Genomic DNA, 72,089 nt, shown 5'->3' with positions numbered 1-72,089 from the left:
AATTTACCACAATTCCAAATAAATGATTTGAAATTCACAAATGCTTGGTAGGATCACAATTTCTTTCATATAAATACTTTAAATGTCCTGCTGGGTATTGCACTGATAATCCCAGGATAGTTTTTTTCTGCAAATGCTTCCTCATGAGAAGTATTAAAAATGTCTTCATAGGTTTAACATGTCTTGGGTAATCAAAAATATAGGAGCCACTGGGAAAGACACAGAGCAATATTTTTAGCTTTAGAGAAATACAGAAATACATTTGTTTTTCTATATTGAGAATGATTTTTCTTTAAATGGGAAAATATTTAAAGTAAATGAGCAATTGTTGGATAATGAAAGTATAATGTAATTAATATTCCCACCCAAAGTTTTCTTTCTTTTTTATTTATAAGTTTTTAAATTCGAAAATGACAATTTCTGATAAATTTTTTACTGATGCAGCCGAAGTAACACACAAATAAATTATTTTCTGCGAGTAAAAAAAATATTTTATTGCTCCAGCAAGTTTTCCAACATATTTCCCTTCTTTACCAATACAAGCACTGATAAAGGGCAGTAGGGAACCCCTAAAATACTTTGTCTTTAATACACAACCATATACTTGATTTTAGTCTAGATTACATTTGCAACTGGTCTATGGCTTGGGACAATATAAAGTTTCACTACTTTACAGATTTTCATATTCAACATTCAAAACAGACTTGGACGGAAATAAAACGTATGTGTGTAGCAGAGTAGAAAAAGGTGTGAATTTCCAATACTTTCTTTTTGTATTTGTCACCAGTGGGGTAATATATATTACTTATTAATAACCTCCCTAGCGGTTCATTTCTTTACGGTTTTCTATGTCTAAAAGCGGTACATTGTCTTTCATGAAAATTTATTTTACAGTATAATATAAATAGTATGAGTATAATAAAGTTTGAAACACAAAATCATTTAAAAACAAATAAATTGGATAAATTAAAAAATCTATATATTAAAAAAAAAATTTAATTAAAAAAAAATACATATTATACTCATAGTATTATACATACTGTAAAATAAATGTTCTTGAAAACAATGTACTGCTTTTACACATAAAAATCCAATATATTGCATTCAATACAGTTATTTTGTATTGAATGCATACAATGGATTTTGAATTTCCCGCCCCGCCCGGCTGGGACATGCACACGCACCGACGTCATCGGGATATCCCCCGGTGACTCATCGGAGCAGAAGCAGGAATAAGAAAGAAGACGGAGATCGCGGCGCTGGACGGCGCGGGACCCCGGCGGATCAGGTAAGCGCTCTATTTACTAACCTTCCCTAGGTGTTCCAACCCCGAGAAAGGCTCGGGGTTACCACTTGTACCAACTTTTTTCTACCCCGAGTCACTCTTGGGGTTACCGCTAGGGAGGTTAACAATGTTTTCACCAGGAAGATAAATTAAGAGAAATGCAATAGGTTCTCACACAGCAATAAATACTCAAGAGACCATCTCTAGATGAAAATCAGTTTTCAAAGTATAATTTTTTAAGAAAGTAACTAAAATATTATGAGCAAAAAGACATCATACACTTGTTTCTGTCATCTTTTATCTATTTTTATTAGCTTTAAAAACTCTAAACACTGTACATCTACTTGACCAGAGTGGGGTTCTTCTTAGTGATGTGCCGTCATCTGATTTTACCTTTGTTTTTTTTATTCTTCTTTTTTTGTCTTTCTACAAAACGAACACAAATAACACATTAATTTTCTGTCACCATATGTATGAAAGCAAACCATATAAATTACCCTCCTGTGATCTCTGGAGGACAACAATTATTTCTGTATTTATCTACATGGCTCCAGCAGTGACATAAGTATGGGAAATAAATAACTTCTATATTTTCCATATTTGTGTGGGTACTTTTCCTCCACTGCTTATAAATCTTTAAATGTACAACGTTTTGTAAGTTCAATTATTTTAATGCAATAAACATCAGTCTGTACTCTGTACTCTGTCCGAGCAACATAAATTTGTTGTCACCTACTTATGGCCATATATATGTTATTATGGGAAAAACATTCTGAAAAGGTCATCATGAGAACAAATTACTATTGTACAATCTAAACTTGGTGATACAATTAACTAAACTCTAATTTTTATCAGCATATTTTATTTGTTGATGTATGATTGGCCAAACACTTCGTAATGCTAGAGGTGAGAGAGATTTAAGGATTGGATGTACCAATAACAAGATTTAAGATTTAACAACAATGGGAAACAATCATTATTCCGTAAAGTGGATTTCCAACAGGGTGGAAAATTAGAAGATTGTCAAATGTTCCCTTTACTAAATATTTAAATATATGCAAAATTGGAAGAGGGGAGATTAAATATTATGGAAAACCTTTCCACCTGCCATGGTAGATCTTTCCATTCATCATAGCAAGAGATGCCCCTCTATGAACACTGTAATTGAGGCTTTAAATGTTATACTATGAATCTGTGATTTACATAGCAGTGTTTCCTCCCAGTTCCAGCGCCATGGCCCTTCTCTTCATTACGGTTTTCAGCTGTACCAAGGAAAGGTTGGGTTGGTCTTGGAGGACGGCTTCTTGTAATGTCATGAGTATGATCTTCCACGTGTGGTGCCCCAGTAGGATGCCCCTCTACTCCTTTAAGATGTCTTCTGGGTCTGATGTTTATGGCGGGTGGCTCAAATATCACAGGATAATACTTACAGAATATAACAATGCACATTGTATTTCATTGTGGATTTGGTAAACTGATCATCATTATAACTGTGACTGCAAGGTATCAGGAAAATTACTTCTACATTAACATAAGACATGAAATTGAAGAAGTCTCTGGTTAAGCAAAGACCAAAGCTCAATTTACTTACACAGTATTGAATAATTAAATGCGGTAACAAATGTTTTTAGGGGTGGTAAAGAGATGAAAAGGTTCGTACACATCTACCTGTAAAAAGTGCAGCACTTGTTACTCTAATGACCGGCTGTGATTTTAAAGAATTACAAACCTTTGATAAGTTTAATGATAAAACTTCTGATTTTTGTGCCAATTCAGTGGCCCCCGTACATCAGTTATTGGTCAAAAGCAAAAATGCAGCTTAGGCGGAATGCCTTTAGTCTCCCTTTTATACCCTGCATGCTCTTTGCAGGTCAGTATTTCAGAACTATGGAAGTCTGAGACAGCCAAGCTAATAACATCTGAAGGTCAAAAATAGTACCATCTGCATTTTACTTAATAAGATGCTCCTTAATATTACTTTTTCATTTATTGTAGTAATCCATTGTTGTCATTTTTAATAACTCACCTGTTCAGGTCTGTTCTGGGGTGATCCATTTACTGGTGGCTTACCAGTTGCAGATGGGTTATTTCCAGCTGGTTTTGGAAAGGGTGGGTTGCCATCCTTGGGTGGGGTGGCTGAAAAAGAAACATCACTGATGGCTCTGTGGGGTCTTTGGTTAGAAATACCAGGTGGAGGTGGTCTGCTGCCAAAAGAATCATCTTGTGGAGGAGGGCCAGTTACATTGGGATGACCAAATAATTGAACTGCACTAAAGTCGGTCTTGCGGATCAAATGGATTCCCATTTCCAGGGCCATTGTTTCCTATTATAGACAATATTTTAAATCAATATGGTAGCAACAGATGTGCAAAAAATATTGCTGTTTAGACTTAATATGAACAGAAGGTTTCAATAATTCTTAGTGTAAGTATCAGCTAATGCTCAAAACATTCCCCTTCATTTCAGATTATAGAACAGAACAGTAACATTAAATAAATTGTGGTCTAATCATGTGTAGAGGAAATAAAAAAAACAAGAATATGTTTTTACGGTAATCATTAATTGATGTGCATTATGCTTAGAAATGATCTGCTCATTTAATACAGCAACCCTGTTCATTGCATTTAAAGCTGAGGTTCCAGGTTTGCTGGATCACCCAGCTTCACTGATGAAAGTGTATTCTCTCCAGCCTTGGATAGCTTTAATAAATCAGGCCCATTGTGAGAAGTTGACATTGTGCAGTGAATTCAGAGTAGATAATTTTAGTACAGTAGAGGATTCTGTAGAATTTATAGGCATAAAAAAATAAATTCAAATGTTACACTTTTATCCTGTGATATACATACATGGGTCTTCTTTTCATCCCAGGTCCAGACATCTAAAAAGGCTCCCTATCATGGCACTGTTACAGCAACTATTATCATGTAAAAGATGGGTCAATGGAATATATGTGCTCCAATTTCAGTAGGGACAATTGTCATCAAATATTAATAATCAATATTATTCATTTTCATAGCTTCTGTTTTTATCAAGCTACCCTTCAAACACATGACATCACTTAATATTAAGCAAAAAACACTTACCAGGTTTGGATGGTGGGGCAGCAAGTGCTTGAACTATTATGGCATTATGGAACTATTATGGCATTATGGCAAGAAGGACCAGGTACTTCATGTCTTCTGACAGCTTGGGGATTCTAATGTAGAAGAAAGTGCTAGATGTCCAGAAAACTCTAGATGTCTCTTAAACTCCTATCTGACACATGCCCCTTCTAATATTTTTTTCTTATTTGTATATAGGTCTGAGTAGGAGAAACAGAAAAGAATGACTATGCATGTTGTTAAGAAAACAATTACAATGGGAATGGACCACCTGAGACACATGACAATTTCCTAGAATGTCGGAATAAATGACACAAATACCATTTATGTTCTACACAGCATTTATATCTCATGGAGTAGAATTACATGTTCCTGTTGGTAGGGTGTCCCTGTTATCTTGTCTGTCCTTTTTTGCTCTAGCTAAATTAAAGGTTTTTATCAGATACCATATAACATAAATCATCCAATGGACAGTGGATGGAAAAACTGAAAAATGTTAAGATAAAAGAAAAGAGAATGAATGGGACTAAGTAAACCCTAACCAAAGAAAGAACCATGTATCATAAACCATTCTTATAATATATTATAATACAATAATATTAATAATAATAATAATAATAATAATGGTTATTTCAAATACTGATTTCATATTGTTTCATTCTTTGTTGCATATCAGTATGCCAATGTCCTTGCAAAAATCATGTAGTTACCATTTGGATAGAGAGTGCCAGTATGACAATGTAGGTCAATAACTGGAAGTCAGGGTATTGCTTGAATCTAAAGTATGACTTTTATGAAAGGAGCCCCAGGTATTATTTTATCACAGCTACCGATTTAAAATGAATACCTATTTTATTGTTTAAATGCTTAAATGAGCTTTTATTTTATATAAACAGGTATAAGATAAATAATAAAATATATATATTGGTTGCCCTTACATAAAATTTATCATGAACCCAAAAAACAAGTTACAAGCTTTCCAACAATTTAACAATTTCTCTACACTTCCTTTAAATGCACGTGTACAGAAACCAGAATCCCTAACAATATAGAATTCACATTATTATTTGGTAAATGTATGAGTGTGCTATAAATGTGATACACTTCCAGCTAGAACTGCATAGATTTGCCATTTTTGTTTTCCTTTTTCCAATAATGAAAAGTAACTGCACCAAAACTAAAACTTGCTGCTAAATGTTGGTGAAGCCGTATATTTACCCCAGTGGTGTCCTGCAGTAAATATATACCACCTGCTACATGGTGATGTGATTGGCTTTTTCCCAGTGCCGAAGGAAGTAAAAATACGCCATAATAAGCAATCTTTATCTTTCCTGGACAGCCTACAGACTTCAGAGAACAGAGAGTGCCAGAATTTAATTCCAAAAAAGCTTTTTACATACATTATATGCAAGTTTGGATGGGATTCTTGGGGAAATTGCTCAGGAAATTCTTCTCACCCCCTGTAAATGTCTGAAATGCCTAAATACATAAATGTCTTATAATGTCTGCAGGAGCCCATACACACATACTGTTGTTAGCTGAATTAGTAAAACATTATTATATAGGAAAATTGTCTTTTTTAAATTGTCACCTGTAATTTTTTGTGGTCAGCTCCTAACTGCCATATTTATTATTAATAATATGAACAATTACATTTGCAGTATAAAAAACCTAGGCTAAGCTGGTGCCATAGGGCTTATTGTAACTTTAGTAAATGGAACATATCCATGGCCCAGAATCCATTTTTTCCATTAGAGGGCTGTCCACACTTGATAAACATTATTTCTACTAAGATTTCTTTTGGGAACCTCCATGTCTAGCACATTGACAAACTGGCAGGAGCCAAGATGTTGTTTAATAAACCTCACCTTGTTCAAGCTTCTGGATATTACTCTGAAGGTCAAAAACCTCTTATGCACTGGAGAGCTGTGCTAAAATAACCCGGTTGCCTTGCTTAAAGTGAATGAAACCAAAGGACATTTTTTGAAGGTGTAGCAGTAGGCGAATAAGGTGGCAGGAATAATAAGTATTTATTTTCTCCTTTACAGATCTCTTTCACAGGACATTTACAGTAAGATGATTAGGTTTAGCCCAGGGTCCATCCCTCTGTTACCTCCTTAACTTTTTTTATATGACATGCTCAAAAATAATTTATATTGGCAAATCTGACTCAATTTCAACTGATAACCTCCACTGTTATTGCATGCCCAGGTACGGAAACAACACGCTCACGTCATCGTTTGTACACTGCAAATATCTCCAAAATTCCCCAGACAACTACTTCTAAGGATGCATACAGTTTGTTTGAAAAAGTTCTTGCAGTGAACGTATTCTTCACTATTTTCATCCTTTGTTTTTCTGGGAGTGAGGGAGAATGAGCATTGTCTGTTCAACCTGTATCCTGGTCATGTGTATGTGTCATAGTATTCTTTGAATGGTTGCTCATCTTCAACAGTTGATTAGGCTAAAACTGAATTTATGTGTTGATAAAGGGTAATTAGCAATTTGGATTAGTGATTTTCTCATAATAAAGGTATATATGTGTACAGAATCTGAGTCTCTCACTCTCCAGACTCTATTTTAGGTTCAATAGCTCATTTCATTTCTTAAATATTAATAGAAAATGCACTGGAAATTGAACCAGAAAGATAATGCATGATGCACACCTGTTCAACTACTTGCTATCACAAATATACAATCTGCCAATAGATTAAAAAAAACATTGTTAAGTCCTCCCAACAATCAAAAAAATCCCTTAATAGGTTTGGGACCTTCTTGGATAAGAAATGTGTGTGCTCCTCTCCTATCCAAAAAAACTTCTCTGGAATCCTCTTTAAAGAGGTAGGGGGCAAAAAGCATGTAGCCTCGCCCCTTTTGTATAAACCAGACCTCCCTGCCTCCAATGGTGTCAAGTACAATCAGTAGGGGAGAACGCCTCTTCCCAACAACCTGACCCTTGTGTTGTGGGAGTCTGCAGTGGGCAACCTATTTGGAATCTGGAATTATGATGTGGAGCCAGGTGCAGGCTGAGAGTGAATAAAGTAATTTTTAAAAAGTTTCAAACATTTGTTGAGGCATTGCACAATCAAGAAGGGCATAGCCAAACATTTATAATGTCTATATTTAGGCTAGAAAGCAATCTTCCATTTATCTGTGGTTGGATATGGGAACGTTTTATGCCCCAAAAAGTGTAGATTTATGAAAAACTTTCCTGTCTTTCAAGTCCTTCAAAAAGTCCAGGAGTCAGCAGATATAGGTACAGATTTTTAACTGTTATATCATTTATTTTCTGGTAATCCATGGAAAACCATTGAGTGTCTCAGTGTTGTTATTAATAACCCAGGTCAAAGTAATGTGCAGTCAATGGTGAAGTAGGTGCATTTAGAAGAGATCTACTAGTAGGATGAAAAAGGCAAAAACAATTATGTCATTTAAAAAAATCCAATTTTTAAATTACACAGTGCTTTTGCAATTTAAACATAGCTGACATAATTTATACCAGAGTTAAGAAAAAGCCCAACTCCACCAAATGCCATTCCAAATTATTTACTTTCTGGTGCTAAATTTGTGTAATCTATTTGCTAAAATCTCTTTATAATAGTCAGTAAACACTGAAAAACATTTTAAAAACTGTATTTTCCTAATTAGTTTTAGAAAAGCTGCCTTTACTTCTTTGTTCCTCAGACTATACAAGAAGGGGTTTAGCATTGGAATCAGCACAATATTTAATAGAGATACTGCTTTGGTATTATGATAGGAGTTATTGGACGGGGGTAGTAAATACATACAGGCTAAAGTCAGATAAAGCACCGATACAACAGTGAGATGGGATGAACAGGTGGAAAAGGCTTTGAGTCTGCCTTTAGCAGTGTGGATCTTCAGAATCACCGAAATAATGGAAACATAAGTAAACAGTGTAAATAGGAAAGCTGGTAACGTCACAAAAGCTGATTCGATAAGTATTATGATTCCTAATTTAGTGAAATCACCACAGGAAAGACTCAGCAAAGGGACTGAGTCACAAAAAAGGTGGTTGATGATATGAGATTTGCAGAAAGGAAAAAAGGCCATCAGACGAATGATCGGAGCAGGGCCAACAAAACTAATAAGCCAAGCTGCAACAGCCAGAGTAGTGCAGACCTTTTTATTCAATACAAGATTGAGGTGTAGAGGGTTACAGATAGCCACATAGCGATCATACGACATGACGGTTAGCAAGAGATATTCCAAAATTTGGAAAAAGATGTAGAAGTACAATTGTGTCATACACCCTGAAAAGGACATCATTCTCATGTTTAGAAATGTTAGGAGGAATCTTGGATGAATAAGACTTGTCAAGCAGATATCTAAAAATGATAAGTTACAGAGAAAATAATACATAGGAGTATGAAGACGAGCATCTAAATAAACAAGGATGATAAGAAATGTGTTCTCCAGAAGACAAAGAGTGTAGGCTGCCAGGAATGCAAAGAATAGAAGAATCTGCAAATCTGGGTATTCCGAAAACCCTAATAGGATAAAACCTTCTGTATTGTTACCAGACAGCATCCTGCCTCCACACAAGAAAAGGAAACATACAGGTAATGGAATTTGCATTATAAAAAGAAAATCAATGAATGAGATTTATTTAATAGAGTAGAGGCTGCTTACTTTGCAAAGTGAACATTGGAAAGTAAGAAGAAGTGGTGTTCACTCTGAATAACCAAATGTGAAATAAATGGAAAAATAATACTACCGGCTAGGCCGTATCTGGCCTAAAGGCCGGAGTTTGCCTACCCCTGCCTTACAGTGTGGTAAATGACAAAACCTGAAAAATGCTGTAACATAGAATTACAGCTAAAATAATGCATTAGCAACATTACAGAGAGAAATGTTTCAGGACTGTAGCTTTGGTTTTACCTTTTTTACCTTTTTAGATTTTTTTTTTTTACGCAGATGTATGCAAGAGATTAGTCCATGGATTGGTAGTATGGTGAAACTTTCTTGAGCTCATTGTAAAACAATATTTTCAACACATTGTCTAACCTTTCCTTTAACTTTAAACAAGTTTGACCCTAAATTGTATTTGCAAAAAATGAATCAGGTTTAGTATGTACAAATGATTGTCTGAAACCTTATTTTCTCAATCACATTTTACCAAGAGTAATACACAGAATGAAAATACAAATTTTTAATTTTTTTCTTACACTGAGATTAAAATGAAGTCATTGTTATGGCATTACAATTTGATCTTGGTATTACAAAAAAAGGCAGTCCCATGGTCTTTCCTACTGCCCAGAAAACTGTGTTGTGGTAAAGTATGCTAAAGCCTTTGCAAATCATATTATTCTCAACAAAACTAAATGTATGTAGCACAAAATTTATAAAAAAAATTTTGTGTGACCATAAAACTGGTTGACTAGACATGAACATTACAATTCTCAATTTAAACATTTATAATTATTCTTCATTTACATCACAAAATACCTAGATACTACTTCTGGCAGTAAGTGCTGTCTATAAAATAGGTGACATAGTTAAAAATGAACTAAAACAATTTACAGTTAATGTTGTCTGTGTTAGATTTGCAGAACCGATCATTGTTTTTATCGAGCACAAATCCATTCATATAAATGGTTTAGGTGTGCTGCAGGGTATTGTACTAACAATCCCAGATTAATTTTTCTGCAAATGCTTCCCCATGAGTAGTAACGGTTTAGCATGTCATAGGTACTTAAAAATATAGGTGCCGCTGGGATAGACACAAAACAATATTTTTTAGTTTCACAGAAATACAGAAATACATTTTTTATACTTATAATGACACAAAATTTTTCTTTTTTCCTAAATGGGAAATAATTCCAGAAATGTCAAACATGTAATTAAGTATTTGATGAATAATTAAAGTTTATCCCCACCCAATTTTCTTTTTTTCTCCTTATAAGTTTTTAAATTAGAAAATTATTTTTTATTTAAGTTTTTATTGGTGCAGACCACAATGGCACACAAATGGCACACAAATAATTTTTTCTCTGTGGGTAAAAATATTTTTATTGCTCCAGCAATTTTTGTAACATTTTTTTCTTCTTCACCAATACAAGCACTGATAAAGGGCATTGGGGAGTCCCTCAAATACTTTGGCTTTCATGCACAACCATATACTTGTATTTCTCTTGGAATACATTTGCAACTGGGCTTTAAAAATTATAGTTTGCCACATTAATCAAAAATTCACTACTTTGCAGATATCCTTATTGATCAGTTGGGTGATAGAAGTAATAATTGCTATAAAATCTTTAATAAACATGTTATAGTAATTAATAATGTATTGTAATTTATTTCAAAGTTTTGCACTCCTTTTGCATTAGTCAGAGTGGACCAATCCAGGATAACTTGAATCCTGAACTTTACACATATCCCCAATCTCCCAATTTTTACATAACTTTGCCTTTTGGCTCTCACATATTCTTCCCATGACTCGCCCACCTTTATCCTTGGTGATGTTAATGTTGCAGTGGATGACCCCAACCGATAAACCCATCATTCCTCAGCAAAAAGTGCTCTCTATTACCTTGTCCTTTGGGCTAACAAAGAATATAAATGGCCCTACACACATTGTCAGAATTCATGGACTACAAATCCATCTTGCACTCACACTGTTGCAAAGCAAAATCAGTTCTCTGCTGTCATATCCTCCCAGGTTTCAAAACCCATGCAGTCTCTTTTTAACAATTGACTAAACCCCACACCTGCTCCCTAGGACATTGCTACCCACTTTAAAGAAAAAAATCGTTAAAATCAAAAATTACTTCTCTGCTCACCATGCCACTACAACCATATCCACCCCTTCCACCTGTAAATCATCACTAACATCCTTCAGGTCTGTTACTCTGGATGAAATCTCTTCTCTTCTTTAATCATCTCCACCTACTACCTACTGTATGTGCTTGACCCAATCCCATCTGATCTACTCCATGTTAACTCCTCCACGCACTAATTTAACTATTTGCTCACTTTCCACTGGTAACTTTCCCTCAGCCTTCACACATGCCATTATTCTCCCAATCCTGAAGGATCTCTCAATAGAATCTCCTCTATTTTATAGCTAACGTCCTATCTCCCTCTCTCATATGTTTCCAAACTTCTGGAATGCCTTTTCTATAAAACTATCTGAACACCAACTCTCCTATTGACCCTCTTAAATCTGGTTTTCCAGCTGCTCATTCCACCTGAACAGTCCTTACTAAAGTGGCCAATGACCTCATCAGAGCTAAATTTTTAGCAACTTTTCCCTCCACCTTCTCCTAGATCTTTACTCTGCTTTTGACACTGTTGATCACACCCTTCTATTCCAAATCAGGTGCTCCATTGGTATCAGTGACACTGCAGTTTTCTATCTGTGTGGCCGCTCCTTTCAAGTTTCTTTCAATGGTAACTCCTCCTCTCCTACTGTCCTCCCTTTTGGTTTTCCCCAAGGGTCAGTCCTTGGACCGGTTCTCTTTTCTCTGTAGACCTCCTCACTAGGTATTCTCATATCCTCCTTTGGCTTACAGTACCATCTGTATGCTGATGATACTCAAATCTGTCCACCCCTGACTTGTCTTCCTTAGTCCTGGGTAAGGTTTCTTGCTGTTTGTCAGAAATCATTGTGGAAACCAAACCTGGATAAAACAGATTTTATCATCCCCCCAACATTTCCAAATCTCACCCTGACATATTGCTAACTGGTAATACCACTGGTATTCGTCCCTCCTCTCAGGTACGTTGTCTTGGCGTGTCCTTCGATTCTGTCCTCTCTTTCACCCCATACATTCAGAACATTTCCAGGTCTTGCAACATCTCCAAAATCTGCCCCTACTTGTCTCCAGAGACCACCAAACTCCTTGTACATGCTTTTATCATCTCCCGTCTGGACTACTATAACCTCCTCCTCTCTGGTATTCCACTAACCGCTGCATCTCTTTGTAGTTCTTTTCATTGGCTTCCATTTCACCTTAGAATCATATTCAAGCTCATGTGCTTTGCCTTCAAATCCCTCAACAGTTATTGTCCCACTTCCCTTTCTGCCTTGATATAAAAGTACTCCCCTTGCCACTCTCTTTGCTCCTCCAATGATCTACTAATGACTTCTTCACTCATAACCTCAAGACTTCTTTAGGTCTGCTCTGACTCTCGGCAAAAGCCTTCCTCCTCCTAATAAGCTTGCTCCTTATGATCACATAAAAGAGCACTCAAAACCCATCTTTCCTTACATGCCTACTCATCTTCTTCTGTCTTCTTGCCTACTCCCAAACCCCCACTATTTGAATCATAGAAAGTAACACCTGTATCAGCTCGGATTATAACTTTTGCACATCAAGCAATTTAATGCATTCTTTTTTCTTGATCTATATAGTCTTTTCTTAAGTAAACTATGCCTTTAAAGTAGACCTAAACCCAAACCATATTTCCAAAGGTTATTTTTATTTTTTTCTTGATATACAACCTTCATAAAAAATATTCTCCCATCTATGTAAATTATCATCTGCTATGTAGGTACTTGTTTGGACACTTTCTTTATTGGGTTGTTTACCATCTTTCAGTTGTACTCTTATGTTGTCACCCTGATATATGTTCCTTTCACTGTGATTGCAAGTGGCTGTTTTGGTGCATGGTTTACTATTGTCACTATTAATGACCAAGGCCAGTTATGTTCAGTCAATGTTGGAGGGGTGCTTGGAAAAAAGAAGTTACTAAAAGGAGCTGTAAGAACTGAGATCTGCAAATAGGACAAAAAGGTAAACATTAATATAAATTACAAAAAACACAAAACTATTTTTTAAAATACAGAGTGAATTAGCAAATTCAATGTAAATGTCCCAAATCACATGGATCCCTGTGTTTTTAATAAATATAAACCAAAACACAGTAACTTTTTTCCAATATATATTGTTAAAAAAAAGGAAAAAAAAAAAAAAAAAAAAAAAAAAAAAAAAAAATATATATATATATATATATATATATATATATATATATATATATATATATATACAGAGAGAGAGAGAGAGAGATCTTCTTTTTAGATTCAATTTGAAAGTGTTATAACCCCAACCAGGTGCTTTGTTGTCCAATTGAAGGTTTTTCCCTTCCTCTGCTTGAGACCCAACCGAAACTGGTAAATTAACAAATTCTTGTCTTAGAGTTGTCAGGTGTCTCCACTAGAGGTTTTCATTTTTCATCTTGATGGTTTTACACTTTTTGTCTTGTTGCCAATGATCATCAGGACAAATTATTGGGTGTATTTCCCCAAAGGGGAAAAAAACTAAACCTTTCCATGCTATTTGCTAAACTAAAAACAATAGCCTTAATGTACATCAGACAACCAAAATAATTCGACAATCTCTAAATAATTTGTGCTGTAGTTAAAAAAAAAATAACTACACTATGCCATTTGTTAACTTGATGGTGCTAAATTTGTATCTATACCTTATTTGCTAAAAACTCTCTTTATTATATTCAGTAAATGTTGAAATATATTTTTACATAGTTTTTAAACTGTCTTTTTCCTAATTAGTTTTTGAAAAGCTGCTTTTACTTCTTCTGTTTCTCAGACTATGCAAGAGAGGATTTAACATTGGAGTCATTGCAATGTTAAATGGAGATACGGCTTTGGTATTATGATAAGAATTATTGAATGGGATCAGGAAGAACACACAAAGCATAGTCAAATAAAGCACCGATACAACAGTGAGATGGGATGAACAGGTTGAAAAGGCTTTGAGTTTGCCTTTAGCAGATTGGATCTTTAGAATCACCAAAACTACGAAGACATAAGAATACAGTGTCAATAAGTAGGCTGGTAATGCCAAGAAAGCTGCCTCAATAAGTACTATGTTTTGTAATTTAGTGATATCACCACAGGAAGGACTCAGTAAAGGAACACAGTCACAAAATTAGGTGAATTATGAGATTTGCAGAAAGGAAAAAGTCCCATTACATTGATAACAGGAGCAGGGTCAACAAAACTAACAAGCCAAGCAGCAGCAGACAGATCATTTCATTCAATACAAGACTATAGAGGATCACAGATAGCCACATAGTGATCATCTGACATGACGGTCAAGAGTTTTGAACATTGGTCTAACAACAAAGGTTTTAAATGTGAAAGTGAATTTTTACACCTTTGAGTAACAATTCTCAAATACTTTAGCTTATTATATGGGTTTTCTGTGTGCAAAAACAGGCATAAAAAAACCTTTAAACTGTTATTTAATTGCTGATGTTGTTGATCTTGTTAGAAATAGAGAGCTGTCCTGTATCGTCTTCACACTTTCTGTGTTATCTCAAATAGCTCTCCTTGTCTTGATCTGCTTAATGATTACTATTTTATGTTTTTTTTTTATTAAATCAAAAGGCTAAATTATATTTCCAGTTGGCATTAAGATTCAAATACATCTTATACACAGAATGAAACGAATGAAATCAAATATTTTGATTAGGGATATTAATGCAGAAATTCTGAAAAGGAATTTTACATTTTCTTAAACATACCTAAACTCAGAATGTTTTACTTTACATAAAAGGGTTTCAACCCTTTTATTTGAAGTAAAAATTCTGGGTGTTTGTGTTTTTTTAAGTGCAGTTTTTTTTGTAAAAAAAGGGTTTAGAACCTCCCCCTTCTCGATCGCCTAGGCGCAAAGCCTCCTAAATTACCTATGTATTCCGCATCCCGGGAGGCTCTTGGCCTTCATCAATAGGGAAAAAAAGTGCCGATCTCATGAATGTGCATGATTGGCACTCGATATCACGCCTGCACAGTGCGAGATCGGGTGACGTAGGAAGAAGAATGCGGAAGAAGGGAAGATGGCAGCGCCCGGTGCAGAGAGAGCGCCGAGCCAAAGACGAATACCGGGATGACGCAGGACCCGATGGAAGAAACCTCCCGACGGACAGACTGATCTGCGGGATTGAAGGTAAGTGTGATTTTATTGTTTTGAGTTAGTTTTTGGGTTTACTTCCGCTTTAAGAAATACATTTAATGATGCATTTAAAATTACAGGGTTGTATTGATTAACGTATTTTACATCTCCCTAGATTTGAGCTTAAAGCATAATAGAAAGTTTACTTGTGATGTAGCAGCTCACATAAAAAAATTTCTTCTGAACTGATAACATTATGTTTTTTTCTAAAACCCATTTGCCATTCATTTACTATTTTAATACAATTTTTTAGGAAAAAGAAATAATGTTTAAGTGGTACTACGTATTATTGCTTGAATTAGAAAAGTATTTATTTAGGCAAATAGGCTTGCACCAAAGAACATTAGCTAAAGAGCAGGGCTGCTGAATCCATGTAATATTAATAGCAATTTACATGTACTTTTAGGATCACATAAGATTTCATGAGGATTACCATAATTAAGTTAATTGATATCCATGTGTCACCTGTTAGATTGCAAAATGTGTTTTACAAGACAGTTATTGAAACTCCATGTGCTTGTGATCCTAAAACTATATTTTAAGACACAGATCCGTATTTACTGCTAAAGAAAAAAATAGGATGATCCTCAGTAAAAGATTATTCTCAGATAACCAGTACTTTTTAAAATGTGAGAATTTTAGGGATTATTAAAAAGCACAAAAAGACGTATTGCGAGTCATGTGCTCTAGTAAGTAAATTCTAAAGCTTAGTCGTGTATTGTTAAAAAGTCACTGAAACAATGCCGTAATGGTAAGGGTTGAAAACTTGGATGGTGTAATATTACCACACCAGTGTAACGAACATGTCATCTGTCTGATGGATTTCCACAGGAAAGATGACGAAATGCCACATACTGTGAAACCAGTGCTGCTGTAAGAAAAAAACTGAAATAAAGGTCAGTGTTGTGAGGAAAACCCAAGACAAGGGTGGTTACATGACACTTTTCCACCAGAAGATGCAAATTCTTTCTATACACAGATCTTTTATGGATCAGATGATTCTGTAAGTAAGAAAATAACTGCAAGAAGCATGTGATGTAGTAACTGGATGTTCTACATTCTTGTCTTGAACTTCAAGAGTACCACTTAAGCTATACAAACAATGACATAATATTTACATTGAATATGTTGTATGGTTTGTACATGTGACACTCACAGTATTGTTTCTAATTTACTTACTAGTCATCAGGAGTTGCTGTAACCTGTGCCTATGGCCCTCCTATGTAGCAATATATTCATGCATAAAACCAAATGTTGAAAAAAAAAGCATAATTATAGCAAGGGTTTGCAACAATTTAGTTTTGGTTACTTTGCCTCCAGCCTGATTTTGCATATAAAATAGTTTCAGAAAAGTGCACTGGTTTCTAGGTTTACGTTTTGTCTGTAATGTGACTATTTTATTAGATGCATCTTGTTGATACCACGTTTCCCCTCTTGACCTCATGAAAGTTTCATGCAGTTGATGCAAATTTGTTGGCTGCATATCCCATTTAATCACATCCCAAAGGTGGCCTATTGGATTGAAATCTGGTGACTGAGGAAGCCATTTGTGTACATTTTACTCAATGTCTTGTTTAGGAAACAGTTTAAGATGATTTCAATATTACTTAAATTTATAATTTGCCTAATGACATATAGATTACTTTGTGCAGACTGTTGCCTAATATCATATAAATAAATCTGCAATATCTGATGCTTGTGTACAATTAGCCCAATAACAATAAAAATTGGTTACTGTTTTATGTGTGCTCATTATTGAGGTATTTTTACAGCCCAATACCAGTTACAAAGTTATTATTTTTCACATGACAACCACAACTAGTACAAGATTTTCCCAAGAGACGTAATTCTTTAAAAGCTAACTTCAGCAAAACTAGTTCAAACAATGAGTTTAAGATATTAATCTCTAAGGGATATAAACAAGCATAAAAATCTCCCATTGGTTCATTTGCTGAGCTATTGTCCTTTGTATGTCAACTGGAAGCTAAGTTTACATTACAGAAAATCTGTCATATGTAATAAAGAGAAGGAATTGTTATTAAATATATTGCGTATTGCTAACTAAAAAAAGGATTTAGTTTTATTGTAATGATTTGGATACAGATTTTTAATGCTGGTTTCCCAAATAATGGAGCATCTTCATTAATACCTTCCAAACATCATGGGCAAAGACCTCTGCATGCAAAAATATTTTTTGGGTTGTTGGTATTCAGTCACAGAGTTTGAAATATTCCTTTAAATCAACATCAAAACCCAGTAAATCCACACAGCCGTTTATTTCATAACAAGAAGTATTTTAAGTGCAAAGGCAATTGTTCAAGCACATGTACCAGGGACTGCATGGAAGACTGTTAAAAATGTGCTACTTTTACTACCCATTACTCTGAATTGCCATTCCCATTTCTGATCCTGGCTATCATAGAACAATCGTCCCAATATTTCAAAAAAGGTTTGCAGAGAAAACTTTTTTAAAGTTCACTGGATAATCTTCTTCTCATTTTATTATATTTTTGATGGAAGTAAAGGACAAGATAGGACCATTCAGTTGCTGTGGATTTGTCTGCTGCACATCCATGATGCAAATCTCCTTTTCCACCACATCCCAAAGGTGCCCTTTTGGATTGTGATCTGGTGACTGTGGAAGACATTTAAATACTCATGATCATGTTCAAGAAATCAGTTTGAGATGATCTGAGCTTTGTGGCATGGAGGGTTACCCTGCTGGATGCAGTCATCAGAGGTTGTGTACACTACATAGATATAGATATAGATGGGCATGGTCAGCAACATTACTAAAGTAGACTGTATTCAAACAATGTTCAGTTGGTACTAAGGGGCCCATAGTGTGCCAAGAAAATATCTTCCACATCGTTACACACCACCAGTAGCCTGAACCATTAATATAAAATTGAATAGAGCCATTCAAGTTTTATATCCAATTTGACCCTTCCATTTGAACGTCACAGAAAAACTCCTGACTCTTCAGACCAGACAATGTTTTTCCAATCTTCTCTTGACCAACTTTGGTGAGCCCTGTGAATTGTACATGACAGCGGTGGAAAATTTTGTGTTCTCCTGCTTCTGTAGCCAACTTGTGTCAAGGTTGGACATGCTGTGTGTCCAGAGATGACATTCTACTTACCTTGATTGCAATATGTTCTTTTTTTGTTGAGTTAATTTTGCCTTGCTTTGAGCTAGAACGGGCCATTCTCCTCTAATCCCTGGAAACAAGGCATTTTCACCTTGTTTCTACCACTCAGTTCCTTTTTCGGGCCATTCTTTGTAAATTCTAGAGATGGTTGTGCATGAAAATCACAGCAGATTAGTGGATTCTGAAATACTCAGACCAGGTTGCTTGGCACAGACAACCTGCCATGTTCACTTACTTAAATCAAATTTCTTCTGCATTCTGAAGCTTAATTTGAACTTCATCAGGTTGTCTTTACAATGTCTACATGTCTAAATGTATTTAGTTGGTGCCATGTAACAGGCTGATTAGATATTAATCAGCAGTTAACAGTTAACAGTGTAGTAGAACTTTAATATTCATTCTTGATACACAATATTTGTATAGTTTTTTTCTAATTACAAACATTTTATCCAAGCACTTTCAAAACTTCCAAACCATTTCATAGCTTTATTATTGAATACAGCTCTTTGTGTTATTGTTATACAGATTGTACCTGCAATACTTTATCTTATTAACTTATTTTATTACTTTATCTTAACTTTATCTGATTAAAAGAGGATGTTGTTACTAAACGGAACTTTACAAGGTGGATTTATCCTTTTAGGTTTCTATGAGTATCCGACTTTATCAGTTCCACTCTTCTTCATCTTTTTATCAATTTATCTCCTTTGCCTTTTGGAAAACACAATCTTGATACTAACTATTTGCTTAGATGCAGATTTGCATAGTCCGATGTATTTCTTCCTGTGTAACTTGTCTTTTCTAGACATCTGCTTCACCTCACTTATTTTTCCAAAGTTCCTAATGACATTTTATGACCTTAGATTATTTTCTTACTTGCAATGTATGACTCAAGTGTATTTATTTATGGCACTACAGGGTGCTGAATTGCTCATACTGACTGTCATGTCCTATGACCGCTATGTGGCAATCTGTCACCCTCTTCATTACAATATTGTTCTAAATACAAAAGTCTGTGTTCTTCTAGCAGTTCTAACTTGGGTTATTAGCATTGTTGACCCAGCACCCCTCATAATTCTTATGTTATATATTTCATTTTGTAAACTTCGCATAATTGACCATCTATTTTGTGACCTTGTACCATTGCTGGCATTGTCTTGTGATGATGTCTCAAAAGTAGAAACCCTCATTCTTTGTGAAGGTGGTATTGTGGTGGTTTCTGCTTTCATTTTTACATTAATATCATACATTTTTATTATCCAAGTCATTATGAAGATCCAGTCCAAAGAAGGCAGAAAAAAGGCATTCTCCACTTGTTCATCCCACCTGTCCGTAATTGTACTGCTTTATTTAAGTTTGATTTTTGTCTACTTGCAACAACCTTCTAAACATCATTCACAAAACACCAAATTTATATCAATTTTAAATACAGGTGTAATCCCAATGTTAAACCCTTTGCTATATAGCCTAAGGAATGCCAAGGTCAAAGCAGCTTTATACAGGTCTGTTAAAAAGCTGACTAACCGCATTACACATTATATACACTTATCTAAAAGCTAGTAAGGGCAGACAATAAGAAATTATTGTAAACAGTGGGATACTTTACTAAAACTTAGTTAAAAAGCAGGTTAGCAGATAGATTTAGTAAATCAACAACCCAATGTAGTGTTTTTCAATATTTTTAACGTGAAGGAACCCTTAAAAAGTTAAGGCCCTTGTCCAGCAACAGCTCTTACCAGACACCAGTCCCCCAATCTAACATCACACTCTTCACTTATAGTACGCTCCCCGCTAAGCCTCAGGAGGCTGGTTGCTTTTCCCAGCACACGGTTGCCCCCAGGACTTGGCGCGCCAGAGATGGTGTCTGGTGAAGAGCTGGCATAGGACCAGGAGCCCACATATAAAGCAGTACCAAGATTCCAATGGACAAGTTTAGAACACCAAGCAAGAGGTCATACACAGGTGATCCGTCCACCAGACGAGGTACACAAGGGCAAGACACAAGCAGAGATGGGGTCACAGGTAAAAGGTCAGTCCGAGCAGCATAAACTTGCAGGGCCAAAAAACAGACAAATAACAGTAAAACAGATGAATAACACACCAGCAACCGGTTAGCAGAGCCCTACGCTACAACAGGCACTGGTGTTTGGAAGCAGAGAGTCCTAGCAGTCAATGACAGGGCAGGATTGAGCCAGGAACTAATCTGCTGAGGATGCCAATACAATGCACAGCTAAAGGGAAGCAGGGGCTGCTGCTTTTTCCTTATTCTCCTTGCTGCTGCAAGTGACATTGCTGGACAAATAAGTGGTGTGGGATACTGCAGTAGCTTACAGTTAACTTGCTTGTTGGTGGGCAAGCAGAACTTCTCTTGCCTTGCTAATTGGATGAAGATCTACCATGCAGATAGTCAGTAATAAATATGTATGTAGGTAAAGTGAACTGAACGGTACAGACCGAACAGTTTACAGGTGACTGCTAGCCTCTTATCCTCTGGACGGAGGCTGGGATGGACCCCAAGTTTGGATGCAAAACCAAGACGTAACGTATATGAAAGGAAAGATATCGCAGGGGACCAACTCTTTTGCTTTCATCTCAAAATTATTTGTATAACAGTTTCCATCAAAAGTAAAAACGGGTTTCCTAAAAGGTAGGCTTTTAAGATAATAATTCCAATATAAAAGTAAACAATTTTAGCCTGGGTTAATAATTTGGTACAACAAAAAAAGATGGAAACACCATGTGTATTTATTTTTTAAAGGATTCCTGGGTTATGTGCTCCTCTTAGGCTGTACTAAAGATATCTGACCTTAGATTGGGATTCAGCTTTCTGATCCCAACCATTAAATATATATAAACATGGGTTTGGGTTCTTCCCATCCATTCATGATCCTTTGTTCTCATTTATATTTAACTTCTTCTGATCCCCCAGCATTGAACAAAGCATGGTGCATGTGGCGTTGGGCCTCATTTATTAAAGCTCTCCAAGACTGATTTCAAACTAACGAGGACTTTACGTTTCATCATCTTTCCTATGACAAAACCTGGGTAATCTAGCAAACCTGGAGTGAATATCCTAAAATTAATTTGGTATTAGCTGGCAATTGTTTTCACCTTTACCAGATCAATTCCATTGCTGGATCACCCAAGTTCTCCTATGATAGTCTGTCTTCTCTAGTCTTAGAGAGCCACAAATCACACCATTTGAATTGTAAAAAATGTTGAAGTTATATACTCTTAGAAAAGGTTTATTGGCATGGTTTGAAGGCCCAAATAAGAAAATCACTTGGTGGGCCAGGATCTGCCTACAATTTTCTTATTTCTCAGTCAGCAGTACATTTAATAATGTATGGTTCAAAATTTTTTTTTTATAAACCTATATGTTGTTCCTAAAGATGAGTTGGATGCTTCTGGCATAGATGATGTAATATTACCCCACCAACATATTAAATTTGTCATTTATGTATGTTTTGTCATAAGAAGGAATACTCATTCATCTAATACTAATGCTGCCTTAGGACATAAACAAAGATCCGTGTTTACCACTGTAAGAAAAAAACAAGACAATTGTCACTAAAACAGTGTATTCAATGAGAGGGATACACAATACTTTCTATAAATAGCTCTTTTGTGGATCAAGAGATTTTGTATGGAGAAACCAACCATAATGTTCTGGTCATGTCAGTCTCTAGCAAAACCGGGTGTTCTGCATTCCTGCCTTGTACTCTTGAAGAATCGCTAAAGCTTTCTTAACAATGACATAATAGCCTGAATTGAAAATATATATGCTGTAATAAAATAAAACCACGCCAACAAAACATCATTATCCTGTATTAAGTGGATCTGTATGGGAAATGTTTTCACATAGCTAATCCACTTACCAGTCTATGTATTCTAGACTGAAACAAAGACTCAAATAAAGACATATACAATATGTACAATGAAAGTTTCTTTGTGTTTGCAGTTGTGTAAACATAATACTTTATTCAGTTCCTAGAAGAGGAGATAGCAATTCATAATGATTTCTCTGGGTTTTTCTTGCTCTGTACAGGTCTGCTTATTACAGAGCATATCTATCAAAAATGCTTGTATGGGGGATTGCATAGAGGGGGGGGGATGGAAGTATGTGCTATAAAACACCCTTTTTTTGTTATCCATTCCCCTGTTGGATTGAAATAACCTCTCTATTTGGCCCTGATTTATTAAAGCTTTGCAAGGCTGGAAAGAATACACTTTCATCAGTGAAGCTGGGTGATCCAACAACATGGAATGGATCTGGTCCAGGAAAGAAAACATTTGCTAACGAATAGCAATTTACTTTTAGGAAATCCATTCCAGGTTTGCTGGATCACCCAGCCTAACTGATAAAAGTGTATCCTCTCCAGCGATGGAGAGCTTTAATAAATCAGAGACTTGTCTTCTTGACCATTGTCATTGTGAGTAATGTAAAATCATAACTTATGACTCTTCCGTTGCCACTAGAATCAGACAGTAGAGAAATCTTCAACTTAGAACACCTCTTGTGATGACAGTTGTCACTGTAGAGACATCACTTATTTTTGTGGCTCCAGGACAAGAAATAGGAAGAAAAGGAAATATGTCCTTCTAAGCACAATCAATCAATAAAAAATGGTTTAGTTAGAAACAATTTTAAATAAGCAGTCAAGTGCAAAAAAAGACAAAAACTTGGTTTTACTGGGTCTGTCTGTTAATTATAGCTTTTAATAAAACTAAGGGTTTTTTTTCTTATAAATGTATTACCCAAGATTTAAGTAGCTTTCACCTAACAGTTAAAATGATTGCAATACAGTTTTACACTTGTTTCCAATTGAATACATTAAAATTATGTGAATCTTTCAATGAAAATTGTGTAAACCTTGTATGAGAAAATGTATAAACGGATCCTTAAGGGTTTTCTACAGCTCAAAGATTTTAAAAAGTTTGTGAATAAAATTGATTCTGAAAGGTATAAATAAAAAGTTGGACTGATTTGTAACCATATACTTCCACTTAGAGTGTTATAATTAGCACCAGGACTGTAAATCCTGGGTAGAACTCCTGTTGCAGCTACCATTTCAGCTATATAAGTTATAAATTGGAAAACCAATAGTAATTATCTTTACCAAAAAAAGATTGATGTGCTTCCTAAAAAACAGGTGTAGATAGTTCATACACAACATGTATTTGTGATCTGAACAATCATTGGTCCATATTATGTAAAAAAGTTGGCAATCCATATAGAATATTGGTTATTAATTGATATCAAGCAAGCATAAAAATCAATTTGTAGCTTAACTGATGAAAAGAATTTGAAGAAGAGTATGACACATACATGACCAGGATACGGGCTGAACAAACAACGCTCACTCTCCCTCACTAGGAAAACAAAAGATGGAAATAGTTAAGAATTGTTGTTCTAGTGAAGTTTCTAGTACAGAGATCATAACTATCCTGTCTCTTACCCTATTTATGTGTCTTTAATGGTATCTTACATATAAGTAGTAACTGAATATTATATATACATATAAAGGTTTGACTATAAGAGGTCAAGCAAATCTAACGATGATAAACCTAAGTGATCCAGCAAACCTGGAAGGAATCTGATACAGGATTGAAAACATTTTCCAAACAGTAACAAATGATTTTAGGAAATACATTACAGGATTGTTGGATGACCCAGATTCACCCAATATAGTGTATCTTCTTCAGTCTTAGAGAGCTTTAATTAATCAGGCCCAAAGAGAAGCAAATAGAGAACAGTTCAACCAATTAGGCTGGCCTGATTAAGTCGGGGGGGGGGGGGTGTACTATTGAAATCAGACCCTTTAGTAGGCTTGGGACCATCTTGGGTAGGAAATGGGGCAGCAAACATGTGTGATCCCTCTCCTATCTATAAATGGTTCTCTGGAATCTGGTTTGCCAGAGAAGGATGGGGAAAAAAACATGTTCCAGAAAGTGTGCATACCCTTCCTTTTTGGCAAAACCAGACCCCGCCAGTGGTTACAAGGATCAATATTGGGGTAAGAGTGTCATCTTCACAACGTGTTGTTGTGAGGGTCTGTAGATAACAAAAGAAAAGGGGGGCTACACAAAGGAAACGATACTGGTAACATACTGTATAGCCAAAAAACAATTTCTTAGGATATTTTCGTAGGACTGGTCTTGTAAGAGCCTGCAGACCCATTGACAGGGGTTTACCATCCATTGACTTATATTGACATGTTTTCTTTTTGTAATATATATCAAAAGAATGGTGTTTTTGGATTTAACACATAGTATTGTGTTATAATGCATTTACTGTAAGTTAATGGTCCCTTAGCAATATCAGAATAATGTTTAACTTACTAGTTGCCAGCAGGTAAAAATAGCAATAGTTCATTATAAGAACCGCTTCCAAACAAACTGTATGTATTTGAGTTGTCTAGGAGCCTTTGGAGTAATTTACAGTGTACACAAAAGATCACGTAAGTGTGATCATTGTTAATAGTGTTTCCAGACCTGGACATGCAATAACCTGATGCTATGCAGTTTGAATTGAGTCACCAATGTTAAACAATTGGTGACATGTCATGTGAAAAAGGTTAAGTCATGAGGTGAGAGAGGACTGGACCCTGCTGAAAGTGAGTATTCTAGTATGATGTGGCATTTTTTCTTAAAGTAACCCGATTGTCCCACTTTACCTGGCCATAATACTATTACCTGTAAACTGAAAAAGTGAATACTTTTGTCTCCTGCTACCTGCACTTGCTACTGCTGCTCCATAAAAATATCATTGTTTCTGTACACATAAATGTTTTATGACATGTTAAATTAAGGTGACAGTAAGCATTAGTGTGTGATCCAGTGTGGGCCTAATGTGGCCCACAGAGTAACAATCAAAAGAGTCATCTAGTTATTGAAGATAATTGCTTATTATCACTCCATATTGGAGTGAGCATTACCAATAATACCTGGAGAAGTAGACATTGTCTGCGAAAGGCGTTGGACGATCTCATCATATGCAATGTGTACAATGTATCTAGCCCATGTATGCTAAAAATGTCGATTAACTCTTCCTGAAACTTAGCATAAGGGAAGAGGCATGTAAATTTTAACTGTTTTCTCATAATGAAGGAAATAAAAGGTATACAATATTTTTTTTACTTATTCACTGCCGTTAAAGTCCTGTATCTTTTTGTTTTTGTATTCTTCAACAATCAAAAGAGAACATATAGTTGACAGGTGGGATAAGATTTATTAAACAACATCACAGGGATTGCCTATTTGCCAATGTGCTAGACATGGAGGTTCCAAAAAGAAAGTCTTTTATGTTTATCAAGCATGGACACCAAACTTATAGCAAATATGTATTCTGGGTCATGGATTTGTTCCATTTACCAAAGTTGCAAACAAGCTGATAATATCTGTTTTAGACCAGATTTTGCTACACTGTAATGTAAGTATCTATGAAAGCCTTTATCAACATTTTTACCCCAGAGAAATCCTTAAAATAATGTTCAGGTGTCAGGGAACCCCTGCTTTAATCAATCAATGGGAAAATGCTATTTGCATTGGATGCCATCTTAAAGAATGCCCCCATACAGTAGTGGTCATAATGCCACATTTACAGACAGCTACAAAGGTCCTTGGTTTGATGCAGCTGGCTCTGCCAAGTGGTGTTGGCTCCAAAACTATTCAGGTATCATCTTATTGAGCCAGTGGCAACTTCATGAGACAACCTTGGATTTCATAGAACCCTGGTTTAAAAGGCTGGACTATGATATTGCTACTAGGAATGGCTGGTAGGGGCATTCTACAAAAAAAGTTAGAGGTAGTAAGTATCTAAAAAAAAATCGATTGGTTTCAAAAAATATTGAGACAAGATTTTGGTAAAAAAAAATGTTTGGGTAAAAACAAAGACAAGAAAACAAAAACAGCAATGATAAGAAGTTTTAGCTTGTAATGTATAATATTTATGGAGGTAAAAATACACTACACACTTTTAAATATAGCAAGTCTAATTTGCTTGCTGTTAAGTGTTATTCTGAATTCTGCATATCAATTGCAGATTTAAACAATCATATAAACATTTACATATTAAAATAATTTTTAACTTCAAATCAGCAGCTTTGATAAATAATTCCTAAAAATAATTCCTGGTGCTCTTGCCATGAAAGTTCTTCATTTCCTATGGGGTAGCAACATACTGTCTTTCAGTTGTTCTCCTACATTCCCATCCTTTTTCATACTCTCCCATTGGTGACTACAAGAAATATGAGAGGAGATTGGCGGTGCCAATATATAACGGAGACTGAACAAAATGTAAATGCAATACCTAAATAATATATATATTTAAATGATCACAATAGTTTATGATGCATAGTGTTTTAGTTTGGTTAGGGTTTACATGTACTTTATCCCTTTTTTTTTTATTTTATCATTTTGGATTTTTTTATGTCATCTGTGTATTTCTTTCCTTCGTTGGCTTTTGGTATCATTCAGTTCTTTAATGACATTACTTTTTGTAATTATCTATTTTTAATACTTTTTTAGCATTTCTAATGTATTAGCATTTCTTGCGGATTTATGTTAAAAAACCTTCAACTAAGCCAGAGTAAAGGAAGTACAGACAAGGCAATGGCAAACACCCTGCCTACAAGAACATGTAATTCTATTCCCTGAGATATTAATGCTGTGTAGAACATGAATGGTTCTTGTGTCATTCTAGTTAGTTGTCATGTGTCTCAGGTGATCCATTTCCCATTGTCTTTTTTTTTTTAACCAAAATGCAAAGTCATGCTGTTCTATCCCTCCTACATACAAATCAGAAAAAAAGTATTTAGAAGGGGCAGGTTTTAGAGAGGAGTTTAAATACAGCTCAGGATTCCCTCAACTTTCCAGACACCTAACACTCATCCTCTACATACTAATACACAAGCTGTCATCAGAAGACATGAAGTACCTGGTCCTCCTTGCCATAGTGGTTCAGGCACTGGCTGCCCCACCAGGCAAACCTGGTAAGTGTTATTTTACTTACTAATACAATTTATAAAGTAGGTCATTGTGCTTTTCTATACTATGTATTCAAGTGACATTTGAAGCAATAGCTGACACATACACAAAGAATTATTGAAACCTTCTGTATAAGATTGTATGAGCCTGTTTAGAGAAAATCTTTCGACCATTTTGCTATACTATCAAATGGTACCAATAGATAGCAGCTTTCTAGCAATCCATGGACTGCAGCTGTGAAAATCTGTGTAGTAATTCTTCAAAACGTCAGAATCTGCCTAGATTACATTAATAAATTATTATTAAATTACATTATCTCTCAATTCCCAATTACATGCAATAAAGTCCAAAACATTTTTTTTCTTGTACATGATTGAATGGTTGAAGTTAGCAGAGCTTCAGCTCATTTGCTAAACAAAGTAAAATATCGCTTACAAAGAAATAATTTATTTTGCTATGTAAACAGCCTATATTCCTTTGGAAAACCAACCGCAGTATGTCCAGACTATATTCTTGCAAATACACATTTACAGCTGAATTAAAGGAACAGTAAAATGTTGTACACAGCAACTTTGTACAGTAATAGGAGAGAAGATGCTATTAAGAGTTTACAAAAGTCTCTGTGCACAGATAGTGGATATAATGCAATAGCAAAGATAGCAAGGGTCATTTAGTTTGCTGTACACTGGGGTCCTATGTAATAACACCTAAACTACAGAAATGCCAATAGGGTTGATTAAATAGTAATTTAAAGCCTGTTGAAATCTGTTGCTACCATACTGATTTAAAATATTGTCTATAACAGGAAACAATAGACCTGGAAATGGGAATCCATTTGGTCCGCAAGACCGTCCTTTACCACCACCTAGTAATGAAGTTCAACCATTTGGTCGTCCCAATATAACTGGCCCCCCTCCAAAAGATAATTCTTTAGCTAGCAGACCACCTCCACCTGGTATTCCTAACCAAAGACCCCGTAGAGCCGCCGGTGATGTTGCTCGTTCAGGACCACCACCCAAGGATGGCAACCCACCCTATCCAAAACCAGCTGGGGGAAACCCACCTGCTACTGGTAAGCCACCAGTAAATGGATCACCCCAGAACAGACCTGAACAGGTGAGTTATAAAGATGATAATAATGGATTACAACAATAAGTAATAAGTGAAGATAAAGTAAAATGTAAATGGTATTATTGTTGACCTTGATGACCAAATGTCATTAGCTTGGCAGTAATTTGCCTTATACCTTGCACTCACAATAATAATCCCCAATAGAATACAATGTGCATTATTACATTTTGCATTATCCTGTGTTTGTTCAGCCACCTGCCTTAAGACCCAGAAGACATCTTAAAGGAGTTGAGGGGCGTCCTACTGGGGCACCACATGTGGAAAATCATACTCATGACATTACTGGAAGCCATCCTCCAAGACCAACCCAACCATTCCTTGGTACTGCTGGAAAGCATGGAGATAAGGGTCATGGAGCTGGACCTGGAGAGAAGGGTCATGGAGCTGGACCTGGAAAGAAACACTGGTATGTAAATCAGAGATTCAAAGTGTAACACATGAATTTGATTTTTATACCTATAATTGTGATTTAGCCATGTGTTGTAAACAAACACTGGAAATCCTACACAGTTGCTGACGCCTCAGTTGAAGTTTTCAGAAAAGATAATTTCCTGCTACAAATGATGGGGGTAAAGATCTACAATGATGGGTGGAAAATTTGCCATAAATATTCACCCCATCTCTACCAGTTTTGCATATGTTTAAAACTGAGTAAAGGCAACGTCAGCTACATCCGTAATCTGCTACTTTTCATTGCTGTTGTTAATCAGCTTTGTGGAATAATTGTTTGATTGTTTTTTATGCTCCAAAGTCCCAATATGTTGCTTTTAAATCTTACATGCTGTTGTTGATGCAGTCAATGCCAGAATCTCTTTTACGCCTTGCGTTTACTTAGGGCCCTTTCACACCCACAGTGTGAAACTATATGCTTGGCAGCTTAGGAGCCCAAAGTAAAATGCTATTGTGTACTTGGGAGTGGCAGACTGCACCAGATTTTTACATTTCTGTGCCCAGATTTTCAAACAGCGCATAAGTGGGAACAACACCAAGATCTGCCACACATGGAAAATGGTTCCCAACCTCTCCCATTCACTTGGGACATTGGTTGAGTCTGCAGCAGCTCACAGAACATTCCAGCTCACTGAAACAACCCTGTTTGGTCAGCCATACGTCAACAAATAAAATATGCTGATAAAATTGAATTTATTTAATTTTATCATCAGGAATATTAAGTTTAGTTTGTGTGACAGTAAGTTGTTCTCAGAATGGCCTTATCAGAACTGTTTTCCTATAATAGGATATATGTGGCCATGTGTCAGACATGTGGGAGCCAGTAAAAAAATAAACGATGTTGCTTTGACAGAGAATGAGCAATTTATATTGCAAAAAAAGTTGGATTTATAAAATGTTGCCTTGTACATTTACAGATTTAAAAGCAGTGGAGGTAAAGTAGCCACACAAATATTGAACAATATACTGTCACTGCTGAAACAATGTAGACTCAATATAGAACCATATAGAATTAAATACTAAAGTTTCAAATAAATAGTTGCTGACTTCCAGAAATCATAGCATGTGTATTTATATTGTTTGTTTTCATACAAATAGGGTCAAAAACATAATTTGGTATTTACTATTTGTTTTGCAGAAAGATAAAACCAGAAAAATCAAATAATGGAACATCACCAAGAAAAACTCCACGGCAGACAAATAGATGTAGGGTGTTTAGAGCTTGTAATGCAAATAAATAAAGATAAAAGTGCCAAATAAGTCTTTTTGTTTATGCTAAAATAGTTACTTTTCATATAAAAATATGTTGCACACTGATTTCCTTGTAGAGATGGTCCCCCTTAATACTTTTTTTCATGGTTTAGATGGTTTACAAGCTTTATTGAATTTTATTGGTGTTTGAGAACCTTTTACATTTCTTTTCACTTGTTCTTTTGGTGACAATATCATTACTAAGACGGGGAGTAAGAGAAAATATCCATTGGGGATAAAAACTAAAAAAAAAGTTATTCAAGCCTTCCTCTACTGTGTTACAAAAAAAAATTATTTCTGTGTGTGTCTTTTTTGGATATTTCCTCCCACTTTCAGCCCTGGTGACTTATGGCCATTGACATAGGAAGCAAGAAGAATATACCATCGTCACCGGGAAAACCTGTAGTAGCAAATCTTCAATTACTGTGCCAAACCACAAGTTTCAAAGCCCAGTTGCAAATATTTCAAAGTAAAATCAAGTAAATGGTTATACATAAAAGCCATTGGGCTTGGGCGTTTGTCACTCTGCTTTATTAGTACTTGTATTGGTGGGGAAGGAAAATTATATGTTTGTTAAATGTTGGAACAATAAAATATCTTTGGGCATACAGAAGATTTGATTTGTGCGCCACTATGGTCAGCAACAGTAAAAGCTTAATAAACCAAAGGGGCATCTTTTTTTGTAATATTTTAAAACACTTTATTGTCTGTATGCAGAAACAGCAAAAAAATAAAATATAAAAGCATGAAACATCATGTAAGCTTCTACTGGATAGGAAATTTGTTTAATAACGTTGCTTGTGCAATCATTTTCCAAGATACTTAATGTTCTTCAAAAGAGGTTCAAGGGAAATGCCCTCCACACATTTCACAGCATAAGTCACTTCTTCAGGAGGGTTCATGATATTGATTCAGTCAGTACAAATAAATGTCAAATATAGTATAAATAATGGTACAATAAATGATAATAAACGGAAATAATTAATGTAGACTTACGTAAACTGGGCAAATAAAGAAAAACACAAGAATGTAGAGCAAGCGAAATTTTAAAATTTAATCTTGCGGCGAATTGGCGAACGTGTAAGTGAGAACGGCCTGTGCAAATTCAGCCGTCGAGATCAAATTTTTTGGAATTTTTTGATTGCTCTTGCAGTCCTGTAGTATGTGTTCATGGATAGAGATTCTCTATCCAAGAATACAGAGTCCCGCAGCTGTGCTCATCATGAACAAATTCACACACTAACAGGAGGAGTACCGCAGCTGTACTCCTCCTGCCTCCCTGGGCACTAGAGGGTAAATAAGGGCAAGCCCTCATTTAACTTTTAGTGCCCGGGGATCACGCACAGGAGAATTCCCACGGCTGCATTGCATTTCTTCGATCTTCTGATGGGTCAGCCAAAATTTGCCAAAATTTCACAGACTCATCGAAAGAGGCATTCTCGCTCATCCCTACTTGTGTGTGCCAGGAATGTATAAACTCCTGGACACCTGCGCAGGAGTTACGTTACCCCTGGCGCGGCCAATCAAGATGGCCTTAGACTATTGTTGGGCAGAAGAAGAAAGAAAGAAGGCAGCGCTTTAGTTCTGCTCTAACCCTATCCAGTCAAAAAATGCCTGGCTAAAGTAAAAACTATCAAACAGGTTATAGGTTATTATTTTGAAAACAGAGTATGTACAAGGTATGATACTCAGGCATAAATTTAGCATAATGAGAAACCAGCCCTTCCAGGAGACATATTAATCCACTGGTACACCAATTATATATATGGAAATATGGAAAAACCTGTCAAAGTGAATACATGGCAACAAATTGGATCTTTGATTTTGTACTTTACCCTAAAGTGGCTGTGCAATATATAAAATTTTTTTATTTATTTCATCATTTTGGATTATTTTCGGTCATCTGTGAATTCCTTTTTTTTGCTTTTGGTACTAAAGCAGTTTTTAATTAGCACTTTCTAGTATTTATAATATATTTGCATTTTATGTTGATTTATGTTATATGGTAGCTGGAAAAAACTTTACTTTTGCTAGTAAAAAGTAAAAAAGTAAAAAAAGGACAGTCAAGTAAATGGAGACCTGCTGTGTACAACATTTAAAGACTACAACATTTAAAAATGTTATTTAGTGTTTGCTGTAAATTATTTTTGTATTTTATGCAGTCTCAGGCAAACCACTTCCCATCACCTTTGTTTTCCTAACCAAAATGCAGCGTCATTCTCCTCTCATCTCACATACCTCCTACTCACCTGTATATTCAAATCAAGTCTTTAGAAGAGGCAGGTACAAGAGAGGAGTTTAAATATAGCTCAGAATTCCCTCATATTTCCAGACACCTGGCATTCTCCTCTGCGATCTAATCCCCAAGCTGTCATCAGAAGACATGAAGTACCTGGTCCTTCTTGCCATAGTGGTTCAGGCATTGGCTGCTCCACTAGGCAAACCTGGTAAGTGTTATTTGCCTTATAATCAGTAGTTGTTATAGTCATTTAATACCATGATCTTGAAAGTATCATTTGAAAGTATCTTCTATACTTCAAACACAGAATAATCAGGTCTACTTTTCTTTGGATGTTGTAAAATGGTAGGTTTATATTGGACCTCACCGGTAAGCAATGGACAGTCAATGGCCAAGCACCAATTTTACTTGGTATTGTTTATTGTAGGGGCTTTTTGAATGTCATGTGAGTATGTAGCCATCTATACCAAGCTCATTAGTGAAATGTCTTAGGGATATTAACCAGTTAACTGTAGTAGCCAAAAATGATCTGATACCCACTTCCTAGGGACACGTAAGAGGAAGATTCACACAGATGAAACCTTGCAGGTTGGCTAGGGAGTTATGGCTGTGAATGATGCATTAAAACAAGATATAAGTGACAGATTATTTTCACAGTTCACTTCCCAAGGAATATTTTATGACCCACAAGGAAATAATAGAAGGTACTGCTTATAGGACCCAGAAAGCTAAGCTGGTCATGGACAAAACAATCTTGTATATGCCTATGCTTGTTTAAGTATGATAAAAGATTTTTTTCAGGTCTGATAAATATAAATCATCAGGATATACTTGTATGCACCACAAACCATTATGCTTTATTAATTTAAGCTATCCAATGATTGAAAAATACCAAAATTCATTTGTATTTTCTTACTTGTTATTGGGTACTCCAAGCAAAGCATAGCATCGTTCTGTACAGAATTTTTGACACCTGCTGTCTCTCCAGGATAAATCCCTGCATTAAATCCTTTTTCTATGCAATCTAACAATACCTGTGCATTGTGGCTGCTCTACGCTTCTTTTTGCACCATTTATTCATTTCTTCTTTGCACCATTTCAGAAGTCTGACTATGATGATGATAGTTTATCTTCCCCAATTTTGGAGAGCTTTAATATATCAGGCCCAACAACATTGTCCCTCTTTTCTTGATAAACTGTATTTTTTATTATTATTACTATTATTATTGGTTGATAGATCACTGTGTTATGTTACGGCAATGAAATAGTAAATAGAAAAGAAAAGAAAACTCCAACACATTGAGAAAGAAAGTTTGGTGTAATTGGGCCGGATTTATTAAAGCTCTCCAAGACTAGAGACAATACACTATCACTATCACAGAAGATCTCATGGGAGAACCTGAGTGATTTGCAATAGATCTGGTACAGAATTGAAAGCATTTGTCAAATAATAGAAAATAATTTTATTAAATCAATTCCAGGTTTACTGGATCATTCAGGTTCACCTAAGATAGTCTGTCTTCTGGAGTCCTAGAGAGCTTTTATATATCAGGCCCAGTGTTTCTAGAAATACTTACTACACTGGAATATTCTAGAGCTCTCCACTGCTGACATTTAAATGAGCATGTTATCACAACTGACATCTAGGAATTGCAGTAACAAGAGAGAGGGTGCAGTAAAGAGCTTACAACATTCTCTGTGCAAAGGATGATAAAACTAGAATAGCAAGGGTCAATTAACTTCTTAGAACAGACCACAGGACCTTATAGAAGTATTAGGTAAAATAGGGAAATGACAGTAGTTTTAATAGAAAATAATAATTCAAAGAATTTTGCAACCTGTTGCTAATATAATGATTTAAAATGTTAACAATATATTGTCTAAAACAGGAAACAATGGTCCTGAAAGTGGGCATCCCTTTGGACCACAAAGCTTTCCTTTTCAACCACCTAATGGGAAAGTTAATTCACTTGGTAATTCCAATGTAACTGGTCCACATGATGATTCTTTTGGCACCAGACCACCTCCACCTGTTGGTGTTAATCAAAAACACCGCAGGGCCGCCAATGATGTTGCTGGTTCAGCTCTACCACTCAAGGATGGCAACCTACCCTTTTCAAAACCAGCTGAAGAAAATCCACCTGCTTCTGGTAAGCCACCAGTACATGGATCACCCCAGAATAGACCTGGACAGGTGAGCTTATTTAATAAAGCAGCACTGACTGTTATTTGTACATGTTTTCCCTGTAATTCCATGTCTTTTATTATAGTAGCAGTACATTTCTTAATACCTTGTCTTTGCAGTTATAATTTTTTATCAATTAAACAGTTACAAAATTGAATACGCTGTACATTATACTTTTTTAATGTTATCCCATGTTATTTCAGCCACCTGCCGTTGACCCAAGTCCCAAAAGACATCCAAACGGAGTAGAAGGACACCCTACTCGGGCTTCACATGTGGAACATCATACTCAGGACAGTACAGGAAGCAATCCTCCAAAACCAACCCACCCATTCCTTGGTACTGCTGACAAACTTGAAGGACAGCAGGGTCATGGCTCTGAACCTGGGAAGAAACAAAGACCCTGGTATGTAATGTATATGACATCATACCCGTGTCATATTTGTATCATATTTGTATTGTATTCTTTTTATACTAATATTTTGAAACATGTTTTAAACAAAAGCCCAAATTCTGTAAATTCTAAATATTTGCTGATGAGTTTGCTCTTACCATGATGGGTGATATTGAGTTGAGTAAAGGGAACATATGTTTATCTGCTTTTTTCCACCTTGTTTGAAAAACCTCTTTGTGGAAAATTGATTGCTTCCCCTGCTGCTTTGACATGTATGAGTGATTTATATTGCAAAAAGAAATTGAATGTACGAAGAGCTATCTTGAACATACGGTTATTGATGATCTCATCTGTTATTTACATACGGTATACATTAGGCAGATGAGGAACAGCAGCCACACAAATGACAACAACAAAAAAAAACAACAAAAGATATATTTTTATAATACTTATGTCATGGCTGTAGACCCTATAGACACTGAAGTTTCACGGAAAAAGTTGTTGTCTTTCCCAAAAATCATAGCCAAAGTATTTATATGATTATATTACATACAAATAGTGTCAAAAAGTTTTATTTGTTATTGTTTTTTGTTTTGCAGAAAGATAAAACCAGAGAAATCAGGGGATGGCACATTACCAAGAAGAACTTGGTGGTTGACAAGTAGATGTACAGCATTTAGATTTTTAATGCAAATAAATACAGATAAAAGAAAATTGGCCATGTAGTCTTTTTTCCTTATATTAAATAGTTAATTTTAACAAGAAAATACTTTTTAAGCGTTTTTTCATGTAGAGACAGTCCCATCTTGTTTCTAATATACTTTTGGTTAAATCCTGAATTTTAGGCATGGTTTTGCCATTTTTTGATGTATCAATTGTTTGACTTAGGGATTGAGTATATAAACTTTACCACCTGTTTATCAGAACAACAATTTGATTATTACTTTTGGTCATAGTTTGGATGCTTTAGAACCTCGATTAGATGTGTATTGATGTTTGAGATATTATTGCATTTCTTTTCCCTTTTTATCCTTGTTACAACAATATTACCAATACAGGAAGTAATAGAAAATATTCACTTCAAAAACTTAAACAATGAATTACAATAAATGCTTTTCCTGAGCTCATAGGTATGAGCTCATAGGTCAGTGATAGAAATGGCAATGTAGACCAGTGGGCTATATTTCTAGTTTCCTTCTGACACTATTTGTGCTTTATAAAGGTGTTCTGAGCAATTTATAAAGGCTTCCATTGTTGACCTCATGACAATACACACATTCTGGTTTAATACTGTCCCTCTAATGGTAATACTTGATCTTTTTGGTCCCAAAAAAAGATTATAGACAAGGACTTCTGATTGAGTGATTCAGAAAGCATTCAATAGACCAGTTTGGGCAGTGGCAATTTCATATATTCAAATCATTGTGCAGCTTGCAGTAGTCGAAGACTTCTGTTGTGTTAAAGACAGCTTTCTCAGGGGCCATATATGTCAAAATTAAAGGACCACCTCTTACCATAGGTGGGTACCTACAAAATCCATATGTCACCCATTGATAATGCAATTTTAACACCTTTTTTTACATTAACTTCATGCTTTCTTTCATGTAGGTGGATAAATTAACATTTTACAATATCATGGAATTAAATTATATAATTAGAATGAGGTGCTTTCAAAAACATGTACACCTACCATAACATCCTTAGACAATTGACACATTCTTTGGTTACTGAAATGACATGATTGAGTTAACCATATAGTTTTAAATGCACTCAAAAAAGTTGATTGGTTAGGCTTCTATAAATCTTACATACAGAATAAGTCCAGCTGAATATAGCAAACTCCTACAAGCCACTCAATTAATATTTCTAGACAAACAACAACAAATGCAACCCTTATTAGTTTTCCTCTTCCACATCCCTATGTTTGTCAAACATAGGGAAATAACTGTTATAAGTGCTGACAAGTTTTTTCTACACCTGCAAATAATACAAAGACAGGATTATGAGATTTAGGGATTTACCATTCTTTTCAGCACTCCTGTTATCCAGGTATTCTTGCTAGAGCCCACATTAAACAATACAGGTCAGCAACGACTTACTCCAGCATGTGATGTACCCTTGAGGGAGCTTGGCTCACCAATGGTGCCACTTTGGGTATTCTTTTCTGCTAAGCATGTGCACAGTATTAGGCTGACAGAATTGCGAAATGCAATAACCCCTTCGTTTGTCTCAGAGTGCTGATCCTCCCTCTTCTGGTTTCATTGCTGGTGTACGTTGAAACATAAATGTAAAGACATATTTGTGGGTAAATGTATTTTATTAGCAATTTTTAATAGGAATACAAAACAAAAAACATTAAAAGTAATGGATACATTAAACTCATAAGCTGCAAAATAACACAACTGTAATAATCATAATAACAAATAAATAAATGAGGACACAATAAAATGCAAATATAACTTATGTAGAAAAGCAAAAAATGCCAAGAAAAAGAGTAAGAGAGAAAGAGAAAGAAAATTTTACTATTTGTATTTATTACAAATCTTGAAAACAAGATAATATTAATATTATTTCTTTACAAAATGTTTGTAAACCATTCGTGATAACCTTCAGTTATCTGAGAGCTCAGAATATGACTTGCAAAACAAATTAGTTCCTAGTAAAACACTGTTTAAGTAGACATGCAACTTTATACAAAACATATAGGCAAAACATATTTTACTAATCTATTTTAGGAAATGCAAATGACCTGCACATTGCCCATAGCGTGTCAGAACACAAACATGATTTATAAGTTACTAGATACACAGCAAGTATGCAAAATAGTTTTTTGAAGTATATTGAGGTCCACAAACAAAAAAGAAATACACACCATCTTAACCACTGTGGGCGATGAGTTAGATCTATGATTATTTTAAAAATACTGATAAATAATTGTCTTCTCATCAAAAAATTGTAGTATGAGACATTACCTTATGTGCTCCTCTGAGTAAGTAAGTAAGTAAGTAAGTGACATAACAAACTCTACAAAGCACTGTGTAATAAGTTGGTGGTGCATAAATTTGTGATGATATTCCCCTAGTTAAGGTCATCTGACATGCGACTCGTAGATATGAACAAGGCTTCCCTTCACACTCATGTGCAGGATAGAGGCTTAAAGGAGGAGAGGGGCGGTTTGCATGACTTGCAGAAGAAATCTTTTGCTAAACACAGCTAAAGTTGTGGGTGATCTTAAGGACTGAGCTTTTCTGCAACATCTTGTAACCCTTTAATGACATTTTTGTATAACAAAGCACAGCTTGCTCCAAAAGTTAATAAATGTCTAGGCTCCATAAAGTTTTTTTTTTTTGTTTTGATTGTAATCAACTCACAGTGAGGTTTTTTGACACCACACTGCCTAATAATATGTTGAGACAAACATCTGTCCTAACTGCATTTATTAAAATAATGTACCTGTTCCAACTTAAGAACAAACCTACCGTCCCTACCTCATATGTTACACGGGGATTACCTGTATGCAGAACTAAAATTCAAGAACAATGTCAGTGTTGGCTAAGTAGCATTGGTCAATGCCTGACTCATTTAACATGTTATTTTAAAGTTTCCTTTATGTTCACATAGACTAATATCATTATCTAGTCACAGAAAAATTAAAAGCTAATCTTTCACAAATGAAATTGTGTTCCAGACTGCATGCAGCTGATGCAGCTTGTGAATGCTGCTGGACGTAGATACATTTTCTTTCTTTACACGCTATTTTCTCACGCCTGCAACAAAAGGCAAAAAAAGTATGTTAATTATTTTAGAGCTATACCTGCCAACACAGTGCGTTCGGAATGTCTGAATGTGCCCTCCAGTGGCCAGGGTCTGGGTGGCCTATTCAGAAATTTGGTCATGATGGCAACTTCACTATCTGATCTATATTATATCAGATGCAATATCTAAAGCTAGCCATTTACCTTATTAAAATAGGAATAGACTGCATAGATTGAGACACAATCCTCCCCCTGTACAAAGCATTGGTCAGACCACATCTGGAATATGCAGTCCGGTTTTGGGCACTTTGGAATTGTAGAGAGTGCGAAAAAGGGCAACTAAACTAATAAAGGGAATGGAGGAGGGGGGGATATGATCACCCTGTATAAATATATAAATGGTCCATATAGAGAACTCTCTTGTCAATTATTATTCACTTTAAGGTCATTACAAAGGACAAGTGGACACTCTTTGCATCTGAAAGAAAAGAAATGTAATCTGTACATGAAGAAAAGATTCTACACTGTAAGGTCCGTGAAAATGTGGAATAGGCTCCCTCAGCAAGTAGTTTCTAGTGCTAGAAACACAAAATTTAAAAGGGTGCTAAAGTTTTAAAGTAAAGATAATATAGACTATTGATATAGGGAACATCCAAACGGCCTTAAGAGATCAGAAAGGATTTTTTTCCCCTGTTGGAGCAGATTGAACCAGAATTCTTTTGTTGCCTTCCTCTGGATCAACTATGTCTATACGGTTTTATATCTGGGATATGTTTTTTCCCTAGTGGTTGAACTTGATGGATTTATGTATTTTTTCAACCTAACTGTGTAACTATGTAGCTATGATCTCTAATGGCAATTAAAACATGACAATGGACATGGCTGGTATTAGGAAAACAGATGGAATAAGTGTTGGTGGAGTTGACTACATGCAATGTGTCTTCACAAACATACAGTATATTTAATCCCATTGACCCTTTCACACTTTGTCCTATTATATTCTTCACTTAACAATAGTTTAACTCGGTTGTGCTTACCCATTAAATGTGGTATTATCTATCCACGTCCATTGCTCCTTTGATTCTAGGGAACAGGAAAGGCCTATCCATAGGGAGCACATAGGGCAAAAACATTTATAACGATTTAAAAAATCCTGAAATAAGAAATACATTTTTAGAAATACATGCTTTTTTTATTCCCATAGTGTAACAACATACATACAGTAAAAGTGTTACATAAAAAAACAAACATATTCTTTGCTTTCAGTACTTTTTAAAATGGTTAGATTACATTGTATATTTGGATAAAGAATTTATGTAATAACAGGCCATCAATGGCTCTTTTATGAAATGTAAGGGTTGATTTTCTAAAGAAATATAAGCTTGTTGCATAGCAAAGTGAATTTTATCTTGCAAACAATATTTTATGTAGCCTAATGCGCAAAAATAGTTCCACTAAAAAAAATTGTGATCAGGCAATTGCTATATTTGGCTGATCGTTGTCTCCTTTCACAAAAATGCTAAGCTGTGCATCTGGGATGGAATGGGCACATGAGCAGGAGTTACCTTAACTCGACCAGACCAAATAAAATGTCTGAAACAAAGAAAAAAAAAGATGACATCACCTGTGACAGAACAGGGACAGGTGAGTGTATATAAAAATTGCAACAAGGTAGGTAAGGGTATTTTATTGTCTGCACCTTCTGTAAAAAGGACCTGTCTAATCAGTTTTAAAATGTAAGGCTTTAGTTTTGCTAAGAAAGGAGATGAAACTGACATCAAGCATTCAATTATGTCCCAGTTTTTTTAGATTTCCTTGCACATGACTGGATATTCTTTGCAAAGTGATTTTCCCCACATTTACTTCGCTAAACCCATAATATCTTGCAAGATGACAATTCACCTTGATAAGCAAACAACCTAAATTCCTTAAGTAAAACAGACTTATATAGTGTCTATAAAAATCCTAACTCTATGCAATATGAATGAACAAATCTATAGCTAGACTAAGTTTATTTATGACTTTGGGATGAACCTTAATAGTGAAATATTACTTAGCAGAATGTAAACATAGAAATGTATACAGTGTATTACAACCGCAGGGCGAAGCGCGTCAGAATAAGAAGAGCTACACGGTTATTTCAAACCTCTTTTTTTCAAATACTGGTTTTGGTGACTCTAATCAGCCACCCCCTATATAGAGAACATCCCTGTCTAGCGTAGACTGGTCAATTACACTCTGAAAACCTAACCAGGGAACAACCTCTTTTCACTTTGTACTTTCTTGATTACAATTTGTTTGATGTATGATATTTATCTATTGCGCAATTGTTTATATATAAATCACTATTCTCAAGCTCAAACACCCCTCTTCTCTTTCTGTCTGTCATTTTTATCACAGTGTTATAAGTAATATCTAATAAAAGAATAAGAAAGTACCCCTTTTCTAGAATGAAAAGGGAGGGAAGGGGGATCAGTGCGGAAAGCCTATGGGGTATACAATAATGTGTATAGTTTTCAAAAATATAAGACTAGACACAACAGAAGGAGCATCAGGTAAACACACAACATCCCTAATCTGGATAATGCTCCCAGACATAATTTCCATATATCTCCGTCTAACTTGGTATACAAGGCAGCAGGCAATTCTTTCACAACATAAAGGCTAAGTATTACCCAGCCTATGGAAGATTTCTTCCAGGACACAAAAGTCATCAATATTCTGATGGGTTTTTCTGGAACTGTAGTTCCAGAAAAACCCTCCTGCAATGAAACACACTTGCCTACCCTATCTCTGTCTTCATTGTTACATCATCCCAACCCAGCTAATCAAGAAAACCAAAGATCAGAACCAGTGGTCCTGAGTTTAAAATTGTTTGAATGTGGCATTAATAACATTCTAGTTGGGCAGTTTGTATTGTTAAAAGGAGCATGTAATATTGCAAATTTAAATACAAATTGGATTAAGAAATATTAATTTAGTAAATTTTTTCCTACCTTTTCTGCTTTAGATTTTACTATTATAAGATTACCACCCCAGGCTATACAAAACTTCTGTGAGTCCTGCCAAGAAAGTTTTTTATCTGGCGAATAATAACATTTCTCTCCATTTAGAAGCCCACCCATTGGGCAAAGGAGACACCGATCTAAGGAGAAAATGTAATATATGAACGGCATAAAAAATGAAAAGTTTATGTTGAAATACTGGTGTGTATGTGTTGAATTTGAATGTCGGCTGCTGTTAAGTTGTTATTAAATAAAGTTAAAACTTTTAGAAAACATTTAGATTTGTTTGGTGGTCACTTTAAAAAGCTTGGGTTTCCTTACATCTACTGTATCAGAAATGATGGTCACTAGGACAAGCTAAGGGATGAATCCTATCACTGATTTACCCTGAATATATTTTACCTTTTTTGGTTCCTCGCTCTTTCATCAGGCAAGAAATTGAGGAAGGCGCTATCTGACAGGCACTGTAAGGGGTTAACAGTATGTAATGGAATCACTGTAAGCATTTTCGGCACAGAAGCCTGTAAACCCATGTTAGACTAAAAACATGACCGCAGTTCACTTTAATCCTCCTTTTTATAAGTTAATAACAAGTGAGTGGATGCCCTGTGAACTGATGTTCTTATACACATCCCTGCTACACTCTGTTTCTTAAATCTTGTAGAGGGATGAAAAAGTCTGATTTGCTCAGGTCCTGTTGTAAATTTCTGCTTGAGCTACTGATCTGTGTCAACAACATCTTTTCATCAACAGAGGAGGCTAAGGAAAACCTGTAATGTAATTGGAAAGCAGCTAAGAGAAACATCCTTGAGCCGCAAATGAATTCACAAATTACACATATGTATTATTTTATATTTTCCTCAAGTAAAAAATAAATTCTATATCACTACCATATGTTATATTTACTAAAGATGTAAAAAAATATTCAATATATAAAATGTTATTGTATCATTAAATGAAATATGAAAACAGAAATATAAAGCTTTATCACCTTTTGTGTTGTTACCATTTTCGTTACAAAGGTTACTTTGCAAAAGCGACAAAACTCTGGACATATTTTCACTTCTGTTTTGGAAATAATCTTCATTTTCATATGCCTGCAATACTTTGATAATACATTTGTTAAGATAATGTAAGAGTTATACAATGTAGTACAAATAAATACTAACATAGCACATTTTCATCATTCATATATATAAAAAACAGATTGTAAATAGTTCTCTATTCTCAGTACTTGTAAGGCATCTAAGTATCAGATATCAGATATAGTAACTTGAAAACTCAATATCCATAAGTGTTATCTAATAAATTATTAGCAACAGTTACAGAGATAAGGGACACGTAGGAATGAGTTACCGTGTTTCCCCGAAAATAAGACACTGTCTTATATTTTTTTGGGCTTCCAAAAACACACTAGGTCTTATTTTCAGGGTAGGTCTTATATACTTTTTTTAATGAAAAAAAACACTTACCATATTCCCAAATTCCCCTTCTGATCACTCTGTGCTTTTTTTCCACTGTTTGGCAGTTAGGACATGGAACAGCAGGTGGCGCTGTGCCGGTTTCTTTCCTGCTTTACAAACAGGAAAAGACACGATGCTGGCAGAGGAGAGAAGAGAGACATGCTGCAGCCAGAGACACACGCAGGATCGGGTATCAGGTGAGTATATTATTTTAATTTTTTTTTTAACACATTTTTAAGGGCTCACTAGAACTAGCCTGGTTACATGCACTTCAGCTTCTGACAGGCGAAGTGCATGTAATATCACTCCGCCTGTGACAGGAGCCGGAACTACAAGGAAAGCATCGGCTTGTGCGGCTGTGTGTTAGCCCGCTGTGTGTACGCCCACTGTCTCCCGCTCGGTGAGTACTGTTTTAATTTATGTTTGCTTTTATTTTTTTATTTTTTTTTTTTATTTTTCTACTAGGTCTTATTTTCGGGGTAGGTCTTATATTAGGGCAGGTTGGGGGAAAAGTGCTAGGTCTTATTTTCGGGGTAGGTCTTACTTTCGGGGAAACACGGTATGTAGGAAACCAGAAAGTTTGACACATGTAATGCATGATAAGTGATTGGTAAAATAAAAAATATTTTTTTGTTAAAATTATTATTATTATTATTAAACAGGATTTATATAGCGCCAACATATTACGCAGCGCTGTACATTAAATAGGGATTGCAAATGACAGACTAATACAGACAGTGATACAGGAGGAGAGGACCCTGCCCCGAAGAGCTTACAATCTAGTAGATGTGAAAATGTCTTTAAAATGCATGACAGGTAATGAGAATGCAAAAATATTACAACTTGTATGGGATTAGGTATGATTTTAATCACATCAGAATGTTGGGGGATTCTTATTTTTTAATTGCTAGTGGTCATCAGAGTTGGACCACCTCTGGTATCATCAGCCAATGGGAAGCTCACCTCCATTGACAATCGCCATCATATTTAGTAAACTTGCTGATATGATAGCGACAGTGAACCATTTAAAGAGACAACTCACAGTAGGTTAGCTCAATCTGACCTGATGTTTTTTTTTTTAGTAAACTGGACATTGGATGTTATGTAATATATTGAAAGCATAATGAGAGGAATAAATGATTTGCTACTGATCACTAAGGGTGTCTGTATGTGTATGTTCTGTATGCTTGCAATGACAAATAAATAAAAAAATAAAAAGCAGGCACTACCTTAACCCATCAATACATTTTATAATCCTAATCCCTGTTTTTTCATTTTTAACTCATGACTGTTGTAAATGGGTTCCTTGTGTTTGGAACATACCATATATAATGTAAATATATAACCTGGTTGTATATATATATATATATAAATGGTTAGGGGGTATATGCCCTATCAGGTGATATCAAATCACTAAATCACTGAAAAAACATAGGGGTCCCAGAATGTATTATTTTATTAGAATGTATTAGATTATAAAATATATATAACTAGAGAGAAAAATAAATAAAATAAGAAATAGTACATGATGGCCACATCCCTACATTCTTTAAAAAAACATATAAAAGCAATGAGTTTGAACCAAACCTGGGACTTTCATTTGGCCTTTGCATGAACACAATACTTGATAAAATAAATGTATCTAATAGATTTATAATTTCATTAGTACACGATGATAATACTTTATTTTAAAATGAACACTTACATAAGATAGATATTGCTAGCAGCCCTCCAAATAAAACAAGAATCAATAACCCTATTAAAGTGATCGCTGGTGGACATTTAGCTTTACAGTTAGAAGAAGCATCTGCAAAGAAAATAAGTGAATACAAGTTACTACAAGATATGTATTTTAAAGGTAAAATATAGGCATGCATAACCAAATACCACAGACCCACAAAACAATTGGCTGGCTTAAAAAACAACTATGGTATAAATGACTAAATATGAGATCTGCTATGCAACAGCTCAGCATTATTCACAGTAATAGGTTATGTTTGTCAGATGATTCTCGGACAATACAAGCTGTCAGGCTCGTCTCGGATGAGAATCTGACATGTGTACTGAGATTGTATAATGTTGTTCATGGATCCGTCCTGGCAGATCCATGAACAACTGCAATGGAAGTGAAGGGAGGAGCCGCTCACTTGTTCTCACCCATCCCCTCCATAGAACAGTACAATCGTTCATCCATCTTTCAGTCATTTATCACTTAAGTGATGGTGAAAGATAATTTTCAATGACAATAATCGAGGGAATCAGTTAGATGTTGGAAGATCATTTCCAACAACAGTAATCAAGCCATACAGTAAGATGACCCAAATTTGCCATGATTTTTATCAAAATCTCTTTTTTAACAATTATTTTCTGTAAGACTATAGGGTAAAGTAGGCAGAATTGTTAGGCATTATCCAATCACCACTCTGCAGGAACAATTGCCCTGCATCCCTTTAGATATTAGTGCTCATATCTGTGCAATCACAGGTTAGCAAAGTTTTATTCCCATCCCTACTGGTCACTCTGTGATGCAGATTAGTTGTGCAATCTGATAATCAGTTATTTCATTGTACAGATATGAGCATGCATGATTAAGAGGTGCAGGGGATCCTTTACACTTTTCTGTGAAATAGAAGAAACACAATTATGATATCAGTCAGGCTGTAGCAACATGCATATTCAGGGATGAGGAAATAGCCATGCCACAATAGAACAGGATATGATGATAGACGGATTCAGAGTTTTGTAAAAGTGTGTATTTGCCATGGTAGATAATATTTATTAGAAGCAAAAAAATCAAAATGTGCATTTACTAATGTTGCTGCATAATATTTTTAATGTTTGGGTCAGCCCATAGTTTAATAAAAGCTGTTGGAAACTGGAAATGTACATATTGAAAAATAAAAACAATTCGTTATCAGCAGTATGCTATATTCAGTAAGCCTCAGCAGGGGCTTTAACATCACAAATATTGCTTCAATGAAAGCCTTATGTCAAATAAAGATCTAATGATAAAGGCAGCCAAAGTATATGCAAACCCAAGTTCCTTCTAACAGTCAAGTGTAGCAATGCAATTTTCAATGTCTGATTCAATGTGATGGTAAGATAAAAATTTAGGGGGTGCGTATGTAAGTTAAAAAAAAAAGAATGCTAAAAGCTTAAATGTATAAGTAAGAATAGTTATTGCTATGTATGCAAAGCAATACCTACAACAGAAACTGTCAACTGGATCATACTGCAAACTGAACATAGAATGGCCTTGGAGGCTGAAAAGGGACTCTTATGGTTAGAACCAGCTTGAAGAACAATCCAAGATTGTCATTTCTTTGACAAAAATGTGAGACCTGTGCTTTATCCACCCCATTAACTGTTAGTGAACTATTATGCTTTTATGTACTTTGGAGTATATGTTATTGGTCAATCTGCCTAATTACAATTAGAAAACAGCATAAGCCCTCATATACAGGACTGACTCTGTATACCTATACAAATTAATGAATTTCGTTGTTTTAGTTAGAACCTCTGTGCTTTAATTACTACACATTTAACTTTCTCTGCTGCAACAATAAACCTTCCTAATCCGGAACTACTGTCTCATCCCTGATGATCTGTTTGGAGACCCCCTAAAAGAACTGGATAATGGTAAATCTCACTCAACAAAAGAAAACCAAAAGACTCAGAAAACTGCAGGGAACAGATCTAAAAAAAAAAAATCTGCAGCAAAATTATTTAAACTAACACTAAAAAAAAGTATTTCTTTTTAGTTTCGTTACATTTTTAGTCTACAGATTAATTAATTGTTTTAGTCAGGGAGCTTGGAGTGTACATGGACAAAAGTTGATTCACACATTTACTAACTGAATCCAATGTATAAATGTGGGTAACATACTGGGTAAATCTTGGGTGAAAACATTTATAAACAGACCCCAGTGAGTTTCTTCTTTCTTTTTATTACAGGGAGCAAACACAATTAGAAACGCTCAACTAGCCCAAATAGGTTAGGTCTTCAATTGTAACTGATGCAATGTAAAGTTTTTTTTAAATACCATTCCTTATTTTGTTTTTTTTTTTCTGGGATATAAAATAGAAGCAGGAGGAACACAATAGCCCATTATGGGTGCAATGGAACTGTCCATAAATCAGAGAATTACATACGTCAAATATAGCATCTTAGACATTTAAAGGGGCCATTAGCATAACATCTGATTTATAAGCTAATAATAGGCAGTCTTATTACTAAAAATCAAGTTGATAATGATAGGTCCATACTATCCCAACCAAGTTTTATTTCAGCATCTGTTGATTGTCATCACAATAGGTACTCACAGTGACCTACGTGTAGTTGTTTTCCTAATTCCAGATTATTACCATTATTTTTTATTTCCACCATGGCAGTTTTAGCCACTGTAACTCAACCTACACTAAATAATATTTAGGAATAGGAAGAATAAATTGGAGAATACATTACTTACCTACGGTGTCCTTTTCATTTAACGGAAGTGTGACTTGCTGGCTGGATTCATGAAACTGGAGGTCAGCGTATACCACTTCTTCAGTCATGATTTAAATAAAAATAATGAAACACTATATCTGGGTTCTGACCTTCGGAGCTCAACTTGCTTCTACTTATAACACTTTCACTGTACATGACTATAAAGGAAAATGACTCAAGTAGTTGGGAAAGGAATGTTCCGTTTGCAACACTTTGTGGCTACATATTTGTTGCAGAACAATAATGAACTAATATTCAATCTGTAAAGAACACTTATTTAAAAAACAAAATACATGCATACTAAATCAATAACATCTTATAAATTTGTTAGCAAATATTGCTACTTAGTAATTTATCTGCAGCTTTCTTAAAATAATGCCTGATTATCCAGTATCCAATGGAATAATAGGAGATGAGGTTCTTCTTTCTTTCAATTGACACCTATGTTGTAACCCTGTCATATGGGGTGCTAATGACGACAACAAGTGACTGTATCAACAGACATTAAGGAGGCATTGTTTGCTTTTGTCACTGTCAGGAAATTACATACAGTCAAATCTATGTTAACAGTAAAAAAGACTTTTGGATATCACCCACTCTAAGATACAAAGGAGGATAGATACAAAAGAAAACAAGTATTTTATTAACCAAATATAGCAGTTATTTATGGTACAGTAGTAGTTTATTAAGACAGACCTAAACTGAAAAAAAAGAAAAAAGTCACCAAGAGGTATGTCTAACTGAGACATGCCACACCTCTTTTTTCATTTAAATAAAGTCTGGGTGGCCTTTTTGCTTTAGCTTTACACAGCACGGCACATGCGAAATGTGAAGTAGTGTTGGTGTTCAAATTTGGGTTGTCCTTATATTCGACCCCAAAATGGCTGTTCAAATTCGGGTAGACACGACCCAAAAAAAAACAAGATTCAACGGTAAAAATCCGGATAAGAAAAATGTGTTAAAAAAATTAATGTTAAAATAATTTATTGAGTGTTTGTTTTTATTTACCTAATTTTTTTTTTTACAGGTTATCCTACAATGACATCCAGCAAAGTAATATTATGATACATTTGTTAAATTTTTCTTTTATCCACTGCAAGAAAAATATAACAAATGTATCATATTACTGTGCGTGTTACAGAGTAAAGCTAAGTACACACGTCAGATTTTTATCGCCCGATAATCGGCATCGGCCAATTATTGGGCGAAAATCTGCCGTGTGTACAGTCGTTGTCGTCCATCGTCCGAAAGACCGTCCTGCCGGATCCACGGACGATGGACGACAACCGATCCTAATGAAAGGGAAGGGGAGAGCACGCAGCAGGGTGCAGCTCCGTCGCTCTCCCCCTCCCCTCTCCATAGAGCATGAATGGTGCTGTATGTACAGCACCGTTCATGCATCGTGCACTCCCTTGTCGTTGGAAAGGATCGTGAAAGATCCTTTCCAACGACAAAAATTGCATGTGTGTACGCAGCTTAAGAGATACTTGCCAGCCGGGCATTTTTTCAATGATTGCAGCAGAGTCTGCAATCATTTAAAAGGGTGTGCGATCCCCAGGGCACACTGAGCTTATCAATGATTGCAGCCAAGGCTGCAATCATTGAGAAGTGTGTGCGATCCCCGGGGCACTAAAAGGTAATTAACCTGAGTTTATCTGCAGCTCAATTCCCACAGTCACATGACCGTCGGAACTTTGCGGTCACAGCTGTGAGTGCAGGTTATCCCCCGGCACTAGAGGTTTCCCCATTCATCACATCTAGTGCCCTGTGTTCTTGGATAGAGAAACTCTATCCAAGAACACATACAACTAGTAAAGGGCAGCAGGAACAAACTGATTGTTCTTGCAGCTCTTAATAGTCCCTAAAAATAACCCATATTCTCCCACCATTGACTTCAATAGTGTTTGAATTCGGCATTCGATCACCTCTCACTATTCGTTCGAATAGCTGTCGAATCAAATAGTAAGATATTCAACCAACACTAATGTAGAGTACAACTTTGTATATGGCAACGCTGCATACAAGGCAAGCTGGCAAGCACAGTGTAACTCCTGCACATGTGCAGGAATTACATCATCAGTGGCCATCCAATATCCAAAGAGAATTACCAACAACTAGAGAATTGCAGCAAAGATAGCGATTTCCTTGGATGTGCGATGGTGCACGCAGGTAAGTCTGTGCCATTATCAGTAAGTATGCACAGCACAAGCTCACCACCAACCAATGAGTACAATTCCACTTTAGGGTCTACTCCTACTTGAATAAGTGTTTCTTATGCCAAAATAAAATGTCTTCATGTAGTCAGGAGAAAAAACCTCTGATGATATGCCAAAAACAAAGAACAATGCAATTAAAAACAATTTTCATTATCAGGAAATCTAGATACTACTACTACTACCACCAACATTTCAGTCCAAAGCTAGGTAACATTTTCTTCAGTCAAAAAACACGTTTGAATCCTTGCAAACATGGCAATGCCCTTCTGTTTTGGGATAAAATTCCTAAGAATTATTTTCACTCTTTAATAATATTCTCCTTTCCATTCAGACTTTTTTGTCACTTCTGACTAGCTTTTAAGGCAAAACTATACTTTTTCTGGTGTGTTTTTACCATAATCAGTATATATGCACAGCATTATGGCGCACAATTACTTTTTTTTATAAGCACCCTGCACCCTGAGTTGGAATCTGTCACTGCTGCATCCCTGAAGCCACCATTTTCGGCACAAGTCTTTCGGCAAGTCTTTCAGGTTCAGATCCCTGTCTCTCATTAAACAACCACCAAAAAGTACAGTAAATTCTGCGCAGGAGTTATATTGTCTGCAGAATCTAGGTCTGTTTGGAGCGGTGCCAGGAAAAAACCTGGGCTCTTCACTGCATGGTTCATGCGTCATATAGTATAAGCAAAAAACAAGACTTTGCATGTCTGCCAACCAGGGGTGTAGTTGTAAAAAAGAAGAAGGGGCACAGTACTCTTCATGGCGAGCATCCCTGTGCATTATTGGTATGAAAATGTGCCCACCCCACTACACCCCTGCCTATGTGTCACTCAAAGGGGAAGAAACTTCCCCCAGAGTGAGGTCATTTTCTGCCCACTGCCCGAGCCTGCAATTCTATGCTGGAGGCATGGTCCGCAGCTCTGGCCGGTGCGCCCCCCCCCCCAAACGGGGTTCTTCTCTTGACCCGAGGGGGGCCGGACTGCACCGGGACTTTATTCTTTGAGAAAATAAGCATTTTAAAGCCTATGTCAACATGATTTTTGTTTGCAGCAAATTGATTTTGTATTACTGCATTAGTCTATGCCAATGTAATACTTGCTTGAAGCAGACGTAATACATAGTAGTTGGAGATTAAAGTTGAACTACATCTGCGTTACAATATTGTGAGCAGGCAGTGAAAATAAAAATCAGATATCAGTCAAGTAAGTATTTTTTATTGCAAAAAGTACATCGCCGGCCCTTCTGCAATTAAGAACCTGCCTGCTTAACTTTTTTTATTTTTAAAATTTAGTTTTAATCTACCGGTGATCAAAAGTTACAGAGTTACATGTATTAGCCTTGTTTACCATGTAATTGTATGTATTCATATTATATTTATTACATTATTTTCTATATACAAAGGTTTCGGTAAAGTTCATGCCAAGGGGTGATGTTTTTATTAACTGCAATAGGCTTGTATTATTTATGATATAGATTGGAGTCTAATAAATAGAGTAACGTGCGCAGATTTAATATAATATTAAATATTAAAATATGAATTCAATTGAATTAAAATATGAAACTAGAACAGAATCTAATTCTGGTTTTATATTTTTCCCGTGAGCATTTTCTGAAATGCCCTCATTATAAGATTGTTTCTAAAACTATAAATAACAGGATTCAAAGTGGGAATCAGAGCAACATTAAGAATAGACAGGACCTTACTGCTACTCAAAGACACATGTGATGGATTTTCCAAATACACTGCAAAAATAACTGAATACAACAATATGACCACAGTTAGGTGTGAAGAACAAGTTGAGAAAGCTTTTTGCCTTCCCTCTGTAGAAGAAATCATCAAGATGGCAGAAACAATAAAGACATAGGAGATCAGAGTTAGGAGGAAACATGGAAACCCTAGTATTGTGGCAGCTGTATATATAGCTACCTGGACCCTAATGATATTTGAGCAGGAGAGTTGTAATAAAGGTATTATGTCACAATAGAAATGATTGATTTCACCAGATCCACAGAAACTCAACAGAGAGATTTGAAGAACAATAGGCAGGGAGAAAAAATAACAGACTGTCCATGAAAATACAGCTAGCAATATACAAAGCCTTCTATTCATAATGTGCTGGTAATGCAGAGGAAGACATATAGCCACGTAACGATCATATGACATTACAGTCAGCAATACAACCTCAGTGCTCTGAAAGGTCACCACGAATGTTGCTTGCAGCATACATGCCATAAAAGAAATACCGGTAATTCCACTTTTGATTAAAGTTATTTTTATAAATTTTGGCAAAGTTACCGAAGGGAACATGCTGTCTAGGATAGAGAGATTACATAGGAAGGAATACATTGGTGTTTGCAAGTGGCTGTCTTTAATAATAACAGTGACTATGGCCAGATTTCCCATCAAACAGGATGAATATATAAATATAGTTATGAAACAAACAACATCACGGAACTGATTGCCACCTTGAAAACCCAGAAGTGTGAAATATATTTGAGTTTCATTTACCATAGCTGGTGAGTAATAGGGACACAGGATACAATATTTACAGTGGTATATTTAAATACTAGGTAGGTAATAAGTACTAAAAAGCTTGTAACAACAGATGGCAAAAAAAACAAATTGTTCACAAATTGTTGCATTGTAAATTTATTAAATCCTTATATAATCAATGAATTGTTTGCTATCAGCAAGGTTGGGATAGAGTTGTTGATTGGTGTAGATGCTGCAAAATTTGACTAATCTTTTCAACAAATTAAAAACCTGTGATAGGTTTATATGTCCAACTCACAAAAAAAGAGAGAGCTGTATAAAATGTCTCAAGATTTCTTCTTGGCTGCAATTTGAAAATAAAACTGAGTTTATCATATTTTGTATCTTGTTGCTTTCCCAGAAATGTGGCTTGGCTGGAAACACCATAAGAATTTAAAAGATAGACTACACAAACAACGGAACTCCTGGGGACAGCTATCTTTAGCACATTGAAAATGTAATCAGGCAATTAAAATACACAGATGTGATAAGTGAACCTTCATTTACAAAATGTATCCCTTTAATTAGGAAAATAAATAAATTAATAATTGTACCTTTACAGAAAGATTTTCCCAGAGCAGAAGGCAGGAAAAAGTAGACATATGGACAACATGATAGGGGTGTGAAGGGGAGACAGGCAAAGAAAAGAGTTAAGGTATGGGAAATAAGTTTGGCCATAAAAAAGTGAGGGGATTGATTGGAGGGATGGGCGAGCATGAAGTGTTTAAAAAAGTAGGAAAAGTAAGAACATGGAAATTGACGAACATTTAGTCAACGAAGGGGAAAGAGGAGTAATAAATGCACCATAAATGCACTGACCATGCAGTCATGGTCAGTGTGAGTGTTAGCCTTAGAGAGAAGGGGTTACAATGTTTCATAGGGCTTGGTGTTATGTCATGTTCCAGAAAATAAAAATATTTCTGTTCTGTAATGTCATATTTGCTAATAAAATTATTTTTTCTTAGGCTATGTACACACGTGCAATAATTGTCGTTTGAAAGGGTCTTTCATGACAAACGACTGCAAGATGCATGAACGAGCACTGTACATACAGGGCCTTTCTGCTCAATGGAGAGAGGGGGAGAGAACGCAGCGAGGTGCTGCTCCCTCGGTCTCTCCCCCTTCACTTGCATTATGATTGTTCGTCTTCCATCAGCCATGAATCCGCCAGGGCGGTCGTTCGGACAATGAACGACTGGCGCTGTACACACGCGAGATTCTCATCCGATATCAGCCCTGGGATGATTATCGGATGAGAACCATTGCACATGTGTGCCTAGCCATACTTATTTTTTTTTCATTCAATTTATTTTAACATGTTGTTTATTTTATATCTAATAATATGTTTTTTCATCAACTTTGCTTACAACAAAAATACCCAAAGCTCTGATATCAATATTCTGCTTTCACTTATACAGTAGCTGGTAGAGTGAAGGTCAGCACTAGAAATGTATCAGTTAACAGGTTAAAAATGCTGTTATGAGTGGAAGTGGTGATCCCATCAGTGTGCTGCCTCTACTTTATCATTCCATCACAACCTGTGGTATAGATAGTCAACAAGCTGTATTTTATGATTGCAGTAGAGAAAAGTAAGATCAGTAATATTGCGATAATGTTGGGCATGGAAGCCAGGAACACACTTGCAAATCATTTAGCCCATCAATGTGTATATAGTGTATATATTTTTGTATTTCGTTGTTACTTGGTAAGGCTGATTTAATAAAATATTTTAGATTTCATTTAAAGTTAACATGGTGATAAAGTATGATCACTTGTGCAGGTTGTTTTAGGTTTTTCCCCTTTATTCCCCCTTTATTCACCCCAAATAAGAATTGTATTAGCCCATTGCCCTCTCCTCTTTTCTTAATAACTTATAAATAGATGTTGTGTATTGCAAAGAGCTGAAATAGATAGGGCTAATACCAATGCTTTATAGAACACTGCAGAGTTCACAGAACAGCATACAAATTTTTTGGGTTTATTTTAGCTCAGGCAGAATATTGGAAAAAATGTACATTTGCTTATTTAAATAAAAAACAGCTTTAGCTCATATACATCTATTTCAGACTTGATGATGCCCAGTGTCATTTAACTCACTTTCTGTGAACCCAGGGCATCAAAGATCCACCCCTCATCATATCATTATTTGCAGCATTAAGGATATGGCCACAGTCAGAGGAGGAAAAAAATCCGTGATTTCATATGACCAGTTAAGGATCAGGAGGGAAGGAACTTTGTTTTACAGACAGAAATATAGATGTCTACAGATTAAAATTTAAGGAACATTAATATTTAAAATGTATTTTGAAGCATTTAAAGCGTATTTAAATTTTTAAAATATTTGCTAGTAACATATTTTGCTATAAAAACTGCAAGATGCAAGTTTTCTGGATCCTCTGTGAATCTGGACGCATATTGTTTAAGGTAACTTTAGAAAAAAGTTATAACTGAAAGTTTAAATGATGTATTGATCAGGGATTATTATCAGACAATCTTGCAGTTATTTCAGGTGGGAATTACTTCTATATAATGAATGCTTACTCAAGTATAAATAAGTTTGATGTTATACAGCAATGCGCACAGGTAAAGTCACATCAGTTTAATATATTACATTTCTTATTACAATCCTAAACAATTTTCTTTAGTATCAGAAATATATCCAGAAAATGATTTGCTATTCTTTTGATTACTTATAGAATACCATGTTATAATTAATTTATTATTTAGTTTGCAATATCACAAGAATTAAAATATAATTTGCATTTATGTAATACAAATAAATTATTTTAATTTCTTATTATTACATGTTGACAATCGTCTTATCAGCTCACTGATCACAAGTAATTCATTATTTTAATATAAGCAGAACATAAAATAACAGTATTTGCTGCACAAGCAATTTAAAGTAAAATTTTTTAGAAACACCTTATGCAATTTTTAATAGGGAAACCTGGCTGCATATGGCCGGATTTACTAAAGCTCTAAGACTGGGAGAACCTGGACAGAGAACTTGGGTGATCTAACAAACCTTGGATTTGGAAATGGATTAAAAACAATTGCCAACTAATAGCAAATTTTTAGGAAAATCTTTCTAGGTATGCTGGATCATGCAGGTTTTCCATGACAGTCTTCTCCAATCGTGGAGAATTTTGATAAATCGAGCTCATTATGGTGTTCATACTGACACAGAATCTAATTATACTGTTGTGGGGTTGGCTTACTGTTTTCCACAAGATTCTACACTGAGATACAAGTTATATTTCTACTTACAAATATTGTGAAATAAACCTACCGTAATTTGCACCAGTTATTTATAATGAAGGCAGGTACAAACATTCAGGAGGACATGAGGAGGAAACAGTTATTTATGGACTGGAACCAAAATAAGGTAGGAGTCTTTAAAACATTTGCGTAAATCCCTGCAATATCCTAAAGTGAAGTGTATTTTTAAAAATTAGCATTACCAGTCCTTACCTTACTTCTCTGTATCTCTCCCTTTTATTTTCATGTATCAGGAAAAAAATCGGATTTGGATGTAAAGCCTGAAAATTCTACATGTATCACTTATTTACTCATTTTGGGAATCAGCATTCATAATGCTCATCAGGTTTTCTTTATTATCCTGTTCTCTGTAGCCTATCTGCAAGTCATTATAGCAAATATGTTGATTATTGCACTTGGATGTTCTTGTAAGCAACTGAAGAAGCCCATGTTCTTCTTTCTTATGAACCTGTCTGTAGTTGATATTTGTTTTAGTTCAGTTACACTGCCATGGACCATCTATTCTCTCTTATCAAAGGACAAAACAATATCTCTTCCAGCATGTGTTATACAAATGTACAGTTTCTTGGCCTTCACAAGCTCTGAGTTTCTTCTGTTGACGGCAATGGCCTATGACCGCTATGTAGCTATCTGTGACCCATTGCATTACAATGTGACTATTAACAAGAAGCTATGTGTTGTTTTTGCCTTATGTTGTTGGTTAGTTGGCTTTGCTGATACTCTTCCCCATGCTTACTTTGCCCTCATATCATGTTATTGTAGATCTAACAAGCTTAATCACTTCTTCTGTGATTTGACTGCTTTGATGAAACTTTCTTGTTCCGAGACTTATATGATAGAAACTATTACATATGTTGAAGGGGCCATTTTAGGTTTTGGCCCATTCTTTCTCACCTTGACTTCCTATGTATTTATTATTAAGGTCATCTTTAAAATAAATTCTACAGAAGGAAGGTCAAAGACCTTTTCAACCTGCTCTTCCCATCTCATTGTTGTGGCAATATTTTACAGCACTACTTTGAGTATGTACGTGCGGCCCACCTCTTCATTTTCATTAGAAGACAATAAGATAGTTACTCTGGCTTTTGTTATGGTAATTCCAACCATGAACCCAATTATTTATAGTCTTAGGAATAATGAACTAAAACAAGCATTGAGCATAAAATTTAAATTATATCTGTTTAGAAGAAAATAACATTTTAGAGTATATTAAAGGCCAATGTAAGGATCTACATTACAATATTACAATACTACAGAAATGGGTAGCCATTTGAAAAGTGTTGTCCAAGTTCTTCTCCAACATTTCCACTATAAAGTCAGTGTATGAGGTCATGATGACATTGAGTGATGACATTGTAACTAGCTCCTATTAGAGTAATGCACTTATTTTTGTGTACTTCAAAGTATAGACCCCTGACTAGAACAGGAACCCATCTTGGTCTACTACCATTAAGGTATTGCCAGAATGTCCAGCATTCTGGTCCATCATCAAACTCCTTTTCCCATACCTTTGTCTGGCAATAGACTGCTATCCTAAAATGTCCCCTCTAATATCCAACATTATTATTACAATCAAAACCAGTTTTCTCCACAAAACAATCTTGTTGACCTACACCCAACTTCTTCTATTTTAGACCTGCATGTTTCTACTAAATGACTCACCTTCATGATCAGAAAGCCACTTTAACCCACAATGGCTTGAATGCACTATATATCAGGTACAATCATCTTAGTCAGTCCTATGACACACTAAAACTGCCTGGCTGCAACAAAATAGCAAGTCAATACAAAAATTATGCTTGGAATGCAATAAAGCTGCACATGAACTTTATTTTTTATTTTAAAAAATGGTTTGGACTTTATAGTTAATATTAAATTTAGACCTATCTACAGGCATAGACCCTGGCTGGTCAGAAAAAGGGGGAAGGCAGCAAGTTTGTGACCCCTCCTATCCATACCAGACACATAGGAGCCTGGTTGACCAGGTACAGGGAGTGGGGCAGTGAGTGTATGCCCTCGTCAATTCCAGACCCCCACTTATGTAATCTCAGAATTGGTTAAATAAAATCGATTAAAAAGAAAAAAATAACATTATGCATGAAAGTGTATTTGTTTTTAAAATACGATTATTATTTCCTGCAGAAGTAAATGAAGCAACCATCATGGCTTCTATAAATCTATGTCAGCCATAACAAGCACTGATCACTTACTGTGAACTCCCCAACTATAGCCAATGACAGATTCTCCAACCCACACTATAGAGCTTGGTGTTTTGTTTTCTTTTGTAGAATCCTTCCATTAAACATTGAATGGATGAGTTATTGATGCCCCTTTATTGACAAACATTGGGAGGCAGGTTGTGGGCCTAAGGCCCTATGCCTTACTGTGAGGCCCTCAATGTTAATAGAGCATAAGGGTCCAATATGGATGAGGGAAACACGCTTGCTGCCCCTTTTCTTTTCCTAGCCACCAGGCTGTTATGAACAGAAGGGGGGCAATTGCGACGAAGGTTGACAAAGTGAACTAAGTGTTGGCTAAATTGCTGTGCAAATGAACCCCACATCACAATCTCTAAAAACACATTTGTTGTCCTATACTTTAATTTTTTACCTAAAACAACTTGCTTTTTTTTTAAAAAAATGATGACTTTGGACATTTTTTGTACTTGATCCCCATCACTGATAATGATAATGGGCTCCTCGCCTACATTTCACCATTCATTTACATAAAAACTACACGATTTTAAATTTTCTCACAGGTTTACTTGACCTAATTAAATGTTGGTGACAATACCATGTTCAGGGGTTTTGCAATTACTAATGTTATACAATACTGTAGGGAATCTCTCTTTGTCTGTTTTTTTAGCTTTTCATACTTTTGATAACTTTTATTGAATTAAAGTATTAAGCAGAGCATAAAGACAAATCATATTCATTCTTTATTACAAACTGGTAAAACCATCTCACAATAGGTTGATGCCATAAATATTAAACACTTTATGAGCATGATTATTTATGCATTTCAGCTTTCAAATACACTTCATTCTGTAAAGTAGAACTTTGCTATAATATTTTACAATATCCAAATGCTGTATATTTAAAGGCTGGTTTGAGAAAATCTCCAGCAGTTTATTGAGTATTTTTCTGTATTTGCAGCGTTTTGCTGTGTAAATGGGGAAATATGTGTGTATTGCAGAGATATACTATGTTTTATTAATCTGGCCAGGCATACATTTAAATACTGATATAACTATCTTATAATTTTCCTAAAGGCACGTTTGACATCTTTGTTTCTCAAACTATAGATAAGGGGGTTTAGCATAGGTATTACACCTATATTTACCAATGATATAACTTTACCATCACTCAAGAATGACTTTGATGGAGGTCGTAAATAGAGACAAAAAAGCACTAAATACAACAGTGTTACAACAGTAAGGTGTGAGGAGCAGGTAGAAAATGCTTTGGATCTACCACTGGTAGTACGAATGGCCAGAATATTTTGAGCAATAAAAACATAAGAGGTTAGGGTTAAAAGGAAGCACGGTATTCCCAATAGTACTGCTGCTATAAATATGACAATCTGAATTCTTATTATGTTAGTGCATGAGAGCTGCAACAAGGGCATTACATCACAATAGAAGTGGTCGATTTCACATGCGCTGCAAAATTCTAATGTCGATATTAGAATTGTGATGGGCACAGTGAAAACATATATAATTATCCAAGAAAAGAGAGATAAGAAAACACACAATTTGTGGTTCATAATCAATAGGTAGTGAAGTGGTCTACAAATAGCCACAAATCTATCGAAAGCCATGACTGTTAAAAGTATATATTCTGTGCTTTGAAATGAAAGAACACAATGACACTGTACCATGCATCCTAAAAAAGAAATTTCATTCCCATCTAATAACATAGCAAGAAGTTTTGGTAAAGTTACCGAGGTGAAAGAGACATCCAGGAAGGAAAGATTACTGAGAAAGAAATACATTGGAGTGTGCAGATGTGAGTTCGTGTATATTAGTAATGTTATTAGCATGTTACTAGACTGACAGGTAAAATACATAATAAAGATGCACATGAATAAAGGAACCAGGGTGTCTGCCTTATGTGAGAAACCAATTAATATAAAGGATTTTCCACTGCTCTGATTGCAGATCTCCATAGGTAGACCAATATGTAAATAAATAAAAAGGCAATAGGGAGTTTTTTTTTACAAGCTGGGATACCTGAGGTTAAAATGCGAAGTCTCCTATATTAAATAATAAAATTAAATTCATTAAGAAAAGATAGAAAGGGTAAAGCAAAACTTTTTCTGCTCAACACACTTCATCCAGCTGGTACTGATTATTTGTTGGATTGGGGAATATGTATATCCAGTGAATCCCACTTCACATATTAAGTGATAGTAAACCTTGTAAATGGAAAGCCTTTGTCCACATTTCCTTTCATAATAACTAGCCTTCTGCAAAGCCTATTTCATTGTCAGTTTACACCTTCATTCCAGGATCTGGTAACACAGAGAAAAGTACAGGTTAATCTTCTTATTATGACTTTAAACTTACTCAGAGCTGACAACTTGCCCAATGTGATAGTACCCGAGCACCATTGCTATCATGTGGGATGTTCTGCTATATCTAACAGTAGGAAGTAGTTTGTTTTCACTACTGGCAGCCAAAAGAGCAGAAAAAAAATCCACTGAAACCAGTGGTGCTATATAAAGAGCACTATATAAAAAATACCAATACATTCATATGAGGGCACCACCCTTAAATGGATTCTCATATTCGTGCACAGGTGTACTTTACCATATGACCTTTGCTTGTATATAAACATGTAAGCTGTCTATACACTGTATACAATAGTACATATGCAAATCCAGAGTTACAGTAACACAGTTACTTTTTGTAACAGTTTGTTTGTTCTTTGTATTATAATTTTAATGCATTCTGAGTATTATTAAAGCCAATTATGAAAATCTCATATAAGCCTCATGTAATTTTTAAAGTTAACGTTTTTGTAAACCTGCAACTTTCAATAAACCAATACCAGATGTTGATATGAAGATCCTCGTTTAGGCACCTTATGTGATAGGGTGACAAATTAGTCATGGTAGTTCTTGGTTAAGACTACTCAATTTGTTCAAGCATTGTCCATGGCTGTCATTGTCAGTAGGCTGGTCTTAAGCAATGCTTTGCAGCCATATTGTCCATGTGTGACATTGGCTGCCATAAAATTAGGAGGTGTTTCACAAAGACATGATCTTGCTCTGTACATAGATGAGATTGGGTGCTGGGTCATTAGTGGGCATTTCACAAAAGCCACTGCATGCACAGAGAGAGTGGGTACTTGTTTGTACTGAATCTGTAGGAATCCAAGGAGGTTTCAGGATTATTCAGCAACCCTCACAGCCGCAGCAAATAATAGGAAGTGGCAGCTAGATATTTAAAAGGTAATTATTGCATAAAACATACAAAAACACACACTTTTGATTATTAACAGAGGTCCAGCATTTAACAAGCCTATTGTTGATACTGCAAGTCTAGGTCTGCTTTTGAAATAAATGCAATATTTCATTTAATGCAATTGCCAGTTGACTAGACATTGTTTCGGGAGTAAATCTGAAAGACAACTATGAAAACAAAAGACATTCCATATCCATCTATATATTCCATCTGTTGGGTCCTACAAGCAGGGAACAAATTACTATCTAGAAGAAGTGTTTTATGGAACTCTCAGCATTTTTTTTAGAGTAGCCAAACTTTAAATCTGAACTCCTGACGCTGTTCTTTGACGCTGTTTAGTAAGCTTTTGTATTGTACCCCCCTAGACTTTGCATGCACATTGATATACGAAGCATAAGACTGAAGAGGTCATGTCTTCTCTTTCCTTCTGTCTGCATGATTCTTGCATTGCAGCACAACTAATTGAATCTTTATGTTGCTTCTTCTTCAGATTGATCTCTGATGTACAAAGACTGTAACTAACCTGATACCAAGTCAAATTCAAGTACTTACATTGCTTTCATTCTTTAAAAAAATAAATTCAAAGGTGTAAAAATAAATAAAAGGCTGTATAAACATGTGTATTTTATATTTGCTTGGAGCTCTAACTAATCTACAGCGGCTGAAACTGGAGGAACAGCAAACCAGTCAATTATATCAAGAACACATAAAACCGCCATGGTAGCGAGAAGAAGACATTTCACAAAATGAGCCACATGAAAGCATGTCTTGTCACGAGCATGAAAAGAACCCACTTGTGACGTGTAGGAAGGTAGATGAAACCAAGATAGTGCTTCTTTGCCTTTTTAATTTCGAAATAATTTTCACATCTCAGGCAACCCCCATGATAATTACTATATTACTATAACTCACATTACATTAGTGGGAAGAACTTCTGTTTCATTGCTGGCCAGTGGAAATATTATCACTCCAACAGATCCAAAAAACATTGGTGTCTGATGATTGGTAATTAACCTGAGAGATTAAAACTATCCATTACTCAAGGACCTCTGGAGGAATTCTGGTTGAGAAACACTTTTTCTACCCTACTGATACATAAAAAAACTATTTCCTTTTATGTCCTGATCCTGACCTTAAAGAATACCTAAACCCAAGAACCAACATTTCTGCTGAACGTTTTTTTAGTTCTTGCCTGAAGTCAATGTCATTTCCTAGAAGCTGAACTGGAAGGATACATCAAACTAAATTTTTATCTATGTATGTTTGAAACACAAACAAACAAGTAGTCCTTGTAACCTTGGATTTAAGTTAGTGTATCAGCAAGACAACAAACTTTAAACATAAAGTACCTCTGAACATGTGGGTCTTAGAGAATGCACTGAACTAAACAACATTCAATAGACTAGATTACTTCAATTCCTGCTGACCTAAACATTGTGGCTAATTTACTACAAAATTAGAGTTAATTTTTATTGCACAATACATTTTTACTTAGCCTAATGATAGGGGTGAAACAAAACTCAATCAGGTATATGAAATAAAAAAACAAAAAAATAATTTTTGTGCTTTCACATTTTGAATAGTTATAAGTGAACTGAGTTTCACTTCATTTAATAGACTAAAGGGAAATATCATTGCAAAATGAAAATTTACTCGAAGAGTTGTTCTAACATGGGTAGAGACCAAGCAGTGTTCTGTATCTGCAGTTGTTGATACTCTAAGGTTTATTTGCTAAATTAGTTTAAGCTATTCGGTCAGCTACTTTCCACTATGTAATGCCCAATGGTGTACAAAGAAATAGAAAAAATAGTTTATCAATTGCACATGATTGGTTGAGTGCAGTTAGTAGAGTTTCAACTCTTTTACTAAGCTAATTAAATTATTTTATACAGAGTGAACCCCATTGCCTAAGATTTTCTGGGTCAGATTTTCTTGGGCACTCTGGTTTCACTCCCACATCCCAAAAACATTGGTAGGTTAACCCCCCTTCTCCCTAATTGGCCTTGAACTTTGTTAGAGACATATGAATATCTGAGGGTCATTTTGTGACATGTTTATAGACTGTAAAACACTGACGAAAATGTCTACATCAATGAATATTGGGTAGATGAACAAGTTAACCCCATTGATAATTTTAATCACATTGAATATTATTCTTACCACACGCCAACAAACTGAAAACTAAAATTTTATACATGGCTCTATTTTTCCAAAAAAAGTGCTTTCCAAAAAAAAAAGTTCAGATAGAAATGCGGCAGGTAAAACAGGTAAAAACAAGGTTATTCTTATAATACTACGGGTTGACAATCGAAAATCCAACCATCGATAATCTGGATCCTTCAGTATCCCGGCATGAATTTCAGATCGCATTTTCAATACAGGGACTGCAGTACACTGTTTGGTCACTAATGTTTTGATGGTGCTGTTTTGCAGAAACAGCTGTTAGGTCTCGCTTGCTAAACTAAATACACGTTGAGATATCCCTGCTGCCTGCTCCCTTGAACTGTGCCAGATGTCCATGGTGCTGCGAGAGGCTGGCCTGTGTGTGGAGGTGAGTATAATGAAAAATCCGTAATATTCAAAAACCCGGCACTCCTCAGGTTGCCGGATTTTTGATTGTCAACCTGTAATTCATGATAAAAGAACGACCTAATTTTGACCACTGCCTTATTTTATGTGATTGACTTTAAATATGCTATAGTTTACACGAATAAGAGAGTAGTGAGTTTGATTGTTGGTAAAAGAGCCAATATAAGAAGGGGAATGTCCAAAATCCAGCTTTATGTAACTCAATTTACTTATCAAAAGAACCAGTGGACTAGCTAGAAGGCTAGCGAAACTTTTGTACATGCCATGTTATACATTGTGTAGTCTTAATGTCAAGCTAATAGTAACAGTAATGTTTCAATGCATCTTGTAAATTAAGCATTAATGTCTTTTCACTGAAGAAACATTTTTCAGAGCAATGTGAATGACATAGATATCTTTAAAATGTGATCCATGTGCTATAAGCTTAAGTAATATTCTGTATTAAATGTCAACTATATAGAAACCTGTTTAAAAGAATATAATTCAGTTTTATGACTGCCCTAGATTTACCATTTAATCTTTCATCTTCAGCTGTTTTGAAAGGCCCAAAAGCAAGGACAGTCTACAACCAAAATAAATAAGCAGCAGGTAGTTAACTATCGATTATATAGCTGATTTTATATTCTCACTTGATATAGATGTATCACTGTCTGCTTGTACTTAATATAAACTCAATTCCTGGATCAGTAGAGAATGCTAATCTGTCCATGGGGAGTAAAAATCCCTGTGGGATGGATGTTAAGAAGGAAGATGAACTGAAAGGTAATTAATTTAAAGGTATCATGCAAACCATTCAATAATCAGTTTGTAAACAATAGTCTGAAGAACCTCAGAACCCGCAAGCAATTTAGGGAACACGTTTATATAGTAGCGGTATATATAGACACGGACCAGGACAAGCATGCAGGTTGTCTAGTCTTAGTCAAACAACTGGATCTAAATACTTAATGCTGACCATTCAAAAAATATTAAAACCAATTAGCATTCTAGACAATCGGGAGAATAATAATGCACAGTCCAAATATGTTCCTTAGTATAGGTTTCCTTTAACTAGAATTCATGTATTTTCTTAAAACTCCTAAGGAAATCAGCTTGAGTCTGGAAATCTTTCATACACATCTTTAAACCAACAAAAAAAAATAAAAATTGCACTTAAAAGGTGCTGTTTAACCCACTGACTTGGGATTTAACTTACAATTAAAGTGTAGTAAGGGCTAGCCCATGCCAATATGGGCCTGATTTAATAAAGCTCTCCAAAGGTGAAGAGGATACACTTTCATCAGTGAAGCTGGGTGATCCAACAAACTTGGAATGGATTTCTTCAAAGTCATTTGCGATTTTCTAGCAAATGTAAATCCTGGACCAGATCCATTCCAGGTTTGCTGGATCACCCAGCTTCACTGATGAAAGTGTATCCTTTCCAGCCTTGGAGAGCTTTAATAAATCAGGCCCTATGTATTTAAATGTAGGTATAGAGGTAAAGAAAGTGATTAATAAAGATAAATGAAGAGTTTTGAAGATAAATATTTTAAATTTCAGATCCACTTTAATCAGGGTAAATGACCATAAAGCTCAAAAAACAAAATTGCTAAAGCACAAACATTATAGCATGTACCATTTTAAAATGTAATGTGATTGAAACAAGATTATACAAATAAAATATATTATAATTATATAGAAATAAAGAAATAAAATACATTTGCTAGAAGACAGGGAAGTGTTTTTTTTCTTTTTAACAGAGCAAATACCTCTGTTTACTGGAATTTTTTTTTTTAATCTGAAGTTCCTCATTAAACGCAAGCTAAGGTGGCAAAAGAAATGTGCTTATGATTTCCTCCTCCACATACATAGACATGCAAACTCAGGAAACCAAAGCTTGTCTGACCACCACCTGATAAGTTTGGTTTAGAGCTGCTAATATATATAAACTGGCATGCTATCAGTGGTAAATAGCAGTAAAACCAGTTACTGCTGTATTGTGTATGATGGGGGGAGGGGAAACCACACACAAGTTTTTCTGTTGATGTTTGTAAAGATAAATAAAGGTTTTTTTTAGACCATACAATTTTTACTCCTTTACTAATGGCACATTAATTATTCTTGACCTAGATATGTTTTTCCACTGACAAACCTCTGTGATTATTGCATTTAAGTTATGATATTGTGAAAACACTATAAAAATGTAACAGGAAGTGGTATATAGACACAAACATATATATATATATATATATATATATATATATACACATATATATAAAATATAATTATCTTAATAATCTATAATCTATAATCTATAATAATTATTTTATTACCAGCAAGTTCCAAATGTCATCCAAGAATGGAACCATTTGAATGCTGGTATGGTTAATTCCAACAATAAGACAATATGAAAAAAGAGAGGGCAGCCAGGATCAGTTTTATAGGTTTAAATGGATTTAGTGATCCTGTCTCACTGATTTTCACCCTGTCTACTCCCTAACAAAAGGCAAAAGCCATTGGAAGCCTACTTGTCACCGAAAGTATTACCAGTACAATTACCAGTATTGGGCAAAAGAAGAGAACACAAAACTAACCATGCTACCCACAAATCTGCTAACCTTCAGATATACAACTTCTTATAGAACACAGGGCTTTAATTTCAATGCTTCTGAAAAACCCACAAGGATAAAATTTTAGGAAAATAATAGAAAACCACTGTCAATTACTGGTTGGTATTGTAAACGTGGACAGTTGAGGTGTGAACGAGTGGTTACTAGTTCTACAGCTATGGAACTTGGCCATTTACACAGGTCAACATGTCATTTTCATCAGATATAATTTTATGTGGGCTTTGTAATAATAATATTGTGGGACCATTATGTCAAGCATGATTGAATACCAAGAGATACCTATAGGCCCGGAACAAGCAGTGTCAAGTTTCTGTCTCTGGTTGATCCACATAAAATATTTCTGCCACCTCTCCATATCAAATTAGGCTTGATGAAGAACTATGTAAAGGCCATGGGTAAATTTAACTCCATGGGTTTTCAGTACCTTGTTGGGAAGTTTCCAAAAATAAGCCCTGCAAAAATGAAAGAAGGGATATTTATAGGGCCACAGATCAAGTCTGTTTTGCAGGATGATGTTTTCAAACAATCTCTCTCAGCAGCTGAGCTTGAAGCTTGGGATGCATTCAAGTGGCTGTGTGAAAATTTCCTGGGCAACCATAAATCTCCTGCATACAAGGAAGGCGTTCATAATCTGCTAATTCATACCAGAATACAGAAAATTAATTTCCTGCACTCACATATAGAATTCGTCCCAGAAAATCTTGGTATGGTGAGTGACGAACAAGGAAAACGTTTTCACCAGGACATTCAGATAATGGAGCACTGCTACCAAGGTTTGTGGAATGAAAGTATGATGGATGACTACTTCTGGATGCCTACCGTGACAATCCAGACAAAGAGTGCACAAGAAAATCATACTCTAAGCATTTCTGAAGAAACAATGATACCTGACTGACACGGTTCAGTAGATCTCTACCACATTCACTTCAATGGTGCTTACGTTTTAGTACAAAATACATGCACGTACAATGTTAACTTTATTAGTACTCATAACTCTGTTAACTGTACATAGGAAGAAAACTAAAAACAGATCTGAATCTGCTCGAAAAACTGATTTACAAATGTTTGCTGTGGTTTCTGATGATTACGAAGACTATTTTTATGTTGACCAGTGTTATTAACCACCTGCTTGTTTACTTGACTATGTTTTTCCTGTTCAAATCAGTGCAGTGAGAAGTTAGTAGTTTCCTGAAGCTGAACTAAACTTTAATTTTAACTAAAAAAACACAATTTTTTTTTAATCTAGCACCTATTTTTATTTAGCTGCTGCTTGAGGAAAGCAACCTACTCTTTCTCTGTGTGAAAGCTGTGGTCTTTCTGGAATGGCCTGGAACATCACCTGCTGAGTCAAAACCAGAACTCTCAAGCCATCATGGAGCTCAAACTTTGCTGATTGCACTGCTATGGATTTGCTTTTGAAGTAATTGCTCTCACCTTTGCAGCGCTAGGTCCCAGGTTTGAAACTCGGCCAGGACAATATCTGCATGGAGTTTGCAGGTTCTCCCTGTGTTTGTGTGGGTACACTTTCCTCCCACATTCCAAAAAAATTTCAGTTAGGGTTATTGACTTTCCCCCAAAATTGACCTTAGACTGTATTAAAGACATATGACTATGGTAGGGACATTAGATTGTGAGGGACGGCTAGTGACTATGTTTATTATTATTAATAAGTAGTCCTGGAGGATGGGGGTTTCTCCTTCATTACTCCACGGCAGTAAAGACAGAAGGGATGTGAACTAAAAAAAGGATTAAAAAAAATAATTCAACACAACAAATTTTCAAAAAAATTAGAGACAAGCATCAGGGACAATGAAACTCAACCGCATGTGCAGGGGATTCATCTTCCAATGATTAAAGAGGATTGGCGTCTTCACGGAAGTCCACTGTGCAGCAGGCAGTAAAGATTGTGCCTTCCTAGGATGCGGCAGTGGCAGGTCCTGAACTTGATTGCAGTTGATTTGGTCTGGAGGTCTCTTCCATCGAATCCTGCATTATCCCTGCATCCGTCTTCAGGCCGTCACTCCAGGCGCTGCCATCTTCTCCTCTTCTTCCGGGTTCTTCTTCCTACATCACCCGTCACAGGCAAGAGATCAGGTGACATAGATGGGAAAAGGGCTCCTTATGCGCATACCTCAGATGTTCGGGGAGCACCCAAGAGCCTCCCAGGATGCGTGACGTAGGTATCCCGGGATGCGTGACTTAGGTATCCCACAAGGCTTTGCGCTCCCATTCATTCTCAATCGTTAGGGGGCAGTGCTGCACCCTTTTTTTTTTTTAAATAAAGGTGTTGCACTTGAAATAAACCGACAAACTGATTTTTTACTTTACATAAAAGGGTTGTCTACCCTTTTATGTAAAGTGAAAATTCGGAGTTTAGACATGCTTTAATGGCAGCTTAGTTGCAAGTTCTAGCCATCTATACTTGAAAAACCTTTACAAATAAATTGTGTATTTTTTTTTTAAATAAAGGTCATTTAAAGAAACGTAATATACTGTTATGTAACCATATTATAACCTGGTGGAATTTACAGCTCTAAAAACCGTCATAGCACATATTGAGTTTTTCCTGTTTACTCTTTAAAAAAAAAAAAAACTTGCCAGATGAAAGAACAAAACAAGAGTCTGTTTTAAAACTACCAAGACAACAAACAAGCACAACGCTTTGTAAGTATGCCTTTATTTGTTGCAAGGAATACATTTTTTTTAATAATTGTGATGATATATATGTTTTTTGCAATTCCTATAGAGGATTTAAGGTTCAAAACTGACCCCAGGTCCATTGGTACTTTAGAGTTTAGCCTTGCCATACAAAATGTTTTTTTAACTTTAGGTTCAGAATTATGAGACAATATTGCTTTTAGTTTTATAATGTTGATAACTGGCACAATTCTGTTTGTTCATTTTTATTTTATATTTTCAGAATTGTATTTCCTTCCCTTGTTTAAACTCCTGTATACTACTGCTAAAGTATATGTCTATATTGGTGCAATGATGCACATGAGATTACCAAAGTATTGTTACAAAATTGTTGTAATGATCTGGATTTTTTTCATAGTGTACATATCTGGTGTAGCTTTAGTTGTACATGGAAAAGCAAAGTGTGTCCCTTTTCCCCAGGTGTAGGAAAACATGCACACCCAGGCTCAAGTGTACATATGAATAATTTTCTAACAAACATAATATAATACAAATACACATATAAAAATTTATCAAAGTAAAGTCCAAACGGAGTGTCCACATGTACACTGGCCAGCATCCTGAAAGTAATATGTTATTTTTTCTATCTCTCTGATCACTTTTAAGTATTTTGTGATCAGATTCACAGTTGATCAAACTTTCAAATCCTTAGCAGGTCAGTAGGTAAATCTCTCTCTCTTGGGATTGCTTTCATGGGGAAAGGGTTGATCAGTGATTGTCAATGAGTATGACTGGGCCACTGTTGTGATGTGCTAGAAGCTAAATTAAATGTAAACTGTAAGTGCATTAAAGTTAAGAATGTATGAAAGATAAGGGTTGTCTGTGTTTAATGTTAAAAATCTGTTGGGGTGAGGAAGGTGCAGAATTTATATTAGTGGATCAGAGGTAGGATATGGAAACAAAAATGAAAAAAAAATAAAAAAGATGCATAAGTATGAATAATTATTTATTACACTGGTCTCTGTGGAGAGGCATCACCAGAGACTTACTGATTTTGGATGTTGTCGACCTTGTAGAGTAAATTGGTGCATTGGTGTTACATTTGTGCCAAATGTTTATCCAGCCATAAAATCAGTTTGTTTGTACCGAATGAAATACTATTTTAGTTAAAATTAAAAATAAAATTGTGTACACCTGATGTCTTTATGTATATTCGTTTATATTTTAATGTGTTCTACTTAACTTTGCAGTTAAAAAATGCTTGTCTTTTCACAGGAATATGGAAACTAATGCTGAATATTCACTTTTAAATTTTCCTGTGGGCTCAAGTACTTTGCAATTGGAACGACCTTGTGAAAGACATTCTGCAGGTAAATATTATAACCCATACTATGTAACTATTTTACATTCCATAACACAAATTCAAACATTTTATCTTCTTGGAAGTCAAAACCATTTACCATAATCATTTAGTATAGTCCCAATTATTAAACTCTTAGGACTGATTCACATTTAAGTGGTTACCTGACACACAGCGTTAAAAAACATGACTCGGGTACCTAGGAAATCCTGCCTCCCTTTTACCCACTTACCACCCCTCCTCCTGAGCAATTGCCTCTTTTGTTGCCCTTTTTCTTTCCCATTCCATTAATAACACATCACCACATATTTTGGGAAATGGCCAGATGATAATTTATTAACAAAAACATTTACCAAACACTTAACAAAAACAGAACAACAATGCCAAATAAAGAACACTTGCATTTATATAACATCACCATATATTATTACCCCATCAACAATTGTCTTACCCCCTTAACATACCTATCCTCCAGGTTGCAGGTATTTTCTCTACAATTCACCATAATAGATCAAATATGCACATCACATTTTTTAGCAATGCACCACAATTCACAGTATGGTCCTGTTTTTTTAAAGCATTCCAAGACTAGAGAAGTGTTTTGCTTAGCATTCAATTGTACAGGGCATTAAAATGACACCACAATACATAATGCATGGTAATGTATGCATTTTACTGTGCAATGTGCTTGTTTGATAGGCCATCATATAAAATTAAATACATTTTTTATAATATTCTTTATTTTTTAATTATTTAAACATACATAATAACATTAACACAAACTGAAAAAGGGGGAAAATTCAGGGTATACAAAAATAGCACAGTACACATTCCGCATTATTAAAAAAAAAAAAAGTCTGTGGCGATGTTACAATAAAAGACAAAAAGGCATCAAATCAGTAAGATATCTTGCAGTTATAATGGACAATGGGAACGGTCAAGGGAATAAATTAAAAATGTAATAATCTTCTTATGTTCAATGTAGATTATAATGGACGTACTGCATGTATCTGGTTAAATACCAGACAGGTTATCTTTTCTGGTTAAAAAATCTTCGCAGTATTTCACAATTGCACAAAGTACATGGTGTGACTATATATATGTGAAGTATAATTATTCACCTGTAAGAGCAAAGTCATGTATGTTTGTAAATGTTTTTCTTAGATTTACCACTTCCACATTTAAAGGAAAAGAAAGATCGACCTTGTCTGCACAAATCCATCATCTTCCTTACAGTTACCAACATACTTCTTAGTTTCGCAGTATGCATCTTGGGTAAGAAGACATTTAAAACACTGATATAATAACATAGATTGATCAACATACTGTAATATACATACATTTTATGATTATTTAACTTATGTTTGTCTCATTATTATGATTATTTATATCTGAAAGTTACTGCGAAGAAAATGCCTGAAAAAAACTAATTTCTTCCTAAATTACCTTTTTTAATGGGGTGACTTTGAATGTTGTGCAGGTTAAATGTGTAGTACCCTTTAAAAACATTTGTATTCAACCTAGGCAATGCAAAATAGAAACATTCAAATGTGAGTTATATCAATCTGGA

General features: G+C 35.4%; 3 protein-coding genes and 1 long non-coding RNA gene across 4 annotated transcripts in view; 3 read left to right on the top strand and 1 right to left on the bottom strand.

The window, feature by feature from the left end:
- Positions 1-34,130: 34,130 nt before the first annotated feature.
- LOC140339558 (uncharacterized) lies at positions 34,131-35,810 on the top strand. The gene is made up of 3 exons (XR_011922474.1): positions 34,131-34,727; positions 34,922-35,124; positions 35,712-35,810. It is a non-coding gene; the product is annotated as an uncharacterized lncRNA (long non-coding RNA).
- Positions 35,811-38,146: 2,336 nt separating this feature from the next.
- On the bottom strand, positions 38,147-48,006 carry LOC140339462 (C-type lectin domain family 2 member B-like). Its single transcript, XM_072424189.1, has 6 exons — positions 47,805-48,006; positions 45,041-45,142; positions 42,864-42,977; positions 41,864-42,012; positions 39,905-40,020; positions 38,147-38,879 (listed from the first exon to the last, which is right to left on the bottom strand). Exons 1-6 carry the CDS (start codon positions 47,890-47,892, stop codon positions 38,744-38,746), a joined length of 705 nt encoding a protein of 234 aa, XP_072280290.1. The 5' UTR covers positions 47,893-48,006; the 3' UTR covers positions 38,147-38,743.
- Positions 48,007-56,236: 8,230 nt separating this feature from the next.
- LOC140339960 (olfactory receptor 5V1-like) lies at positions 56,237-57,052 on the top strand. Its single transcript, XM_072424887.1, has one exon. It carries the CDS (start codon positions 56,237-56,239, stop codon positions 57,050-57,052), a length of 816 nt encoding a protein of 271 aa, XP_072280988.1.
- An 11,877-nt stretch (positions 57,053-68,929) lies between these two features.
- The window catches only part of LOC140339588 (natural killer cells antigen CD94-like), a 9,187-nt gene continuing 6,027 nt past the window's right edge, over positions 68,930-72,089 (top strand). The window contains exons 1-3 of the mRNA XM_072424351.1: positions 68,930-69,186; positions 70,435-70,529; positions 71,684-71,794. Of these exons, the coding sequence (XP_072280452.1) occupies positions 70,439-70,529; positions 71,684-71,794 (202 nt within the window). The 5' untranslated portion in view covers positions 68,930-69,186; positions 70,435-70,438. The remainder of the gene's footprint in view (positions 69,187-70,434; positions 70,530-71,683; positions 71,795-72,089) is intronic.

This window comes from Pyxicephalus adspersus, chromosome 10 (assembly GCF_032062135.1).
Source record: "Pyxicephalus adspersus chromosome 10, UCB_Pads_2.0, whole genome shotgun sequence".
In the NCBI taxonomy this organism is placed as follows: domain Eukaryota; kingdom Metazoa; phylum Chordata; class Amphibia; order Anura; family Pyxicephalidae; genus Pyxicephalus; species Pyxicephalus adspersus.
Note: the sequence above shows the minus strand (reverse complement) of the source record. Positions and strands in the feature narration are given on the sequence as shown.

Coding starts and splice junctions, on each gene's coding strand:
- LOC140339960 (XM_072424887.1), top strand. CDS start 56,237: ATGTTGATTATTGCACTTGGATGTTCTTGTAAGCAACTGAAGAAGCCC.
- LOC140339462 (XM_072424189.1), bottom strand. CDS start 47,892: ATGACTGAAGAAGTGGTATACGCTGACCTCCAGTTTCATGAATCCAGC. Junction 42,013..42,863: donor AAATGGTAACAACACAAAAG/GTGATAAAGCTT, acceptor TTTTCTCCTTAG/ATCGGTGTCTCCTTTGCCCA. Junction 38,880..39,904: donor GATAATACCACATTTAATGG/GTAAGCACAACC, acceptor CTTTTGTTGCAG/GCGTGAGAAAATAGCGTGTA.